The following is a 72,089-nucleotide window of genomic DNA, read 5'->3' on the forward strand; positions in this document are numbered from 1 at the left end:
AGGAGGAACTGACGTGACCGAGGAACCACAGCCGACCACCCATAACGCAGAGCACTGGAGCCCGTAGCACGTGTAGGGAGAGATCGGAGGCAGCGTTTTCTATAAAGAACAAAGAGCAGAACGTGTGCTGCTCGATGGTTGGTTAAATATCTTAGAGATAGTTTAGTAGGGAGAAATGGGGCGGAGCGTTTATGGAGATCACATATAATTGTTGGAGTTTGTTAAGGAGTAGCTTGGAGCCGATAATTGTAAATGGAGATTAAACTAGAGCAGAGAAATAATGGAGACAAATTATGGCGATAAAAACTTCATTCATTATGGAGTGAAGAGTACATATCTGGAGCGTTTCAAGGATAGAAACATATAAGTTGCTCGATGTGCCACGGATTGGGGATATCGATTCCCTCCATGTCTCATAGCCAGTAAGACCCTAGTCGGGTAACCTCTTTGATCACGTAAGGCCCTTCCCAGGGGAGGAGAGCTTGTGCATCCCTTCAGTTTTCTACTTTCTGCAGAGAATGAGGTCCTTTGATGTTGCGATTGTAGTATCTCCACAGGCCTTCTAGGTATTTAGCTATGCGGATGCAAGTGATCAGGCGTTCTTCTTCGATCCTATCGACGTCCTCTGTCCGAACAGCTGTGGCTTGCTCTTCATTATAATGTTCTACTCTTAGTGCTTGGAAGCCAATGTCCGTGGGAAGTACAGCCTCTGAGCCATAGACCAAAAAATATGGAGAGACACCGGTGTTGCGACTAGCTTGAGTGCGTAGTCCCTAGACCACAGCTAGGAGCTCTTTGAGCCATCTGTCTGGATGCTTTTCCTCTTTCTAGTATAGTCTTTTTTTGAGGGCATCGAGGATCATGCCGTTCGCCCATTTGACCTAGTCGTTGGCTCTAGGATGGGCAACAGAGATGTATTTGATGAAGATGCATCAGTCTTCGCAGAAGTCCCAAAAATGGTGACCAGTGAATGTAGTTCTGAGGTTGGTGATAATGCTATTCGGGAGACCGAATCTATGGATTATATCTTCGAAGAGCTCAACTGCCTTCTTTGTAGTAGCCAAAACCAGCGGCTTGTATTCGATCCACTTGGAGAACTTGTCAATGGCGACGTATACGTATCGAAAACCGCCTGGCGCGGGCTTGAAAGGCCCGATCATGTCCAGTCCCCAGCATGCAAAAGGCCAAGAAGCTGGGATAGTTTGTAATTCCTGCGCAAGCACGTGTATTTGCTTGGCAAAAAACTGACATCCTTCACAACATCGGACGGGGTCTTCTACGTCGGAGATGGCCGTGGGCTAGTAAAAACCAGCTCGGAAAGCTTTGCTGACCAGGTTTCTGGAGCCAGAGTGTATTTCATGGGGTAGTTTTACACCCGCTTCTTGGGTGATGCATTTCTATAATATCCCCTCCTTGGCACTTTTCCTCATCAAGTTCCCATCTACCAGCACGTAATGCTTGCTGCGATGGATGAGGTGTTCAGTTTCAGTCTTATCGGTGGGTACGTCGGCGCTGGTGAGGTACTTGATGAACTGTTCCCTCCAATCTACGACCGGCGAAGGTACTGCAAGTACCCACTGCTCGGCGGGGGGTGGGGGGTTTCTTGAACTTCCTTCTCTTCCTTAATAGACGGCGTAAAGAGGTCTTGAACGAAGACCCTAGATAGAATCACGATGCGAGAAGAGCCTCTTAGATAGGTGGTTGGCGAGCTGATTTTGATCTCATACCACATGGTGGTACTCGATACCGTAGAACTTTCCTTCGAGTTTCCTAATCTCAGCGCAGTATGCGTCCATCTTCCCACTAGAGCAGGACCAATCTTTGTTGACTTGGTTGATGATCAGCACGGAGTCTCCGTATACCATGAGGCGTTTTACGCCGAGCTCGATGGCTATACGAAGTCCGTGGAGACATGCTTCATACTCCACGGCGTTGTTGGAGGCTAAAAAATAAATTCAGAGGACGTAACAGAGCTTGTCCTTAGTTGGAGTAATGAATAAAATGCCAGCACCAGCACCGTTGATGTTGAGGGCGCCGTTGAAATACATCACCCAGTGCTCGGGGCAAGCAGCAAGGATGGGCTCTTGGATCTCGGTTCACTCAGCGACGAAATCAGCCAACACCAGCGACTTAATGGTCGGCCTGCTTCTGAATTCTATGGAATAAGTGCCGAGCTCGATTGCCCACTTAATGATGTGGCCATTGGCCTCTTTGTTGTGAAGGATGTCCCCTAGAGGGAACTTGGTGACCACAATGATCTTGTAGTATTCGAAGTAATGGTGGAGCTTGCGCGACGTGACCAGGATGACGTACAACAACTTCTGAACCTAAGGGCAACGAGTTTTCAACTCATTAAGAACCTCACTGATAAAGTAGACCGGACGTTGCACCTTATAGGCGTGCCCGACCTCCTCGCACTCAATGACGATAGCTGTGCTAACGACGCGAGAAGTGGTGGCGATGTAGATCAATAGGGTTTCGTCTAGTTGGGGTGCCGTCATGATCGGAGGCTTTGTTAGAAACAACTTGAGCTGCTCGAAGGCCAAATCAGCCTCCTCCGACCAGGAGAAGCGCTCGGAGACCTTGAGTAGTTTGAAGAACGGTAGTCCCTTTTCACCGAGGCATGATATAAAGCGATTGAGAGCGGCCATGCACCCTGTGAGCTTCTGTATATCCTTTACGTAGGTTGGTCATTTCATATTGATAATGGCAGAGACCTTGTCGGAGTTGGGTTCGATGCCACGGGCATTGACGATTTAGCCCAGGAGTATGCCAGATGAAACTCCAAAGATGCACTTTGAAGGGTTCAACTTCCATCGGTATCTTTTTAGGTTGACGAACGTTTCTTCGAGGTCGGTGATAAGATTGTTGGTGGTTTTGGATTTGACAACCACATCATCGATGTAAGCTTCGATGTTGCGGCCTATCTATTGGCCAAGGCATATCTGGATGGCCCTTTGGTAGGTCGCCCCAGCATTTTGAGTCCGAAAGACATGGTGGTGTAGCAATACGCACCGAAAGGCGTGATGAACGATGTTTTGATCTAGTCATCCTCTTTGAGGGATATTTGGTGATAGCCGGAGTAACAGTCGAGGAAGGAGAGGAGTTCACAGCTAGTGGTGGAGTCTACAACCTCGTCTATCCGAGGTAGACTGAAGGGGTCTTTAGAGCAGTGTTTGTTGAGATCGGTGTAATCAACGCACATTCTCCATTCTTTATTCCTCTTTTGAACAAGGACTAGGTTTGCCAGCCACTCAGGATGATACACTTCTTTAATAAATCTGACTGCTAGGAGCCATTTTATTTCTACCCCAATAGCCTCCTTCTTGTCTGCGCGAATCGTCGGAGTTTTTGCTTGATCGGTTTGGCGGTTGGCGAGACATTCAAGGAGTGCTCAATCTTCTCCCGTGGTACCCCCGGCATGTCTGTAGGTTTCCAAGCAAACACGTCAGCGTTGGCACATAGGAAGAAGACGAGCGCGCTTTCCTATTTAGGGTTGAGATGAGCCCCAATCTTGATAGTCTTGGTGGGGTCGTCGAGACCAAGGCCGACCTCCTTCGTTTCGTTAGACTTGGCGGAGGCACGTGGAGGCTCTAGCTCTGGGATCTCTAGGTCATTGGCGGGCACCGTCTTGGCGTCATTGACCATGCTGGCCATCTTGATGAAGAGGTCGGTGGCTTCGGTGAGGGAGAGACTCTCTGTTTCGTAGGCGTAGGCGATGGAGAGGTTGGCCCGTAGAGCCAGAACTCCTGCAGGCGAAGGCATCTTCAGTACCAGATAGGCGTAGTGTGGTACGACCATGAACTTGGCTAGAGCTGGCCAACCAAGTATGGCGTGGTAGGCGGGGTTGAAGTCGGCGACGTAGAAGTTGATGTGCTCGACACGAAAGTTACTAGCCGTGCCAAATTGTACCAGGAGGGTGATCTCTCCAAGCAGTTTGGATGCCCTGCTAGGTACCACCCCCCAAAAGGAGGAGTCAGAGGGAGTGAGGTCTTCTATTCCAAGGCCCAACTCCTTTAGGGCTCCGGCGAAGAGGAGATTCAGAGCACTTCCGCCGTCGACGAGTACTTTCCTAAAGAGTACTTTCTTAATGGTTGCATCGAGAATGAGGAAGAAACGCCCTATGTAAGGGATGTCCACCCACTGGTCGGCTCTACTAAAGGTGATGGGGACCTCAGACCAGGGGCAATAGCTAGGGTTGGCGACAGTGTCTTGTGTATCGACGGCGAGCACCCGGTGGGCGGTGAGCTTTCGATCTCTTCTGCTCTCGGCAGCGACGAGGCCCCCGAAGATAGTGGCGACCACTTTGTTGTGATCCTGGAAGGCATTGTTGTTGTCCCTAGGTGGTCGGTGACCTCTGGCTCCATCGTCGTTGCCGTCGTCCTTCTTTTTGGTCTGGCAATCTTTAGCCAAGCCAAGGCAGCCCTTCATCTTGTGCTTGCTGTTCTTGTGGAGGGGGCACAGTCCTTCGAGGATCTTCTTGTACTGCTCAACATAGTTACGCTTGGCGCGGGGTTCATCAACGGTGGTGACGATGTTGTATGGTCAACGACGGCGATACTGACCAGCTTTGGACCCTACTGGCCAATCGCGGCCACTGTCCTGATGGTGGCCGCGGTTGTCGTAGCGGCGGTCACCGTGGCGTCGTTCATCGAGGCGCTCGTCGCTATGGTGGGTTGGGCGGTGTCGACGAAATATGGTCGGTAGTCTACCTAGGGGTATGCCCAAGGTAGTAGATTGTCGGCAGACAGATGCGCAAGTCACAAACAAGATGGCGACGTAAGACAGACATGAGGTTTTATCTAGGTTCGGCCGCCGCGAAGGCGTAATACCTACGTCCTGCGTCTGATTGTATTGTTGTATGTCAATGAGAGATGTTTTTTAGAGGGGTCCCCTGCCTGCCTTATATAGTCTGGGAGGCAGGGTTACAGATCTAGAAACTAATCCTAGCCAGTTACAATTGCCATAGGTGGTCGGATAAGGATTCCTATTCTAACCGACCAGGATCTTGCTTGATTTCCAAATCTGCCTTGATTCCTTGCGCGGGATTCCAAACAGGTTGGCCAGGCCGCGCGTCGTCTTCTAGTGGACCGGACCCCCTGATCCGGGCCGGCCCAGGCCTAGCCATAAGGGTATAGGGGTTAATACCCCCACAGCTAGTCCCCGAGCACCATGTATTGTGCTGCGACACGCTGTTTGATCTCCCTCAAATAATGTGATCCGTCTTCATGTCATCTTCAACTAATTGAAACATTGACCAATCGAATATGCCAGCACTCTAGTTAGAACAGAGAGCAATAGACCACGATTATAGCCGAAGATTCCGGTTGTCCGAAGAATGCATGGTGCTCTTAAAGAAAAAAGAACAAGATTTCTTTCCTTATCAAGTGTGCCCACTTGTATTTCTGAAAAGAAATGTAAGTGCATCTTGAAGCGTAGCGTCTTTGATCATCAGAGGCGTAGGGGTTGAAAAACAAACACATTCACCGCAAGGTGAAGTGTGCCCACTTAGTCCCCGAGCCTGGTAGTAGGTGACGTAGGCACGTGGTGCCAGGGTCTAAAAAGAATTTCCACCAAAGTTAAGAATCCAATCGTCGTACAAGCAATACGAGATGCACCGGCAGGTGCATCGTACCGATGTAGTCCCCGAGCTTGCTGGAAGGCAAAGTATAAGCCTTGTAGCAAGGTCCAAATAAATGCCTCTCGACTGTATGTGAGTACAAATCACATGTAGCCGAGGAGAGCGGTCTCCGAGCAGTGGTCGAAACAGTCCCCGAGCATGGTAGTGGTCGGAGCAGTCCACGAGCACGGTAGTGGTCCGGACAGTCCCCGAGCACGGTAGTGGTCTGGACAGTCCCCGAGCACAGTAGTGGTCTGGGTAGTCCCCGAGCACGGTAGTGGTCTGGGCAGTCCCTGAGCACGGTAGTGGTCTGGGCAGTCCCTAAGCACGGAAGTGGTCTGGACAGTCCCCGAGCACGGTAGTGGTCTAGGCAGTCCCCGAGCACGGTAGTGGTCTAGACCATCCCTGAGCATGAGACGTGCGACGAAGAACCAAATGCCACTTGTACTATTATTTGGTGTATTTATTTATCTTCTTACTCTATCTAGCCCAATCTGACACGTCTGGTCAAAAAAGTTGACGGGTATAACATGCCATACTGCCTTCTTGTCCTTTCAATCAAACAGTCACTTGACACCTGTAAGGAGGTGCGTCAGTGTGGGCCCTCTCACACTGGTAATGAAGAGGCGCACACACTGATAACGAAGATGCGCATATATTGGCATAGATCTCGAGGTTGTGAAAACAACCGTCTGCGGCGCGTGCGCATGTCTCCTAAGAATCTCGGGCAGACAAAACGGCGGAACTCTTGGTTAAATATAGTATAGAATTGGGAAGTTACTTTTTACCAAACCCCATTACCATTCGCCGCCACAGCCTTCTTCTTCCTCTTGCCAACCCTAATACCTCCAAAATCATCACCAATCACTCCTCCACCGTATCCGCTTTCATCAGCAAGGCCGGATTCATGGCGAAAAGTGACGCCCAGAAGAAAGCCGGAGTCATGGAGAAGGAGTGGTGGAAGTCGAGAAGTAACGAGCAGACCATCGAAGACCTCGTCATCATGGGAGTACTTCACAACAAGGAACTTGCTGGATGGCGTGCGCCGGAGGGCGAGGGGTACCCCGATCCACAACCAGGTGAGATTGTGGTTTTTGAAGATTTCTTCAAGCGGGGTTTTGGGGTTCCAGTGCACCCTTTCCTTCAGGGGCTCTGTCTGTATTACGAGATTGGGATTTGCAACCTGCATCCCAACTCGATTCTTCTTGTCTCCACCTTCATTCATCTTTGCGAAGCGTATGGCGGCTTCCAGCCCCATTTCGACTTCTTTCGCCATCTTTTCTGTCTGTGGAAGAAAGGAAGCTGCGGCTCGAAGATAGCCGGAGGTGTGTATCTCAACCTTCGTGATGGGATGAAGGCCCAATACTTGCACTGCCCTTAGAACACATCGCTTGACGACTGGTACAAGAAGTGGTTCTACATCCGCGAAGAGCCGAACATGATTACACTGTGCGACGTGGGGTTCATTCCGGAGAAGAAAACCAGCTGGTCGGAGAAGCCCGAGCACCTAGAACAGATCCCAAAACTACTTGGGATGATCCCGTGGAAGAAACTAGACGGTCTGAGTGTGGTCGGGAACTTCATCAGCCGAAGGATCTAGCCCTGCCAGAAGATGGTACACCCCGGCTATGAGTACCAAGGTAGCGCAGATCCAACGAGGACGAGGCAGGAGGTGCTTGACAAGATCGAAATGAGAGCCAGAATTGGAGAGCTATTCAACTTAGCTGATCCAAATTATGTTAGATTGAGCGCCATCGAGCATGCTTTCAAGCTCGCTCGACCTCCCCCAAAGGTAACTCATCTTGTCTTGTACCCGTAGCCTCATATTGTAGTAGAAACTTACTGTGTGATCGCCTATTTGTTGCCCAGGTTAATGGTCGGGATAGAGCGATAGTGTTTGTGTCGCCACCCCTTGGTGTAGATTGGCCGCAAGTTGCTGACCCGACCACCCAGACCAGCATCGGGGGCGAGGACGTGGACTGGGCCATGCTCAGAGTTGGAGAGGAGGCAGCGGCCAGAGCTGCTGGAAAGCAGCCGGCGACTAGCAAGCATCGTCAGGCGATCTTGACTTTGTCGGACGATGGCACAGAGGATGTAGACATCTTTCAACTCGTCCCTCGAAAGAGGAGGAGGCAACTGGAGTCGACGGAGCAAGGTGGCTCCTCCGTGCCGGTGGGACTCACATCGCATACCACTGCAGCGCCGAGGACAAGCGGCGGAGGGGTCGAGCACCAAGCCCCAGCGTCAGTGCTAGTCTCAGAGGGAGACCAGGTGTCACCCGCAGAGCATGTGGAGCAAACACGGCCAAAGAGACGCGCCTTCGCCACATGTTTCCATGCTTCCAACATGTAAGTATTTGTAACCTTGATGTAAGTTTACAATTTATATTGATTACGGTTGCCTTCTGTACTTATCTCGGACATATTAGGTCGGCGTCCACCGAAAATCCAGACCAGCTGGCCAGGAGCGGCGTGGCTCCACCATCATTGTCAGAGAAAACTACCCAGCAGTCGGCCATGGAGCAACCCATAGCAGAAAGTCCACCGGAGCCTCAGCAGACAAGCAGCCAGACAAAAGTCCCCGAGCAAGTGGTCGAGGGGAGAGCCGAGCCAAGCACAAGTGCTCCGAGCACTAACCCTACGGAGGGCGACACCTCAGCACCAGAGAGAACGGGTCAGACCGAGGAGCAGTGGCCGGAGTCGAGAGCACAGAACACACCTGTTGATGCTGCAGCCCGTGGTAAGGCCATAGTTATCGCAGAAGTTGCCAACCCTAGACCAGCACCGGTATCTGAAGAAGAGGCGAAACGACCAATGGGTTGTTCATGAGGAAATCCCAGAGGTCGAAGAGACCAAGAAGGTTGAAAGAGCAGCGAAACGACTGGTGACGGAGGTCCAGGTATGTTTTGCTTCATCACCTAATCTTGCCGTGTAGTCAAACTTTCTTACTTAGCTTTTTGCACATAGGACTTAATGAAGACTACAAGGTACCGTAAGAAGTGCTTCGACCAGATCGAGGGGATCACTGCAAGCAATAAAGAGCTGACGGCAGAGGTGGAACGCTTGCGCCGCCAACTTGAAGCCGCCAATAATGAAAGGAGGGAGCAAGAGTCCCAGAACCAAAACCTAGCCGTCCAGCTCAATGACAAAGAGCAGGAAAGAACAAGTAGTCACTTTATCACAACTAGTGCATGACAAGTGTTGTTGCGTTGCTAGTAGTAACAGCTGTAATGCAGGCTTAGAAACCGAAGTGGTCTGTCTCCGAGAGGAGACCAGTCGTGCGGTCATAGAGCGTGATCGCCTGAAGGAAGACAACAGAAAACTAGCGCACGACCAGTCGCAGCTTCGAGACCACACGGCCAAGATGAAAGAGGAACTGAAAAGTAAGTTTTCCAAACCCCTTTGCTCACTGTTGTTTCCCGCCTTATCTTGTCGTGGTATGACGTTGTAATGACTTGTGCGGTTTATAGTTGTGAAAGTAAATGCCAAAAAGCATCTAGAGGTCGTGATAAAAGATCGCGACGGCTGGAAGGCGCAGTGTGAAGAGATCACCAAGGATCGGGATACATGGAAGAACCAGTGCCATGAAGTGGCAACGGGCATTTTGCCGGTGCTCAACCTTATCAATCCAGCGCTTACAGAAGACGTGCCAGGGACGTCGCAGCTCGGACTAGTCGATAGATGCCGAAAGGCATGAGGATGGTTCCAGGAGTTCATGAAGGAGGCGGGTGAGTACACAGGCGCACATGTGCTAAGCATGGTGCGTGCTCACTACCCCTTGATCGATCTCAGGCGCCTGGAAGCTGGATACCCAAAGGAGGTAGATCCAAACAAGGCTGAGGAGCTTCGGATGGCCCAGCTGGACTTGTCGGCAAAAATAATTGGTGACATTAACCTGTGTGGAGGCGGGACGGCACCTATACAGGGTATGCCACCAACAAGTCAGCTGGAAGCACCATCAGTTTTGAGCCAACCGGCGAAGCCTACGGTCTTGACCAGCCAGGCATTAGTGGGGCCATCTTCTTCAGCTCGACCAGTACAAGAGTCCCCGAGACTCGAGCACAATGTCAGGCCCAGCGAGCAGCAAGTGCCGCGTGACCCGACCAGCCAATAGTGTAGGCTATAGCTGTAGAAGAAGATGTAGGTGTGTTATTGTAAACTTGTACCCGTTCAGGCAAGCTTGTAATAACGTAACTATATATATTTATAAGCTTGTTTGTTTTGTAGAAAACATATTTAAGCTTGGATCTTGTGCTGGTGTAACTAAGTGAGAACATGTTAGCATTCTGTTTAGTTGTACCAGTTTAGTCGACACGTCATCCCCAAAGGTTTGTATGGCCCTGGTTTGTCCTATGGTCGGAGTGTGAGGTGCGCAGCCTGTGCACACGTAGACGCAGACAAGTCAAACCAGAGGAGACCTGCCGATCACCCATAGCGTAGAGAGCAGATCCCATGCACGTGTTGGGAAGAACCGGAGACAGGGCCTGCTCCGAAAACCCAAGAAGGAATGGTGGTCGGTTTTAACTGGTTGAGTTAGGATAACAATAGACTTCAAAGTGACACATTAGAGTGGTCGGAGAAATCATAATAGCTTTATTGAATTAAATCGAAAGTACAAGAGGAGTACACAACTTAACAGTTAAGCATAGAAACGCCTAAGCTTGTCGATGTGCCATGAATTGGGTACATCTGTACCGTCCAGGTAAGCTAACCGGTAAGACGTTGGTTGTGTAACCTCCTTGATCATGAAGGGCCCTTCCCATGGAGTTGCGAGTTTGTGGACACCAGCCTGATTCGTCTTCCACTTCAGGACCAGGTCCCCGACCATGAAAGACCGCTCCTTAACGTTCTTGTTGTAGTACCTACGCAAAACAGCAAGGTATTTTGTTGTACGTATACAGGAATCGAGCCGCTTCTCTTCTGCACTATTTACTTCTAGCTCCCGTGCTTCATTGGCCTTGTCTTCATCGAAATTCTCTACCCGTGCTGATCTGAAGGCTATATCTGCTGGGAGCACTGCCTCAGCGCCGTAAACCATAAAGTATGGTGATACATCGGTATTGCGACTAGGCTGAGTTCTGAGACCCCAGACCACGACTGGTAACTCTTTGAGCCATCTTCTGGGAGCTTTGTCATTTTCTCTGTACATCCTCTTCTTAAGTGCTTCCAAGATCATACCATTTGCCCGCTCGACCTGTCCATTAGCTCTAGGGTGCGCCACCGAGACGTATTTTACTACTATGCTCCTTTCATCGCAGAAGTCCCAAAAAGCGTTCCCGGTGAACTGAGTACCCAGATCAGTGATGATGCTGTTGGGTATGCCGAAGCGGTGGATGACCTAGTCGATGAACGTGACAGCCTTTTCTAAAGATGCCTGTACCAGAGGCATGTACTCTATCCACTTAGAAAATTTGTCGATCAGCACAAAGACACATGTAAATTTCCCAGGAGCCGGCTCGAAGGGCCCGATCATATCCAGTCCCCAGCATGCAAAGGGCCAAGAGGCTGGTATTGTCTGAATCTTGTGTGCTAGTACGTGGATCCTCTTGGCGAAGAACTGACAACCTTCATAATGGCGGACTAGCTTCTCTGCATCGGCTACAGCTGATGGCCAATAGAATCCTGCTCGGAAAGCCTTGCCAACCAGTGTTCTCGAGGCCACGTGGTTGCCACAGGAGACAGAGTGAATTTGGTCCAGGAGATGTTCGCCATCCTCCTGGGTTATACACTTCATCAAGATTTCCTCCTTTGCGTTCTTGCGCCACAATTTGCCATCGACGAGCAGATACTGCTTACTGTGACGCATCAAGCGTTCGTTTTCTATCCGATCTGTGTAACCGCTACCATCCATCAGGTACTTGATGAAAGGTACTCTCCAGTCAGACTTCTTAGTGGTCGGAGGTGGTTCGATGGTGTTTGACGCCGGAACCGTAGCCACCAAAAGCTAGTCTGGAGGCTTGTTGACTGTGGGATCTTCCTCTTCGATGGAAGGCGTGAGCAGGTCTTGAACAAATACGCCATGTGGGACTTGAGCTTGGGATGATCCTAACTTTGACAGCGCATCTGCTGCTTGATTTTTATCTCGGACCACATGTGTGTACTCAATGCCATAGAACTTGCCTTCTAGCTTTCTGATCGATTTGCAGTATGCATCCATCTTTTTGCTGGTCGTGTCCCAGTCCTTGTTGAGCTGGTTGATGACCAGAGCCGAGTCTCCGTAGACATAGAGACGTTTGACACCGAGCTCGACCGCGATGCGCAAACCATGCAGGCATGCTTCGTACTCGGCGACGTTATTAGATGCTAGGAAATGAATCCTGAGGACGTACCGGAGCTGCTCCTTGGATGGTGACACGAAAAGGACTCCTGCTCCTGCGCCGTCGATGTTGAGAGAGCCATCGAAGTACATCTTCCAATACTCATCGGGCCCCTGAGAGGCAGGTGTGCTTAAGTCTATCCACTCGACGATGAAATCGACGAGTGCCTGAGACTTGATTGTAGTACGGCTTGCAAATTCCAAAGAGAAAGGGCATAGCTCCATTGCCCATTTGACGATGTGCCCGTTCGCGTCCTTATTTCGAATGATATCTCCCAAAGGGTACTCAGTCATGACCACCACACGGTATCCGTCGAAGTAATGTTTCAACTTTTGGGATGTTATCAGTATGGCGTAGATCAATTTCTAAATCTGTGAGTACCTGGTCTTGGATTCGTTGAGTACCTCACTGATGAAATAGATCGATCGCTGTACCTTGTAGACGTGGCTGGGCTCGTCGCACTCGATCACCATGGCAGTGGAGACCACCCGATTAGTTGCCGCAATGTAAAGCAGGAGGGTTTCGTCTTCTAGGAGCAGTGAGGACCGGAGGTGACGTAAGGTATTGTTTCAGCTGTGTGAAGGTAGCGTCTGCTTCCTCCGACCACTCAAACTTCTCGGATGCTTTGAGCAGTTTAAAAAACGGTAGGCCTTTTTCGCCTAATCTTGATATGAAATGACTGAGAGCGGCCATGCACCCGGTAAGCTTCTGAACATCCTTCACCTTTTTGGGTGGCTTCATGTCCAAAACAGCTTTGACTTTCTCCGGGTTAGGGCGTATGCCGTCGTGACTGACGACGTTGCCAAGTAGTATACCAGAAGGAACACCAAAGATGCACTTCTTTGGGTTTAATTTCCATTGGAATGTATTAAGGGCTGTAAAGGTGCGTTCAAGGTTGTCAACAAGGGTACATGCTTCCTTGGTTTTGACAACTACGTCGTCAACATAAGCCTCGACAAGGTTGTCTTTTATCTCGTCTTTGAGGCAGGCCTGTATGGCACGTTGGTAGGTAGCCCCGGCGTTCTTGAGCCCGAACAACATGGTTGTGTAGCAGTAAGCGCCGAAAGGCAAGATGAATGATGTCTTGATCTGGTCGTCCTTTTTGAGAGCGATCTGGTGATAACTAGAGTAGCAATCGAGAAAGGAAAGCAACTCGCAGCCGACCATTGAATCTACGACCTCGTCTATGCGAGGTAAGCCGAAGGGGTCTTTAGGGCAGTGTTTGTTGAGATCAGTGTAATCAACGCACATTCTCCATTCATTATTCTTTTTGCGTACAAGAACCGGGTTGGCTAACTACTCTGGATGATACACTTCTTTAATAAATCCGGCTGCCAAAAGCCGTGTAACTTCTACCCTAATCGCCTCCTTTTTGTCGCGAGCGAACCGTCGTAGCTTCTGCTTGACAGGTTTGGCCTTGCCGTCGACATTTAAGGAGTGCTCGATCAAGTTTGGTACACCGGGCATGTCAGCAGGTTTCCATGCGAACACGCTCACGTTGCTCCTCAAGAACCTGATGAGCGCGTCTTCCTATTTAGGATCCAGGTTGGCCCCGATAAGGGCCATTTTGCTGGGATCGCCGTCGACCAGCTGGATCGTTTTGTGCTCTTTGGACTTGACGTTCTTGCATGGGGCCTCGAGCTCTGGGATCTCCAGGTGGTCGGCTGGGGTCTTCTTGGTGTCGAGCGTGGTCTCGGCCATGCGAATAGAGAGGTCGTGAGCCTCTGCTATTTTGAAGCTGTCATCCTCGCAGGTGTAAGCTGCGTACACGTTGCCCTTGAGAGTTAGAACCCCCTTCTCAGTAGGCATCTTGAGCACCAAATACCTGTAGTGAGGTATGGCCATGAACTTGGTGAGCGCTGGTCGACCAAGGATAGCATGGTAGGTGCCTTCGAAGTCGGCGACCACGAAGTTGACGTAGTCGGTGTGGAAGTGGTCTGGGGTACCAAATTGCACAGGTAGCGTGATCTGCCCGAGAGGAGTAGAGCTCTGTCCGGGGAGAACACCCCAGAAATGTGCCTCGTATGGCTTGAGATCAGCTAGGGTTATCTTTAGAGCTGGCAAACTGTTCTTGAACAGTATATCAATGGAGCTGCCGCCATCAACCAGCACTTTGTCGAACTAGACCCTGTTGATACAAGGATCAAGGACCAGAGGGAAACGTCCTGGCTCAGGTATTGCGGCCCATTGGTCCTTTCTGTTGAAGGAGATCTCACGGTGAGACCAAGGAGGGAGCCACGGATCGGCGATGAGGTTGTCGGTGTTGGCCACGTTCAAGCAAGCGCGGGCGAGCAGCTTGCGTTCTCGTTTGGTCTCGATAGACACTTTGCCTCCAATGATGGTGTGGAAGCGATCGGTTGGCTTGACGTACTTGTGACGGGGATCTGCGTCTTCATCATCGTTGTCCTCGTTGCACTGTTCCCCTGCGTCGTTAGGCTTGTCAGACGTATCCTGAGCCTGTTGACGCGTGTAGATAGACTTGAGAACGCGGTAATTCTCCATGGTATGGTTTGACTTAGGGTGGAGCTGGCAGGGTCCTTTCAATGCTTTAGCGTAGTCTTCTTCATAGTTGCGACGTCCGCCACCTTTCTTAATGGTGTTGACCTCGCCGTCGTCTTCCCAAGCACGCTTGCCCTTGTAATCGTCACGATGATTACGCCGCTGATTACGCTGGTCGCGGTGGTCGCGGGGGTCGTTGCGCTGGTTGCGGCGATCAAAATTGTCGTTCCGACCACGGTTGCCGCGGTAGTCGTCGCGGTGTGGGGGTGGTCGGAGCGTGGAACCCTTGCTGCTTCTTCGATGATTATCTTTTTAGCGTCGTCGGCATCCGCATATTTCTTGGCAGTGCCCAGAAGCGCTGTGACTGATTCAGGTCTCTTGCGGAGGAGCTTGTCCTGTAGGGCATCGTGGAAGCGGAGACCAGTGATGAAAGCCTCGATTGCCTCATTGTCGGAGATTGACGGGACCTTGATGCGCATCTCTGAGAAATGTCGGACGTACTCGCGTAGTGGCTCATCTCTCCGGTCTCGAATCCGCTGTAGATCATATTTGTTGCCGGGTTGCTCGCAAGTGGCAATGAAGTTGTCGATGAAAGCTTGCTTGAGCTCTTGCCAAGAATCGAAGTAGTTTGTCGGCAAGCTGACCAGCCATTGGTGACCTGCATGACCAACAGCGACTAGGAAGTAGTTAGACATGACATCCTCGTCAGCCATGGCTGATCTACACACAGTTTCGTAGAGCATGACCCATAATTCGGGGTTCTCCTTGCCGTCGTACTTCTGAAATTTTTCGAGCTAAAGTTCTTGGGCCATATGACTTGGCGAAGATGTGGAGTAAACTGCTTCAAACCCGAAGGGCCGTGGGCAGTATCATATTCCATGTGGCGATAGCTTTCGTGGGATGCACGATCGTTGGCTCTTTGGTTGATGCGATCGCGCAGATCACGTTCTCCGAGGTAATGGCGGAGATCGTTATTGCCATCACGGCGATCTCGGTTGCCACCCTGGTTAACCCTGCGACCATGGCGATTATCGCGGTTGTCACAACGGTTGTCGTCCCGGAAGTCGCGACGGTTGTCATCCCGACGGCGGTTGTCGTCCCGACCACCATCATGACCACCGTTTCCGCCTTGACGGTTGTCTAATGGGTCATTGTTGCGTGAACCACGTTGGTTGGATGACTGTGAGCGACTTGAGTACTGGCGACTGTGGCTTGATTCGACTGAGACAGATGGAGCCCGGGCTTGATTTACAATCTCTGCGGTTTGGGCCATAGCTACCGTCAGGTAAGCTTGGATATCATCATGAACTGCCTGAGTTTCCGGGGTATTGGGTAGTCGTTGCATTGTCGCCATAGCAACAGCTACGTTGGCGCTTGGGGTCCTAAAGACCTGCTTGTCCCCTACTCTGTCAAAAGCATTATTAAGATTGCGTGGCTGGACCCTTATGCGTCGGGCCTCCTCTTGTGCCTCGGCTTCAATTTGTCGGTGATTAAACCGATCAATATTGCGTGCTTCACGTGCCAGCCTTTCTTGTTCCGTCTCACCGACTGCCGGTGGTTTGTCATTACTGACAACATTGATCAAGTCTCCTCGCCTTGGTGGGAAGGACGGGAATCGCGGGTATCCCGGGGCGTGGTCTGGGATATCCAGATCGTATTCAACGCCTTCATCGTCATGATGCTAGAGCTCGGTGCGAACGGAGGCATTAGATGCGATGCCGTACGAAGAGCTTGAGCCACCCTCTTGAACGGTGTGGACCGATCCTTCTTGATAATCCTCAATCCGGACCATGTTGATGAAGTTGCGTGACTTGTATGCGTAGTTGGAGGCAGTGTTTCGTAGGCCGTAGGGCTGGGCCTGGTAGTTCTCCATCGAGGCTTCGTACTTGGAGAGCCAGAGACCCGTCACGGAAGCTGGCCGGCGACGAGCGGAGCGCCCTTTAGGAGTAGATGTGACCACGAGATCTGTACCGAGTCGTGCAGGACGACTGGCCCGAGCTGGTCAGGTAGATCTGTTGTGGGTAGCGGTTACCTGCTCATTGGGTTGACTTTGAATTGAACTTACCAGAGCTAGGGTTTCAGCAAGTTTGGTGCCGACCCGATCGATGGAGTCGAGCAGGTCGGTGTTGTCGATCTGCTTCCCCTTGTAGCGAGGAAGCGGACGACGGGTTGTCGGTGTGGCTAAAGGCGATGCGGACGTGGTTGGAGCCAGATCCACCATGGTCAGAGCCAGATCCACCGTGGTCGGAGCCAGATCGACCATGGTCGGAGCCGTAGCCGATGCAGGTGAAGCAGTGGTCGACGCGGATTGAATCCGCGCCTTCTCCGTGATCATGGTGATGAAGTTGTCGAAGCCGGTGGTCCAGGTGATCTGGCCGACGGTGAACGTGAGGCCGTTCGGCGTAGCCATGGAGCCGGAGATGATGACCATCTTGTTCGCTTGGAGAGCAGTACGCACACCCCCTACCTGGCGCGCCACTGTCGATGAAATATGGTCGGTAGTCTACCTAGGGGTATGCCCAAGGTAGTAGATTGTCGGCAGACAGATGCGCAAGTCACAAACAAGATGGCGACGTAAGACAGACATGAGGTTTTATCCAGGTTCGGCCGCCGCGAAGGCGTAATACCTACGTCCTGCGTCTGATTGTATTGTTGTATGTTAATGAGAGATGTTTTTTAGAGGGATCCCCTGCCCGCCTTATATAGTCTGGGAGGCAGGGTTACAGATCTGGAAACTAATCCTAGCCAGTTACAATTGCCATAGGTGGTCGGATAAGGATTCCTATTCTAACCGACCAGGATCTTGCTTGATTTCCAAATCTGTCTTGATTCCTTGCGCGGGATTCCAAACAGGTTGGCCAGGCCGCGCGTCGTCTTCTAGTGGACCGGACCCCCTGATCCAGGCCGGCCCAGGCCCAACCGTAAGGGTATAGGGGTTAATACCCCCACAGGCGGTGAGTGCCTGCATCCTCGTTGAAGCGAACTTTGGCCTCTTCAGCGTCGGCGTACTGATCGGCGGTCGTGATCATCTCGCCAATCCCCTTTGGCGGCTTACGATTGAATTTGGAGTGGAGGTCGCGGTGATGGAGTCCTCAGACAAAGGCAGTGATGACTTTCGCTTTCGTGATATTAGGAATAGAATTCCTCATCTCGAAAAGACGTCTGATGTAGCTACGGAGGAGCTCGGATGATTTCGGATAGATGCGATTCAGATCGTGCTTGGTGCCCGCCTGAGTACACGTAGCCATGTAGTTGTTGGTGAAGACTTTCTTCAACTGCTCCCAAGATTCGATGGAATCTGGGGCGAGGCTCATGAGCCAGTTCATCGTGGTTGGCGTAAGCATGATGGGAAGATAGTTCGCCATGACACTGGTATCTCCCCCGGCGACGCGCACAGCGATGGCATAAGCCTGTAGCCACTATGTGGGGTTCATCCACCCCTCGTAGGGCTCGACCCTAGTGATTTTGGAACCACAGGGCTACTAGAGTGTTCGGAGTGCTCTCGTGAATGCTCGAGGCCCTTCGGGATCATCACCATCAGGATCTGCAGCATTGCCGGCGTTAAGTGGCTGGAGGGTTGCATCCGGATTACCGAACTCTTGCTCGTATTCTTGACGCCGACGTACTTCCTCTTCGTGGCGAGAGAAGCGGCGCCCATCGATATGACGTCGTGCATCCCGGAGGTTGTTGATGTGTGCTCGGACGTCTTGATCGACTTCCTAGTCGTGTTGGCGAGGGTAGTTGATGCGGTTCCCCCTAGCTCCCTCATGGAGGGGTTGTCCATCATCGCGATGTTGATCGGCGAAATGGCTTCTGATGGAGCGGCGATTAGATCTTAGTGCGGCGGATCGGCGATTTGAGCTTGTCGAGTAGGAAGGTCCTTGATCCTAGCGGATCTCGTTGACCTAACAGTGCGCGGCTTTGAGCATTACGACGACCTTGGTGACCTCTAGCGTTTGCTCGAGCCGAGCGAGCTCATTAGCAGCCACGGCCAAGTTGGCACTTGGGGTCTTGTAGACATCGTGGCCATCGACACAGACGAATTCGTCATCGAGGTTGCGGCAGAGCGAGCGTGGCCTCCCTTGCGAGTCGAGCTGTTCTCCGCTGTGAGCAGCCTCGGCTAGCACAATGGTGGCTTCATTCGCTCGGCGCTGCGCACGGTTGGTGTTTCTGTTGACATGAGCTGCGCGGTCCTCGTCAGTTTCTCCATCCCGTGGTGGGCTGTCAACGCTAACATTAAAAATCCCGCCTCCTCGGAAGGGTGGGAAAGGAGGTTGGACGGCGACGATTTCGGCAACAGTCTTCATAGAGCCCTGAGACTCGGAGTCTGGATTTTCCTCCAGGATGGTGTGGAGGGATGCTTTGGGGCGTCTGCCAATTTGCAGCATATTGACAGTTGGCAAGAGCTGGTCGGCGATCGATTCAGCGAGAGGATAGATGTCTCCCGTCTGGTCGACGAATTTGCCCCTTAGGGCATCTTGATGGATGACGGCCATAACCCCTGAAGTTTTCTAATCAGCCTCCGATAGATCGGGATCGGAGGGTGATCGGCGCTGAACAGAGTGGTCAAAAGCTGATTCCGCGATGGAGAGGAAGTCAGAGTTTCCGGCCAACCTGATTGATGGATGCGATCAGATCGTCGTCGTCGCTCTGCTTCCTCAGGTATCGAGGGAGCAGGTGGCGAGTTGTTGGTGAAGACGACCTCGGAAGCGGTTCCAAGATCAAATCTGCCGTTGTAGGTGCTGGTGTGGTCGGCGCGGAATCGATCTGCACCGGCTCGATGATCTCTTCATCTCCGTCAGCATTGATGACCCAGGAGATCGATCCAACCGTAAAGATCTGGCAGGGCTTTGGAGAGAGGACGAAGAGCCTGCAAAACATATCATCTTGTTCGTCATAGAAACATCACGCACACCCCTACCTAGCACGCCAACTGTCGATAAAAGATGCTCAACAATCCTTCAAGAGGTATCCCACGAAGGTAGATTGATCGACAGTGGTGCACGTAATTAAGAACAAGAAGGCAACAGAGACACAAGAGTTAGACAGGTTCAGACCGTCAGCACGACATAATACCCTACTCCTGTAGTCTGTTGGTTTGTATTGGCTATCGTATGATATTACGTGTGTTTTGAGGGAGGTCTCTGCCCGCCTTATATAGTCTGAGGGGCAGAGTTACAAGTCGGTTAGATCTAAGAGATAATCGAAAAATAATAACAGATTACAGAAATCATGGGATCGAACGTATCCTAACAGATCTCATAGTATCTTTAGGATATCGCTCTTGATGCCTTACGGTACACGCCGAGCAGTGTCGTGCACCGTAGGTCTTCGTCTTCTGGGCTGGACCGCCCCTGACAGCGCAGCCCATGTAGTCTGCCGTGAGTATCCGGGGTCGTACCCCACACTCGCTGTGCAAGGAATGTCTAAGATAAGACGAAAGGCTTATCTGTTTTACTCTGCCAAACACAGTGTGATTCAGTCCCTAGTTTCCTGACGACGAATTAGCAATTGTTTGGGCCAACTGCTTCATCCTTGGAAGGGATGGCTGGTTATTCCCAACTTCAAGAACAATGGAGGTCTGAACAATTGTTGGAGCAACTGTTGAACCTTTTGAATTCGTCATTTTGATGTAGAGGTTCTGCAAAGTACAGGAAAGGACTACTCAGTTGAGTAAATATGAACAAAATCTAATAGAGACATTGCCCTGGTATGGCTTTGTAGAACCATCCCAAATTTTGTAATGTACAACAAATAAGAGTCATTACTGATTAGTCTTAAGGCAAGTAGTGGATGTGAAAACCAAAAAAAGAACAATGATCTTATTTCATTGTTCTCACTAATGCACTACACCACCACCTTGTAAGTTGTAATACATATGAAAAAAAGGGCGTACCCAGTGCAGAGAGCTCCCGCTCTGTGCGGGGTCTGGGGAAGGGTGTCAGTGGCAAGCCTTACCCTCGCCTGTGCAATGCGTTGTAATACATATAGCAATATCTTATTTCATTGTTCTTTTTTAAAGTGTTTGAGGATTCCTTTTTTAAATGGCTACCAGTATCAGTTCAGTCACCAGCAAAGTGGTGGCTATATGGATGCGCAGCACAAAAGCATCCTATCCAGCAATTATACGATAATAATTATTGGCACCCATTCTTTGTATTTAACCTAGCACACTCACTATTGCAGGAGTACAAAGTTAGACAACCATCTTGCAGTCCATATAATCTATGCTTGCATGTTCTCCTGTGATTTTATATATGCACAAGTGCTCCCACTTAGACCACAAATTCGCAGTGGTTTATATTATCAAGGGCACACCCAATTCACGATAGGTGGTTTATATTATCAAGGGCACACCTGATTCACGATAGGACAAAATGAGATAAATTGTACTCCATCAATGCCCAGTTACTCATAAGTACAAGGAACATGCATGCTTGCTTATGACAATTGCATGCCCATCAGGTCATGAAATTGATTGTATGGTTCACTTAAGATCAGGAATCCAATAAAAACATGTAACAAGAAGCAAGCATTGAAACCATTAAGATACAGTCCTATAACAATTTTGGTGGCAAAAAAGACATACAATACCCATAATATATTATTGAGATAACCGTGATAATAGTAAAAATGCTAAAACAAAAAAATTAACTTAACAGACACTAACCTCATAGGGATTGAGACGTAGTCCAGACTTCATTTGGTCTTTCAACTCATTTATTTTCTCCTGTACTTTGTAGATTGGGAAGTTCAGAGTGAAGTTGAAAGATGCATAGGGTTTCTGAAGAAGAAATGCAGCCTGTGGAGGGATAATGGTAATTCCTCCAGGGAACTTAAACACCTCAAAATTTGAAGAGGTCCCAAATAGAGACTCTGTCAGGTGGAGTGTCGACTGCTCCACAACCAAGGACATAAAAGAAGGTCTAAGAATGCTCAACCAAGTTGGTGATATAGTTGAGTGTACTGGATAAGGTACAATGGCGAAGATCACATAAGTCCAGTTCGATGCGCCTAATGGTTGTAGAAAATTTATGGTAACCTGTACAATAATTGGGGGATCAGCATGATAGAAAATTGGACACACTGTGTGACAAGAAGAATATAAATAGTGTACATCATTGTGCCTTACAGTTGAATTAGGAATGCTAACTTCCTCATAGATGTCGAATTCAAGCTTAGATGTACTTTCACTCAACTCAGAAACTGTCTTCTGTAGCATAAAGCTTGCCACAATATCAGCTGCAAAAAGAGCATGACTTCAACAGCGAAAAAATGCTATCATTTGTCAACTGATGAAGCTACAAGATACGTGTTCTTCAGACAGGTACATCTGGTATCTATATGGATCTAATTTTAGAAGTTATATTTGAGAATAGAGATAGTTCTCTCTGTGGATTAGACACTCGTGTGGCCCTGATGCACGGTTGAACCTCTAAAAGTGCATAACAAAAATGTTATGATGTTGGCACAATGTGCATCTAAGCATTTGCAAAATTTTAAATCAAAACTCAATGTATACATCGAATAACAAAAATGTGAATTCAACATCTAAATAATAATAGATTGCTTATAAGAAGAGTAACGGTTGCCCATTACTATTCACAACTGTTTTATCTTTTTTTGTCACTAGGTGTGTAGGTTGAGTTTCAATTTCAACTTTTGCAGAGGAATGATGCACATCATCACAATGTTATAAAATTTTGGTTGGATTTTTTTTAGAGATGCAATTGTGCATCAGGATCGCATGAGTGCATGAACCTCTGGGAGCACTAGGTATGTTCTTGTCTGTTTTGCATATCGCAGGTGCAGCCCACACTAAAGGTGAAACTAGAATGGTATCTTGCACCATGAAACTAATAAATGCTTGAAAACAATTCATAGCTTTGTATACACGCGGAAGATTGAAGTCTTGTCGACATTGATGATTGTTAGTGGTCATCCAAGCCAAGCATCAAAACCACCACCCTATGTGTGATTGATAGTTAATAGTTTGTCGGTGTGACTTAATGTAGGCGATGCGCATCTTGCCGTGCAGAAGCAAGAAGGATTCTCAAGAATGTTGTATTACCTTGATGTAATATTCTTTGAGTTTTAATAAATCTCCCTTTATCGGAAAAATAAACATGTAATAAAATAGTAAATATCAGCTTTCCTATTTTATGATCAAAGCGATTTTGATGGGTCCCATACATAGGGAAGCAGGTTTTGATTTCTCTGGATCATTGGTTCAACATAAATTCATCCAGATGAACCAATCCAGACTTCAAAGCAAGAAAATGGGATACAAATCATCTATGGTGCCCCATAACTACCCATTGGGTACACTCATTTGCATCCCTAGGGTCTGTTTGGATCCAGGAAGCTAACAATTAGCCTCTATTTTTAGATGCCAAATAGGAGGGTTAAACATGGGCCAATTTTCGGCTAATAAGAGCTAATGTTGGTGGTTAACCATTAGCCTATGTTATCACAAGATGGGTTAATTTTTAGCCCTGGGATCCAAACAGGGCCCTACTCATACAACATCCAATATCACAAATAAGAGTAAGGACCCTGTTGTTTGTTGACCCTGGGTCTTGGGTTCAATAGTTATAAACTGCAGGGACAATCTAATACAGAAAGATTACCAATATGGTGTTTCTGAAACTGGTAATTTACTTTCATAAGGCAGTTCTATGTAGAATTTGCATATACTTACACCCTGAACTCATACTCCTCTAAGCATTAGTCACTCCCAAGAGTACATGCACTTATCATCATCGGATTATCAGATGGATATGATTTTTCTCTTACAAACCATTTTTTCAACAACTTGTAACATCACCATTTGAAGTGCTGTGCTACCATATCAAGAAAGTACTTGTCAGTGTCTTCTAACATCAGAATTCCACATGCAATGACTTGTCTATCGCGGCAAATTTTGTCAAGACCTTCTGACATCACCATTAAACAAAGTATTGTGTTCTCTACCATGGCATTTTTTGTCGGGGCCTTCAAACATCACCATTCAACAAAGTATTGTGTTCTCTATCTCGGCAATTTTTGTCGGGTCTTCTAACACCACCATTCAATAGAAGTGTTACCTTTTCTATTTTGGAAGTTTTCGCCAAAGAATTGCGCGGCAAGTTTTGTCAGGATCTTGTGAGTCCAACATATCCAAAAGAAAATTTAAAGTACTATTTCTATCAGTGGCACCGACCAAGAAATTGATTTATTTTTCCCGAGCACACAAGAAAAAATTGCTCCACGGAATTCTAGTAGACGAAAAAAAGAGTAAAATGCATTAGAGGTCTATTAGGTCTATTAGGTCTATCAACTCTCAAACTGCATTTTTTGGTCCCTAAAATTTTTAAGTGATTCACTAGAGGTCCATACCCTGTCGTTTATGTTTGTATTTTGCATAAACCTCCCCCTTTGTTTTTCTTTCACACGCTTACCTCTCTTCGTCTTCTGAGCGCACGGAAAAATTAATCATTCAGTTTGACAACAGTTAAACCCTTGAAGTTCCTTTTAGTTCACAACAGCCAACCGAAAGCCATACACCAGAAGCACCACTAAGACCACCTGAAAATAGAATGGGTGCCCCAACCCAAACTGGCAATCCGCACAAAAATCTCCAAACAGCACCATGTGAGGAAATGCTAACATGGTAAAAGCGAATATGGAAACACAGCATGCATCCAGGGATATCCACAAGCTACAATCATAAGTTGGCCAAGTATTTCCTACCCTGTAAGCTATATATCAAGAACAGCACTTGAACAGCTATACTGCACCTAATCTAACAGCACACACCGAATCGAACCACGTGAATCCATTTGAGTTGGAAGCTGAAATATTGAGCCAGAATCTAGCAGGCACGCACTAACTAATAACAGCGTATCTACGAAAGTGACAAAAGAGCACGGGAAGTGGCCAAGTTGCTCCCGAAAGGAAACAGGAAACGCAACTGAAAAATTCGTCGAATTCGGTCAAGTTGCCATCTAAAGAAGCGAACTTTGCAGCTTCGCCAATCTGCAAGAACCATTGAGCTGAAAACTAAGCAAGTCAATCGCTAAGTCACTGACCGTGGAGTCCGTACGACGAAAGAGATTTTAAAATCACGGCGGAAGATTGAAGCAAGGCGCGCGAGATCCCGCAATGCGGGCTGACCTGCGAACGCGGCGTACGGATCCCGCACCGCCGCGCGGCCACCGCGCCCCACGAAGGGCGGCAGCAGGAAGAGCGCGGAGAGCGCCACAGCGGCGCCGAGCAGCAGCGCGGCCGCGCATTGCGGCCGCACGGCCCCGCAGCACCCACCGCTACACCGCCCTCCTCTTCCTCCTCCGCCGCTTCCCCCTGCCCCTCCCTCCGCCGGCGTCGGCTGCTCCCGCTGCTGCAGCCTCGCCCTCCTCCTTCCCCATGCCGCACCCGCACGCCCTCACGCATCGCCTCCCGCAGCCATTGCGGCCACTCCGGTGAGGCTGAGCACAGGCTAGGGTTCTCGCGCTGCTGCTTCTGAGTGCCGCCCGCCGCCGACGCGCACGGGTGGGAATGTGGGATGGTGAGATGGTCGAGTTGGGGCAGACGGCGCTCGCGGCTTGCGAGGACAAAGAAGTGCGCAGCGCACAGCGCAGTGATGTCCGCTTCGCTCCGAGCCCGTGAGCAAACGCGTGTAACTAGTGTAGTGCGGCGTTGGACGTTGGTGGTTTGAAACATACAGTACGTTTGTGTTGTGCTGGTTTTTATAACTTTTAAAATTTGGGAATTGCTAATTTGGTGTATATATATATATATATATATATATATATATATATATATATATATATATATATATATATATATATATATATATATATATATATATATATAGGGAGAGTATACTCGTAGCTGGCTATAGAATAGGATATTCTGTAGCCAGGCCATAGTCCGACTCGTCACCAGGACACCAGGCTGGTTCAGATGCATGCACGCCGAGCCACTGCGATCCCGGCCGGCCTGGCAGACACGATCATTAATGGAAGATAATTAAATCATAATTAGGGCGCATGCATCAATTAGCGCACAGTATTTTTGGGTTGTCGACTGTGTGTGCATGAAAGTTACGAGAATACACGTGCATGCAAGTGAGTGGTTACGAGAATATATTTTAGTTGCCATGCATGCAAGTGTGTACAGATGTGTTACGAGAATACACATAAAGCTGGTGTACTAGTACAGCTGCTGCCATGCATGCAAGTATGACGAGAATACTAAAAGCAAATACTCATTAAGTAATTAGGTAGTTACGAGAATAAAGCATGATGAGACCAATTTACGGTCTTGCATGCAAGTATTACGAGAATACTAAATACAAATACAAACCTATCATATCAAGTAAATGATTTACTAGAAAATATATGGCATTGAATGTGATTTACTAGAATCTATGCCTTGGTATTCCAGTGAATTTGACAACTATGATTTACGAGAATTTAGTGTGATTTATGAGAATGAACCTTGAATGTGAATTACTATCATGGTTTACGACAACTTTATACATGACTTACTAGAATCTATGTTGTTGAATAAGATTTACTAGAATCTATGTTTCTCTACCCTTCTAGTTACGATAATCTATTTAATACAATTTTTCGAATTATTTACTAGAATATATGTCCCTTGCAAATATTGAATTGTATTGTAGTGTTCAACAGGTGGGGACAAATCAAATCAGCCATACAAACAACGTAAAGTTCCGGTTGAAGTTTGACTAATCTAGCTAGCAGTGACGTGTCACTAGATTAGTAAGTATAAGTAGGTACTATGATTCTAGTAATTTACTATATCACCGATGTGTCACTAGAGTGTTGTGTTACACACAATTTAAATAACATAATCAATCCATGAACACACCTTGAATTCACAAACGTAAAAAAGCAGTAAATCAATTGGAAGATAAAACAGGGAAGGGATTAGAGAACACACCTTGAATTGGACCACCAGTAGCTGCTGCACATCCGCGCGAATAGACGCGAGCTGTAGCGCTTCTGGCAGTAGTGTGCATGTGTGGCCACGAGTCACCATCACGATGGAGCTGCCCAAAGATGCAAAGCAGAATCGTCTGGAAGAACAGGTTAGATCTAGGGTGCGTCTGGTCATCGGCAGAAGCGACGATGATATGCACGTCTCCATCCACGATTGAGACGGTCTCCTATTTCTGGAAACGAGTAAGCGTAATTTGGGTGACAAGCCGGTGCAAACCAGCCGAGCTATTAATGGGCTCCATCCAAGGCAAGGCGAGTCTGAGCCGGGTTCTGGTGGTGCGTCTTGGGTGGGACGGATGGCCTCCTGTTGCTGCATCGGACGCGGATGTTGGGTCTGGCTACAGAATAAATTATTCCGTAGCCAGCTATAGAGTACTCCTTTTATATATATATATATATATATATATATATATATATATATATATATATATATATATATATATATATATATATATATATATATATATATATATATATATATATATCATCATCGTCAGATTTAACTGATCTATATATCTATTAGATTTCGTTGAAAACCAACGGTGTGGATCTTTTTCTTTCTAGCTTTCTCTCTTCCATCTTTTTCTCTCTTCACAAAGTCCTTTTCAATTCGTCCGGCGTGGCCGGGTGGCGGCACGAAGAAGGACCAACATGATGCTCGGCTCAGGCGAAGTCACTACACCAAAGAAGAAAGTTGCTACAAGAAGAAGAAGGACTATGCATATTGTGTTGAGTGAGACTCTATACATCAAGTGATGCTAAAGATGAGAAGCAATTAAAGTCACTTACCGGCATAGCCTTGTCTCTTGCAAAACTGGGCTCCTGCCCCCCTTGGTTGCATCAAATTTTTAAGGGCCCTTGTCTCTTGCGTGAACTTCCAAGCCCATGCTAGCACTAGTACAGGTAATTGTTAGGCAGATATGGATGAAGTAGCAATCACAGCAGCCCACTCTATGGCCATGTTTGGCTTACCCCATATTCAGCTTGTTCGTCTTTTTTTTTAGCCAGAACAGTATTTCTCTCTCACAATTATTCAGCTGAAACAGTATTTTTCAGCCAGTTTCAGACCAGCGAACGGGGCCATAGGCCTCAGCCTGCTAGCGTGGCTCTTGCACTTCCCACCACATGCTAATTCAATAATTATGTCACTGTAGCACTGGTATGCTATTTATTAATACTAATAATTATTAGGCAAATCTGCCCCCTACATTTTAGTTTACCCTCCGCCACTGTTTCTATTTTTGACGCTCTCTTATCACGCTTCATGGCCAAGGACCCTAAGATACAATATGATGAGAGTGATAGTGAGGATGAAGAACCTTCAAAGGAGGAACTCATGGAGCTATTGCAAGAGACTCATCGTCTCATGAACAAGAGGAGAGAGGAATTCAAGGAGTTGCACAAGAGACACAAAGCTCTTGAGCAAACCTTTGAGGAGCATTTGGCTGCTTATTGATTGAGGCTCATGAGGGGTTCAGAGAAGCTCACTCATCTCTCCTTTCTCAAAGGAAGGAGCCTATTGAAATAGCAAGCGTAAGAGTGACTTGCGTATCATTGACGAATCTTTCTATGCTTCTATTGTTGTTGCTCCTAACACCTCTTGTAGCACTAGCAAAAGCAACCCCTTTGGGTGATGGATTCACTTGTGATTCATCCCTCATTGTATAAAATAAGGCACTCAAAAAGGAGGTGCTCACTCATGCATTAGTCAAGGCTTAAGGCGGTGAGGCCCCCTTGCTAAAATGAGTCAAAGGTTCACCCTTAACAAGGGTCTTGTCTATACTCCCAAGAAAGGTAAAGTGGCCCTTGTTACTCACAAAACACAATTTGTGAGGAGCAATAGTCGGTTTTGCAAAAAGTGCAAGCAAGTTAGGCACTTAGGGCAACATTGCAACAACCAGATTAACACCCTATCCTTAATTAAGTTTGATTCTTGCTATTTACTTTTCAAAGGCACAAATAGTATTTATGCTAAGTTTGTTGGTGCACCAGTTGTGGGCTCAAAGAAGAAATCCATTTAGGTGACAAAAAGTTTAGTCACTAACCTTGGAGGATAGAAACAAGTTTGAGTACCTAAAAAGAATTGATCTTTTTTTATAGATAAACTACAAGGTCTGAGGAATGCATTAGGTGCTTAATAGCGGGTGCGCTCAATATATATATATATATATATATATATATATATATATATATATATATATATATATATATATATATATATCTATATATAGGGAGAGTATATTCAGTAGTCAGCTACAAAATAAGTTATTCTATAGCCACCTCCATTTACAATAATTTTATATACTAATTTACGATAGTGCCAATATATATTTACAATAGTTGGGTTACTATAACACATGGTGATGAGGACATCAACACCGACGACGCATCCGCGCCGACACCAGTACCTATCGCTGGTCCTCTTACTCGTGCTCGTGCTCGTAAAATTAATCATCAAGTGAGTTGCCTCTTGAGCTCCTGTCCATCTTGTTTAGATCTTGGAAACACGTGCACTCTTGTTTTGATTAGGAACCAAGGAGAAGACCGAAAGGGAGAAGGATTCGTGATGGCTGGATTCGGACTGCAGAAAGGCACCAACTTGTGACCATCACCACGGTTGTATACGGAGTCGGATTCGGGCGCTTTAGGACTTGTTGGAAAGCTTATCAAGTCTTTTTTCATATGGAACCAGTTCCACGTCCATATCTGTTCGGCAGCATCGGCAATTATTCAATTACCGTCGAGATGTCTTTATGTCCAGGGTGCTGCGTCACCTTATTTTAGTCCGATGGGTTGTGTATCATCTTAGGGTCCATTAGGGACGTGTCTTAGGGTTGGAGTACGACCCAAACACCTTGTTGGTCGTCCACCCCATGTTATATACCCTTTGGCCGCCGCCAAGACACTGGGGTTTTGTTTAGATCAAGTTTAGCCTTTGCTACTTGCTTGTAGGCGCGCGTGCTGATCCAGCCGCCCGTCTCCTTGTCTTCGAAACCCCACTCATAATAAGATTCAGTTTGAGGCTTTCAATTTCATCTTGCAAATTCAGTGCTTGTTTCCTTGTTCTTGCTAGTTCTTCGATTGCTTGCAGGACGGGAGCCCTAGTGGCTGGTTGTCGCGCTCCACAAGATCGTGACGGCCTTTGGAGGTGGTGTATCGGTTGCTAAGGCGCAGTCTTGGAAGGCTGTAGTCGGGCCGAGAACGTCATCTCCATCCACCAAATCGAGTTATCTCACGCCTCTCATCGAAAGATCGTCCATAAACCCTAGCGGGTTCTTATCACATGGGGATATTACCATAACGTTATAGTAAAACCACTCAGTAAAAAGTTACTATAATATCGTAAATTAACATAGTAATTATCGTAACTCAAAGTGGCTACAGAATAAGTTATTTTATAGCCAGCTACATGATAGTAGTCCTATACCATGGAGATAATACCGCATGCCTATTCCTGATTTGATGTTTGCAACATCAATCATTCGGGCGTGGAAGACCATACCAAAGAATATCCAGAAGGATACTATCTGTGTGCGATGGAGGACAGCGCAAAAGGAATATACAGTCACTCTACTGTACTACTGTAGCCAGGACAATTATTCTCTGTCCAGCTGTCCAGGCAACAGTAAAGGATGATAATTGAAGACATCGGCCGCTTCCTTAAGCACGAAGGCTCCTCAATTAAATAATTGAAGACTTCGCCTCGAAGGAACTCCAGAAGATAAGCGCGAAGGACGCTCCCTCCATGCTATAAAGCGAGACGCCGGGCGCATTCATTGATCATCGAAGAAACGAGCCAAAGAAGCATCACACCAAAGCCTCAGAGACCCACTCTCATCCACCACCCACTCCACCAACTCTCCACCCACACACATACACATGAAGACATGATCTCAGAAGCTCTCTGAGAATCATCCACCACGAATAGTAATCACCCACTGCCATTGTATCACTCCACCTTTGTAAATTAGAGAATAAAGGAGGTCCCCATGATCATCCTGCGCTTGTAAGGTAATCCCTAAGGTTTGTGCTAAGTGCTTGGGGTTTCCCGAAAGGGAAAGCCGTATGTAAGCTTGTCTGTGGAAATGAATTAAGCTTTCCTGTTTGAATCCCTGCCTTCCTTTAAGCTCGTTCATATGGGGCGATGTCTCTATGCTAGGGACCCTAGAGGAGAAACCTCTGCGTGTGTTGTTCTCGTGTTAGCCCTGATAGCGGCATTTGTAGAGAACCCTGTGTGTGCAGAGAAGTGTTCTCCTTGGGTGGAACTGCCTGGGGAGACGATAGAGCCTGAGTCCTGTGTGTTCGTGGCTGGGGATAGCAAGGGAGTAGACCGGGTTAGTCTAGTTCTGAAGCAAGTTAGTGATGCATACGGTGAGTACCGAGTAGGACTGTCACAAGCATAGTACGCACGACCGGCTGAACTTTTAGTCTCGCCAGCCTACAGAAGATCCTTAGAAATAATCCGCATAAGCATATTCACTAAGCACAAGATTAGCTAATCGCGAAAGTGACATATCAATATTTATATTCACTAATTGAGCGCCCGCTCATCCAGCGTGCATAAAATATTTGAGATTGAAAGCGACACTTGCCTTGAATAGTGAAGTGGTTGAGCCACTCCCGGTGAGTGCCCGGGCACGGTTCATATCCCGAATTTGAATAGTAGCCGCGAATTTGAATAGTAAACATTGAATTTGAATAGTGCTGTGAATAGTAACTTGAGAATTTTAAAATTCGAATTTTGAGTTCCGAGTTCGCTTCTCGTTAGAAGGTACCCCCTTTTCCGTTTGGTATCAGAGCCAGGTTATTAAAATTTGAATTTAAGGGATTTACCATAATATTCCGAAGATTGAAAAGTTACATTATTTAAATTTAGAAGTGAATACAGGAAAGACAGTCACTACTAAAGAGAATATAAATATAAGGTGTAGATTAAATAGTTCTGAAGAACATACTTGGCATACCTCTCACGGATAGTTAAATTTAATAGTTGATTTGATACATAACTTTTACATATATTGGGGAAAGAGGCCAGACGAGCTAGAACTAAAATTTGATAAGTTGCAAAAGGAACATAAGCACCTTGAAGAGCAATATTCAGCTACTAATAATAAATTAGATTTAGCTTTACAAATTTTAGAAGAAAGTAAAGTTTCTCTAGGTAAAATTAGCCAGAATAGTGATTATATTAAAAAGGATATAACTTTCCTATATAAGAAGACTGATAATAATATTGTTGAGCATAACAAAGAAATTATGTTATCATCAGCAGGAATAGTTGAGTCCACTAGATCTTTAAATTCAGAAAGATGGAAGTATCTGAGAGCCTGTCTAGAAGAGACAAGTCACTCTAGCTAGTAAATAAAGACATAAGACCTCTAAGTTTTAAAGATAAACTAAAAGGAGGATGTGAGGATATTGAAACCTTAGAAGAAGTGATAGACTTAGAAAGAGATCTTGAAAGATATCAGAAAGATACTTTGAGGAAAATTAGGCCTCAACAAATATATCAAATGGGATGGTTTGAAAATAAAAATGGATTATATAGAATATCTAGAGAAGTAGAATTAAGTGTATTAACAGAACCAGTTCTGCTAAGAATTGTTAGTAAACAATTTGAGAATGCTTTAAAATATTCAGGGTATAAATATATACATCAGGGAATGTATATTATTGGAATTAAAAGAATGACAAGGAAAAAATTAGGAACCAATGTTCTAATAACTTTATTAGATAAAAGATGGGACTCAATAAATAAAGCAGCATTAGGATTTTTAGAAGTTGATATGAATGAAAATATGTTGATAACATATATAGCTCCAGATTTAATAATGCCAGTTAAAGAATTTATAGATAAGATGGCATTCGGATTTCAAACTAAAGCATATGAAGAATTTAAAGGAACGAATTTATTAGTAAGCATAGAATTTATAGGAAGGTTAACCAATAGAAGTGGAACCAGATATAAGGTAAATGTGAACAATGTTGTAGAAAGTATGCAATCTAAAGGAATAAAATTTATGAGTCCTCTGAAAATAAGTTCTGAAGAAAGAGCCGGAGAAGAATGGAATATAAGTTCATTAATAGAACCAAAAATTTTAAAATAACCTAAAGATTACATAAGCTATGAAAATAATAGAGGGTTGACTAGTATTAGGTTTATAGATTATAAAGAACAAAGTTTAGATGATTTAGAAGCATCTAGTTCAGAGGCAAAGTTGGAAGAAAACAGAAGACATAGCATATGTGAATTTATGGAAAAATTAGATATAGATAATGAAATAAATCATTATAAGCAAAAGCTAAGCAAAATTCATGATGAATATAAAACCTCCATGATATGCAAATGGACTGCTATAAGAGAAAGGGAACTCTACTTTAGACGAGAAATATGTAGACTTGAAAATATCAAGAAAGATAGAGAATTAAATGCTAAAAAATTTAGCATTCCAATAAAGAAAAATGACTTTGTGTCAAAACAAATAGATAACAGGGTAAGGGAAGTCCATAAAGAATTAGAACATAGCAAAGATAAGATAAATGACATAGAGGATAATGATATAAGTGAAGATGAGCAATGAGAAATTAATAATAAGTTATTATTAGAAAGCTATGAAGAAGAGGATGAAGATACAATTGAGATATGTAGTAATAACTCAATAACTCTCATAAACCCCTTAGAAAATAAAGAGTTGCCTAAAAATAATGCCATAGAAGCAATGGAAATAGATCCAAGTACATCAAAAAGAAGACGAGGTCCTGAAATAAAGATAAAAGGAGAAAGTGAGAGACCAACTAGACAACCAGGAACTTGGCCTCCAGAAAAAGAGGAACCTGCATATAGATATATACCTGAACAATATAAGCATATGGGTTCAAAAAGAAGAGAATTTGAAAAGAAGGTGCAATTCCAGAATTATAAAAGTGATGGTGCTATACTAAATTTAGCAGCACATGATCCTATAGATTGGTCAAATATAATTAGCATATGGAAAGGATTGATAGTCCAAAAGTATATACAAAATCAGCATAATATTGGAAATAGAGTAGAAGATATGATTACATATTTAGAAACATTTTTAGGTGAATCAGTCAAAGTTTTATGGGAACAATGGGTAGAAGCTTTCCCTAACCATTATGCCTAATTAAAAATGGCTGGTAGTAATCCATATAATTTTGCAAATATTATATCAAGCATTGTAATAGGTGAAGATCCTGAATTAGGATTTACTGTTTTACAGAATGAAAGATTAAAAGAAATAGAAAATTTGTCACTGACAAGCTAGAAAGGAATAAAAGAATTTTCTCAACACTATTTGTATAATGCTACTACTGCCAAGCAAGGCTATAACCAAGGTATAGTAGAAAATTATTTTAATAAATTACCAGAGCCTTTAGGTTCTATGATATTAGAAGAATATAAAAAGGAAACTATTGGTAAAGAATATAATATCTCTCAGGCTATAACATTCATTTTCAAACAGTTAAGAAAAATATGCACGAATATACAAGCCCAAAGATCAATGAAGCAATCAGACTATAATTTTTGCAATAAAATAGTCCAAATACCATTGACATATGGAGAAGAGAGATCTAGAAATAAGAAATATCCTAAGAATTATAAGAAAGGAAATGTAAAGACAAAGAGACGTTATTTCCTTAGAAGATCAGACAATAGAGCTCCATTCCTCCACAAAAGAAATGTAAGAAGATATAATCCTAGAAAAAATTATGATAGTTCATGTAGATGCTTTATTTGCAACTCTCCTGATCACTTAAGCAAAACATGTCCTAACAAAGACAAGAAAAGGTATTCCAATAAGCAAGAAGAACAAGAAAAGGTTCAAATAATAGATAGTGTGAATGAAAATATCTTAGTCTGTGATGATGATATAATGGACGATGAATCAATATATTCAATTATAGAGACAGATGAAATAGAATATGATGAAGAAAAAGAATCAAGTGATGAAGAGTTAGATTTAATTGATGAGTTAGCAGGATTAAAAATAGAAATGATGGATCAAATAAACTGTGAACACAAGTGGGATCATAAAAAAGACGATCCTAATATAAAATGTGTATTTTGCATATATTATCAAGATCCAGTAAAAAGAGCAATATGTAGACTATGCTTAAGACAAGCATGCATGTCATGTTTAAAACAGCAAAGAGATATGAAAAAGAACTCAGAAGCTAAAATAATGCATGAAGAAAATAAAGTGCAATCGGAAAAAGAAGTAATTCTAGAGGAAAAAAGAAACAAATATTTAAACAATATTCCACAAGAGTTTCTCATACCTAGATTAAGTTTTAAGACTGAACAAACTTTGTCATACTTTACTTGTGATATTATAGATCTAATTTGGAAGAAATATGCTGAAAGGCATTACAAAACCTTTCATAATATACAAAAATACTTTATGAAATTGTACCAAGGTAAAGAAAGACATCTAGGAATAATTGTGAATGCAAATACTTTTCCTTTACTTCATCTTGATGATAAATTAATTGTTAAGCCTCATCAAAGATTCTTAATATTGAAGGCTGATATAAATTTAAAATATTTTAGAAATATACAAAGAAATATTGGAGATGATATATCTTTACAGACTATTATTGATCATGGATTAGTTCATGATATACATGGTACACTTGAAGAGATACTCCAATCAGACCTTGGAATAGCTATCAAAGAAGCTTGTAAGAAATTAGCATGCATTCAAGGTAGATACAAAATTAAGTTTTATTCTAATCCACCAAAGTTTACACAACTAATAAGACCAGCATGCCATGATATATATATTACAAAGGGATCATACAAATTTCCTACTACATGGACTTCAGACTCATGGCAAAATTATGAAGAGTTGTTCGTAAAAGACACGAACCATGATAATTGGAGAATTTTCAGTGAAGCAAAAGAATTAGAAGGGAATACCAAATTTGCTTCTGAATATTATATGATGTACCAAAATAAAATAATAAAAGTATTCTTGAGAGAATACTATGGAAGATATAGTATAATACAAAGAGAAGTTGGCAGACTAATAAAGCCAAGTTATGGCAAAGAATACCAATTACGAAAAGAATATCGTGAATTGTTGTCCTGGTATGAAATATGGCAACCTGAAGAAGTGGACAACGAAGAAAATATTGAAGAGTCAACATAAACTTAGTTCAATATCAATATATTCATACAAGAAATATACCCCTTATGTTGATAAGGTTTATCAACAATTTGTCCGGGGGAAGAGATAATAATACATGCCATGGAGATAATACCGCATGCCATGGAGATAATACCGCATGCCTATCCTTGATTTGATGTTTGCAACATCAATCATTCGGGCGTGGAAGACCATACCAAAGAATATCCAAAAGGATACTATCTGTGTGCGATGGAGGACAGCGCAAAAGGAATATACAGTCACTCTACTGTACTACTGTAGCCAGGACAATTATTCTCTGTCCAGCTGTCCAGGCAACAGTAAAGGATGATAATTGAAGACGTCGGCCGCTTCCTTAAGCACGAAGGCTCCTCAATTAAATAATTGAAGACTTCGCCTCGAAGGAACTCCAGAAGATAAGCGCGAAGGATGTTCCCTCCATGCTATAAAGCGGGACGCCAGGCGCATTCATTGATCATCGAAGAAACGAGCCGAAGAAGCATCACACCAAAGCCTCAGAGACCCACTCTCATCCACCACCCACTCCACCAACTCTCCACCCACACACATACACATGAAGACATGATCTCAGAAGCTCTCTGAGAATCATCCACCACGAATAGTAATCACCCACTGCCATTGTATCACTCCACCTTTGTAAATTAGAGAATAAAGGAGGTCCTCGTGATCATCCTGCGCTTGTAAGGTAATCCCTAAAGTTTGTGCTAAGTGCTTGGGGTTTTCCGAAAGGGAAAGCCGTATATAAGCTTGCTCTGTGGAAATGAATTAAGCTTTCCTGTTTGAATCCCTGCCTTCCTTTAAGCTCGTTCATATGGGGCGATGTCTCTATGCTAGGGACCCTAGAGGAGAAACCTCTGCGTGTGTTGTTCTCGTGTTAGCCCTGATAGCGGCGTTTGTAGAGAACCCTGTGTGCGCAGAGAAGTGTTCCCCTTGGGTGGAACTGCCTGGGGAGACGATAGAGCCTGAGTCCTGTGTGTTCGTGGCTGGGGATAGCAAGGGAGTAGACCGGGTTAGTCTAGTTCTGAAGCAAGTTAGTGATGCATACGGTGAGTACCGAGTAGGACTATCACAAGCATAGTACACACGACTGGCTGAACTTTTGGTCTCGCCAGCCTGCAGAAGATCCTTAGAAATAATCCGCATAAGCATATTCACTAAGCACAAGATTAGCTAATCGCGAAAGTGACATATCAATATTTATATTCACTAATTGAGCGCCCGCTCATCCAGCGTGCATAAAATATTTGAGATTGAAAGCGACACTTGCCTTGAATAGTGAAGTGGTTGAGCCACTCCCGGTGAGTGCCCGGGCACGGTTCATATCCCGAATTTGAATAGTAGCCACGAATTTAAATAGTAAACATTGAATTTGAATAGTGCTGTGAATAGTGACTCGAGAATTTTAAAATTCGAATTTTGAGTTCCGAGTTCGCTTCTCGTTAGAAGGTACCCCTTTTCCTATATATATATATATATATATGACCAGAGATCAAGGATGTTCAACTCAATTGATTCAAGTGATAGTGATGAATTTGAGAGCATAATATTTGGTGATTATGGTAAAGGCAAGATCAAAGGACTAGGAAAGATTAAAGTATCAAATTATAATGTCCATCTCAAAAGTGTGTGTTTATCTTGTGTGACATTTACCTTTCTAGATTAGCTACAAGCTAGTTGATTGGATTGTCTATAGGTTCTAAAACTCTTTCGGTCTGAGGGGTAGGTATTAGAGCCCACTAAGAAAAATTTAAATGCACATCTTGCTAGAGTAGTTTATGTTTTTTCCTTCCCATTTCGTTTGAAGATGAACCTATTAATTTTCCAGATATTTTGTTAAAAAAAATTCCTTTACTACTAATTGTGTTTGACATAGACTATTTATTTGGTATATCTTTGTTTTTCAATTAGCTTGGCAATTGATTGCCCATGGCGGCATCTTTTAGAATTCGCGGGTCACCCTTTTCTACCTCAAAAAGTGAATTTTTGTGGGATGCCTATGCCATGGAGCTCGAGCTCAACGAACATGGGTTCTGATCTTTTAGTCAGAACTCAAAAGTGTCATCTTTTTTTTTTCTCCTACAATTACCGAACGTAGACACGGCTGCTGCCTGTTACCGGCATCGCCTGAAGTGTGATGGAAATTACGAGTGACCCAGTCTGCGGGGGCGGTCGGGATGAAGCTGTGGCCCATGGCGACGGACGGAAACATGGACGGAGGACGAGCCGCTGAGCCCGTATTCTCGGGTAGTCACACTCACGTACCAGCAGCGTCTTGTGAGTTGGGAAGCGGAAATATCTTGGGAGCTGCCGCCCACGTCGTGGGTCAGGAGTTCGTCGAGCGGGCCTCAGCTGGAAGTCCCGTCCAGTTACGTTACTCTTTGCCGCGTCCGCGTCCAGATGCCCTCTCTACCAGCGGGCCAGCAGGTGTTGGCACGCTTGTCCGGCCCTGGGAGGAGACACCTGGCTCGAACAGTCGAACTGGTGCTTCTTCTGGAACTAGTGGAGTTGTAACAGAACAAGGAAGAGCCGAAAAGCCCTGGGGTTAGCTGGCTCCCTCGTACTCGCTCGCACACTGTAACAAGTGCTACACTGCTACGCGCACACGGCAGGTCCACCCAGGAGGAAGAATTCACTTTTTTATTTTTAATAAATAAATATATAACAGAAAAAAACATTTACTTGAAGTCGAACTACTCAATCCCTAGAAAGGTAACTGCGTCTTTTATATTGCTTCCTTCTATCGAAAATATAAGTACCAACACATTCTACAACTTGACATTTTGACTTACTACAATGTATATGAAAATATAGTACTCCCTCCATACTGGTAATTCAAGTTGTTTTGGACGAGTTTTGAGTCAAACATTGGGAATATAAATCATGAATAACTATTAAGTTGTTGAGTTTGTAAATGTGAAAACTATATTAATAGGTTTCTCTTGAAAAATACTTTCATAAAAATATACATATATCATTTTTCAATAAATATTTTTATAAAAATAAGAAGTCAAAGTTATGCTTCGGAGACAGTGTCGCTGTCAAAAATGACTTGAATTACCAATATGGAGAGAGTATATAATCTTATACACAAAGAGTCATATGATAGTAGTATTCCCTATGAGGTTAATACTCGTATCAATAAAATCATAAAAATAATTTTTGTTGTAACAAAGGTACATTATGCATATCTATATTTTAAATACATGACTGATTTTTGAACCTTTACATGCATGCACTATCTTATATTAAACAAAATGAAGAGAGTACATATCAACATTCTATAGACTAATGTGGATTTTTATAGCACTACAAGAGAAAAAAAAACAATCGAACATTTATGGAAAACGAACCCTTTCTATATAAAATTTTAAAGCTATAATTTATTATTTTATGATGGCAATGTCATATTAAGCATGTCAAATATAAAACACAATCTTAATAGAATTTTTTCTCTGTTGCAAACCACATAAATATTTACTTATAAATACATAGTAACTCTAATTTCATAATATCCATGCATTGATACAGTTAAATATCGAGTTTTGTGACTTTCTTTGTCAGATATTATTAAATTTGTAGTTCTAATATCTGATTGAAGTCAGCAAAAAGTTAGTTGTCGACGTGTCAAACGACTAGTCTATCCATTGATGATTATGGTGGGAAATCTTGTGGCAGAACCGCCTAATCTAATGCCTCTCAAGAGTACTTGTCTTCCATTAGACACTAAGTACCCAAGTGAGGATACTAAACTATATAGTTATGTCGAGCACACCCTAAGGGACAACTTGAAAATCCTCATTTTTCCGTCAGGATTATAAGAGGATAATGCTTACAACATTCTTAGTCATTTCTTTACATCACTTTACTAAAACATCAGAATAATAAACAAGATAATTACGACAGTGGAATAAAACACGTGATCAGAGTTTCAACGGAAATTAAGTTTACTTGTAAGCTGAACTATGGCCTCTTTTTCTAACCCTAGTAAAACTTATGCAATAGATAAACTATCTAAATGTGTAACTACGGTTTTGCTAGTGTGTTGCTATCTCTACTGTAAAAGGAGTAATACAAATAATGTAAATGCGGAAGTTAAAGAGCAAGGTAGAGATATGCAAACTCCTGTCGACGAATTCGGTATTTTTATCGAGGTATCAAGAAGCGCGCAAGCTTCCCCCTAGTCCTCGTTGGAGCCCCTCGCAAAGAATCCCTCGCAAGGGCCAAGCTTTCGGTCGGATAACTCCGTGGATAGCCTCGGGCCTTCCCCACGTGCAAGTGGGTCTCCGACGTGCCTTCCGGTAAGCCTCTCCCGGATGCTTCCCGCCGTCTTCACTATCAAGCTTCCGGCCGAAACGCCGCGGGCCTTGTTCCCTCCGGTACACGGTGGCGGCCACACCACAAACACGGTTGGTGTGATCTCGTAAGACTACAAGCCCCTCCGATATACAACAATGGTGCGCGCAAGCACCGAGTGGTAAGAGGTTTGCAAACCTCACTAAAACACTATGCCTAAACCTAGAGCAAGCGCATAAGCGGTGGTCTAATCAACCTAAGCACTTCGCAAAAGCACCTACGCTAATCACCTAATAAAACACTAAGCACTATGCATGTGGAGATCACTAAAATGGTGTATCAACACCCTTGATATGTTTCCTCAACTCCACCTTATCCATTTGGCCAGCTGGAGGTTGTATTTATAAGCCCCACTGAGAAAGTAGCCGTTGGAAATGAAATCCTACTTTTCTGCTACTGACCGGATGCTGATCACGTCCTGACCGGATGTGCCCGGTCGTCTCGACCATTGGAGCCACGAACAACTGATCAGATGCTGCCAGCGTCTGGTCACTTGCCACCGGACGTGTCCGGTTGCAAGTTCGCCGCTCTGGAACCCCTCTGTACTCGATCGGACACTGTTGTCCTGCGTCCGGTCGGTTTGCCGCCAACGTCCGGTCACTTGCTGAGTGTGTTGCCGGACTGATGAATAGTGCCATAGGTGCGTCCGGTCTGAAGGGACCGTGACGCCTAAGAGGGGGGGTGAATTAGGCAACTTAAAAATCTACTTCTAAACTATGGCCTCTTTTTCTAATCTTAGCAAAACCTATGCAAAAGATAAACTATATAACTGTGCAACTACGATTTTGCTAGTGTGTTGCTATCTCTACCGCAAAAGGAGTAATTCAATCAATGTAAATACGGAAGCTAAAGAGCAAGATAGAGATATGCAAACTCCCGTCGACGACTTTGGTATTTTTACCGAGATATCGAGAAGCACGCAAGCTTTCCCCTAGTCCTCGTTGGAGCCCCTCGCAAGGAATCCCTCACAAGGGCCAAGCTCCCGGTCGGGTAACTCCGTGGATAGCCTCGGGCCTTCCCCACATGCAAGTGGGTCTTCGACGTGCCTCTCGGCAAGCCTCTCCCGGATGCTCCCCGCCGTCTTCACTATCAAGCTTCTGGCTGAAATGCCGCGGGCCTTATTCCCTCCGGTACACGGTGGCAGCCACACCACAAACACGGTTGGTGTGATCTCGTAAGACTTCAAGCCCCTCCGATGTACAACAATGGTGTGCGCAAGCACCGAGTGGTAAGAGGTATGCAAACCTCACTAAACACTAGGCCTAAACCTAGAGCAAGCGCATGAGCGATGGTCTAATCAACCTAAGCACTTTGCAAAAGCACCTACGCTAATCACCTAATGAATCACTAAGCTCTATGCAAGTGGAGATCACTAAAATGGTGTATTAACACCCTTGGTATGTTTCCTCAGCTCCACACACTTCAAATGGCCGGTTGGGGGTTGTATTTATAAGCCCCACTGAGAAAGTAGCCGTTGGGGACGAAGTCCTGCTTTTCTGCTACTGACCGAACACTGAACTCGTCCTGACCGGACGCATTTGGTTGTCCCGACCGTTGGAGCCGCGAACACTTGATCGGACGCTGCCAGCGTCTGGTCACCTGCCACCGGACGCGTCCGGTCGCAGTTTCGCCGCTATGGAACCTTTCTGTACTCGATCGGACGCTGCTCCCCTATGTCCAGTCGGTTGCCGCCAGCATCCGGTTGCTGCTGATGATGCCTATCTACCGAGTCTCCGGTCCAGCGTCCGGTCGCTTCTTCCAGCGTCCGGTCCAGCGTTCGGTCGCCTCTACGAGCTCGTTTCTTCATGATCTTGCATATGGCTTGGTTCCTATCTTCATGCTTGGACTTTGCTTGATATCTTGGGTCTTCTCTTGTGCTCTTGAGGTCTTGGTTATGGTGTTGATCATCGGATCATCACGTCGCCTTCGTCAAAGTCACATCTTGCACCCTATTGAACTATAAAACAAACACTTGCAAATTCATTAGTCCACTTTGGTTGTGTTGGTCATCAAACACCAAAATCCAAAGTAAATGGGCCTAGGGTCCATTTTCCTTACATCTCCCCCTTTTTGGTGATTGATGACAACATGACTAGAGCAAGCAAATAATAGAATTTTGAAATTTAAAAACTACTTACTTGCTAGGATGCAATGCAAGGGGCAAGATTATATGATGCTAAAAGATACTACTTGTAAGACTATATGGAAACTTATCTTGCCCTTGCAAATGTCCCCATGTGATATTATGGATTTAAACCTTGCTTCCTACAAGTTTTCCCATTACTTAGGCTAATCCATAATCTACTATTCTCCCTTTTTCGGACCATTACTACAAATCAATGCTTGCTTTTGGTCCTCTAAATTCTCCCCCTTTGGAATCAAACACCGAAAAGGAAGACATTAGTTGCACAAGGGAGGGTCAAACTTTGTGATCCTTTATGTGTAGAGTGAAATAGATCACAAAATTTGACTCTCGCATTATATAGATAAAGCTCCCCCTAAAAATATGCATACATATGATAGAAGGCAAAGCATATGCATAATTGGCAAATTTTTGCTAATTTGATCTATATAATGCATGGAGAAAGCATATAAATATCAAAATGAAATCAACATGATGATATTGGTTTAGAAATACCACACGCGGAAACCAATTTGATTTGTACCACTTGTAATAGGTGGTGGATATTTGAAGTATGATGCTTAACTCCGGGGACTCCATTTTCCTTGCAATGAGACTACTACACACATGATAAGCTTGAAAAGGTGTTAGTCTCAAAGTATCCAACTTATAGAGTAACCTCCCCCTAAATTTGTGCACACAAGTATGGAATACTTGTTGGAACCATGCACATTGATTTTAGAATCAATAATATCACTTGAAAGATGACATCTCATGAATGTGAGAATCATTTTTGAAGATGATATTCGGGAGAAATTATCTACAATTTGGACTTTGGCACATATTAGATGAACAATTGAAGGACAAGCTATGTGCCGTGCTCCTAAACAATTTTAAACCATGTAGGATTGCTCCAAGGAATAAGAATGAAACCGAGCAAGCCTACCATATGAAATACCTAGTGTGTGCATGACAAAAGATATAAGCATGCAAATGCAAACCTAGGCATGAATAGTAACTAAATGCTAAAAGATACCAATTGTAGGAAATTAAATACTAATTGAAGTAAATTAAATCTAGTTACCTAACATGGGAAGGGGAATTTGGGTCCATAGTATTCACTAACCCACTTGGCAATGATTTTGTCCATCATGATGCACCCCATGAAATGCACCCATACTTTGCCAAGTCTCCAAATTCCCTGAAGTCCTTTGGACTTCTCACTTCCCTTTCAGGATCCAAACCTTCTTGGTGCTCCTCATGTTGGAAATGATCTCCTTTGGCACCCAAAAGCGTTTGACCCCATTGTTGGCTTGCTTGTTCACCTTGATGGCCACCACTTTGTCATTTTTCTTCTTCTTCAAGAGATAAGGTGTGGAGGCCTTCTTGTCCACCTTGTTGGTGTAGGTGTTGGAGAGCTTGCTTGTTTGCTTCTTCTCTTTCTTCTTTGCTCCTCCCCCATTCTTCACCTTGCACTCATAGGACTTGTGACCTTCCTTGTGGCACATGTAACAAACCACGGTTTGTCCTTCATCAAGCTTCTTCACTCCCTTGACGGTGTTATCTTGATGAAGTTGGGTTTGATTCGCCTTGCCTTTCACTTGAGTCAAGTCCTTGGTGAGGCGAGCTACTTCTTGCTTGAGTTGATCATTCTCCTTTGCAACCTCTTGTGTGCATGTATCTACAACAACTTTCTCAACACAAACTTGGTTGCACAAAGGTGAGTCTAAACATAAATCATTACAAGAAGTAGAGGCATCCTTTTTAGACATGTTAAAGATAGAACTTTTCTTTTTAGATGCCTTGGTGGGGGTTGTACTAACGGCTTCAAGATTAACAACTTTATTAGTTAGCTCATCACAATGTTTGCACATGGTTTCCATTTTTGCAAGCAAACTTTTATAAGCATCTTGTGAGCTAGCTAACTTTTCTTTTAATTTTTTATTTTTCTTTACAAGTTGCTCATCATTGATTGTGCATTCATTTGTTGTTGCACTAGCCTTAAGTTGCTCAATTTTAGTAGATAGTTCAACATTGAGATTAGCAAAGTTCTCATATTGTTCAAGCAAAGTTTTGTATGCTTCTTGTGAACTATCTAGCTTTTCTTTTAAACTTTTGAGCTTCTTTTGTTGACTAGTACAAACTTTAGCATAATTAAGATTTTGTTGCACAATTTCATCATAAGAGGGCATATCATCATTACTATCACTCTCACTAGAGGATGAGCTTTCGTTACCTCATGCCATAAGGCACACACGAGAAGAGTTTGATGATGAGTGCTTGTGGCCTCGCCTCTTGTGATGGTGTTCTTCTTCACTTGAAGAATCATCCCATGATCTTATTGATGTGAGGGCTTGGTTCTTGCATGCCTTCTTCTTTGTCTTGGGTGTGGGCTTGTTTGGACAAACTTCCACAAAGTGCCCCAACTCGCCGTATCCATAGCATCCTCTCTTTCTTTGCTTATTTCTTTGATTGGTGAATATGAGATCTTGAATTTGGATGGGCACACCCTTGACATTGAGCCTTTGGATCATCTTCTCCACCTTGTTGATTAATTTGATTGATTCTTCATCAAGGTCAGAGGTGGATGAGGAAGATTGATCATCATCACTTGAATCTTCATCATCATCATCATCGTCCTCATCTTCTTCTTCATCTTCACTTGAGGAGCTTGAGCTTGAGCTTGTCTCAACTTGCTTCCCTTTCATCTTCTTTTTCTCGCTACATGCGAGAGCTTTGCCTTTGCTTGATGAAGAAGCTTCTTCTTTACCCATCTTACATGACATTTCAAATGCCACTAACTTGCCAATAACTATTCCTGGGGTCATGGTGCTCAAGTCCTCCATGTTGTGAAGGATGGTGATGATGCTTGCATATTTCTTTTGTTGTAGCACGGAGATGATCTTCCTCACGATGTCCGCATCATCTAGCTTTATTAATCCTATTGAATGGAGCTCATTGATAATTAGATTCAAACAAGAATACATATCATGAACAAGCTCATCATCATTCATTGTAAAGGAATCATAATTTTGTTTAGCTAGACAATGTTTTTGCTCACGGACATTACTTGTGCCGTCATGGAGCTCTTGGAGTTTTAACCAAATTTCATGTGCTGTATTTAAAGTAAATACTTGGTTAAAGACATCCATACAAAATGATTCAAACAAGCAATTCTTAGCTCTAGCATTGAAATGCATTTCTTTTTCATCACTCTTTGTGGGGTTTTCAGGATTCTTGATGGGTTTCATCCCGTCACGAGTGACTCTCCATACACCCAAATCAACCGCCTCAAGGTGGCAAGCCATTCTAGCCTTATAATAAGGGAAGTTAGTGCCATCAAAGTGTGGAGGCCTAGAGGTATCCATCCCAACCACTCTAAATAGCGTCGGCTCAACGACGGTTAAGCCAAAGGTCCAAATTGAGCCAACCGGCTCTGATACCAATTGAAGGGACCGTGACGCCTAAGAGGGGGGGGTGAATTAGGCAACTTAAAAATCTACTTCTAAACTATGGCCTCTTTTTCTAACCTTAGCAAAACCTATGCAAAAGATAAACTATATAACTATGCAACTATGATTTTGCTAGTGTGTTGCTATCTCTACCGCAAAAGGAGTAATTCAATCAATGTAAATGCGGAAGCTAAAGAGCAAGGTAGAGATATGCAAACTCCCATCGATGACTTCGGTATTTTTACCGAGGTATCGAGAAGCACGCAAGCTTCCCCCTAGTCCTCGTTGGAGCCCCTCGCAAGGAATCCCTCGCAAGGGCCAAGCTCCCAGTCGGGTAACTCCATGGATAGCCTCGGGCCTTCCCCACGCGCAAGTGGGTCTCCGATGTGCCTCTCGGCAAGCCTCTCCCGGATGCTCTCTGCCATCTTCACTATCAAGCTTCCGGCCGAAACGCCGTGGGCCTTGTTCCCTCCGGTACACGGTGGTGACCACACCACAAACACGGTTGGTGTGATCTCGCAAGACTTCAAGCCCCTCCGATGTGCAACAATGGTGCGCGCAAGCACCGAGTGGTAAGAGGTATGCAAACCTCACTAAACACTAGGCCTAGACCTAGAGCAAGCGCATGAGCGATGGTTTACTCAACCTAAGCACTTCACAAAGCACCTACGCTAATCACCTAATGAATCACTAAGCTCTATGCAAGTGGAGATCACTAAAATGGTGTATTAACACCCTTGGTATGTTTCCTCAGCTCCACACACTTCAAATGGCCGGTTGGGGGTTGTATTTATAAGCCCCACTGAGAAAGTAGCTGTTGGGGATGAAGTCCCGCTTTTCTGCTACTGACCGAACACTGAACTCGTCCTGACCGGATGCGTCCGATCGTCCCGGCCATTGGAGCCATGAACACTTGATCGGATGCTGCCAGCGTCTGGTCACCTGCCACCGGACACGTCCAGTCGCAGTTTCGCAGCTATGGAACCTTTCTGTACTCGATCGGAAGCTACTCCCCTACGTCCGGTCGGTTGCCGCCAGCATCCGGTCACTGCTGATGACTCCTGTCTACCGAGTCTCTGGTCCAGCATCCGATCGCTTCTTCCAGTGTCCGGTCCAGTGTCCGGTCGCCTCTGCGAGCTCGTTTCTTCGCGATCTTGCGTACAGCTTGGTTCCTATCTTCATGCTTGGACTTTGCTTGATATCTTGAGTCTTCTCTTGTGCTCCTAAGATCTTGGTTATGGTGTTGATCATCGGATCACCACGTCGCCTTCATCCAAGTCACATCTTGCACCCTATTGAACTACAAAACAAACACTTGCAAATTCATTAGTCCACTTTGGTTGTGTTGGTCATCAAACACCAAAATCCAAAGTAAATGGGCCTAGGGTCCATTTTCCTTACACGGTCGATTCACATGTTCAGCGTCCGGTCGCTGCTGCTGATGCCTGCTGTTGCCGAGCCACTGATCGGAGCATCCGGTCACTTTCTTCCATCGTCCGGTCCAGCGTTCGGTCACTTCTGTGAGCTCATTTCTTCACGATCTTGCGTACGGCTTGGTTCCTATCTTCGTGCTTGGACTTTGCTTGATATCTTGGGTCTTCTCTTATGCTCCTAAGGTCTTGCTTATGGTGTTGATCATCGGATCATCACATCACCTTCGTCCAAGTCATGTCTTGCACCCTATTGAACTACAAAACAATCACTTGCAAATTCATTAGTCTAATTTTGTTGTGTTGGTCATCAAACACCAAAATCTAAAGTAAATGGGCCTAGGGTCCATTTTCCATACAATCTCTCTCCCCTTTTTAGTGATTGATGACAACACGACCAAAGCAAGCAAATAATAAAAGTTTTGAAATTTAAAAACTATCTACTTACTAGGATGCAATGCAAGGGGCAAGGTTATATGATGTTAAAAGATACTACTTGTAAGACTACATAAAACTTATCTTGCCCTTGCAAATGTCCCCATGTGGTATTATGGATTTAAGCCTTGCTTCCTATAAATTCTTGCATTACATAGACTAATCCATAATCCACTATCCTCCCTTTCTCGGACCATTACCACTTGTAGACACCACTTGTAAATGATCTATCTTTTGGTCCTACAAATTAATGCTTGCTTTTGATCCTCTAAATTCTCCCCCTTTGGAATCAAACACCAAAAAGAGAGACATTAGTAGCACAAGGGAGGGTCAAACTTTGTGATCCTTTGTGTGTAAAGTGGAATAGATCACAAAATTTGACTCTCACATTATATAGACTAAGCTCCCCCTAAATATATGCATACATGTGATGGAAGGCAAAGCATATGCATAATTGGCAAAGTATTGCACAAGGGAATTTAATCTATATAATGCATGGAGAAATCATATAAATATAAAAAATAAATCAACATGATGATATCGGTTTAGAAATACCACATGTGGAAACCAATTTGATTTCTAGCACTTGCAATAGGTGGTTGATATTTGAAGTATGATGCTTAACTCTGGGGACTCCATTTTCCTTGCAATGAGACTACTACACACATGATAAGCTTGAAAAGATGTTAGTCTCAAAGCATCCAACTTGTAGAGTAACCTCCCCCAAAATTTGTGCACACAAGTGTGGAATGCTTGTTGAAGACATGCACATTGATTTTAGAATCAATAATACCACTTTAAAGATGACATCACATGAATGTGAGAATCATTTTGAAAGATGATATTCAGGAGAAATTATCTACAATTTGGGCTTTGGCACATATTAGATGAATAATCGAAAGACAAGCTATGTGCCATGCTCCTAAACGATTTTAAACCATGTAGGATTGCTCCAAGGAATAAGAATGGAACTGAGCAAACCTACCATATGATATACCTAGTGTATGCATGAAAAAAGATATAAGAATGCAAATGCAAACCTAGGCATGAAGAGTAACTAGATGCTTAAAGATACCAATTTGTAAGAAAGTTAAATCTAGTACCAATTGAAGCAAATATAATCTAGTTACCTAACATGGGAAGGGGAATTTGGGTCCATAGTATTCACTAACCCACTTGGCAATGACTTTGTCCATCATGATGCACCCCATGAAATGCATCCACACTTTGCCAAGTCTCCAAATTCCCCATAGTCCATCAGACTTCTCACTTCCCTTTCAAGATTCAAACCTTCTTGGTGCTCTTCATGTTGGAGATGATTTCCTTTGGCACCCAAAAGCGTTTGACCCCATTGTTGGCTTGCTTGTTCACCTTGATGGCCACCACCTTATTATTTTTCTTCTTCTTTAGCAAGTATGGTGTGGAGGCCTTCTTGTCCACCTTGTTGGTGTAGGTGTTGGAGAGCTTCATTGTTTGCTTTTTGTCTTTCTTCTTTGCTCCCCCCCCATTCTTCACCTTGCACTCATAGGACTTGTGACCTTCCTTGTGGCACACATAGCAAACCACGGTTTGTCCTTCATCAAGCTTCTTCACTCCCTTGATGGTGTTATCTTGATGAAGTTGGGCTTGCTTCGACTTGCCTTTTACTTGAGTCAAGTCATTGGTGAGGCGAGCTACTTCTTGCTTGAGTTGCTTATTCTCTTTTGCAACCTCTTGTGTGCATGTATCTACAACAACTTTCTCAACACAAACTTGGTTGCATAAGGGTGAGTCTAAACATAAATTATTACAAGAAGTAGAGGCATCCTTTTTAGATGTATTAGAACTTTTCTTTTTAGATGCCTTGGTAGGGGTTGTACTAATGGCTTCAAGATTAGCAACTTTATTAGTTAGCTCATCACAATGTTTGCACATGGTTTCCATTTTAGCAAGCAAACTTTTATAAGCATCTTGTGAGCTAGCTAATTTTTCTTTTAATTTTTCATTTTTCTTAACAAGTTGCTCATCATTAATTGTGCATGTATTTGTTGTTGCACTAGCCTCAAGTTGCTCAATTTTAGTAGATAGTTCAATATTGAGATTAGCAAAATTCACATATTGTTGAGGCAAAGTTTTATATGCTTCTTGTGATCTATCTAGCTTTTCTTTTATTTTTCTGAGCTTCTTTTGTTGACTAGTGCAAACTTTAGCATAATTAAGAGTTTGTTGCACAATTTCTTCATAAGAAGGCATTTCATCATCACTATCACTCTCACTAGAGGATGAGCTTTCGTTACCTCGTGCCATAAGGCACACACGAGAGGAGCTTGATGATGAGTGCTTGCGCCCTCGCCTCTTGTGATGGTGTTCTTCTTCACTTGAAGAATCATCCCATGTGTTTATTGATGTGAGGGCTTGTTTCTTGCATGCCTTCTTCTTTGTCATGGGTGTGGGCTTATTTGGACAAACTTCCACAAAGTGCCCCAACTCGCCGCATCCATAGTGTTGGTGCAGAAAGTAACCAACAAGTAAATATTTGTAGTTTTGCCGTACGTTGTGATCGGAGGTGGCCTAGCACTCAATGACACAGGGTTTATACTGGTTCAGGCAACGTGCCCTACGTCCAGTTTGAGTCAATCGGTGACTTTATTCTTGAGCCCAGGTGCTCGAAGTTTGTAGTAGGGTTACAAACGAGAAGGAGAAAGATGGGGTGCACGAGAGGTCTGGTCGGCTCTAGTTGGAAAGGCCGAGAGCGACAGGAGCTCCTCTATGAGCTAAGTGTTCAAGCGTGTGCTTGAGGTCCGAACCTAGCGGTTCTGTGGTTGTGAGCTAGTGAACTTGATTGATCTGGATTAACTTGTATGAACTTGAATCCACTTAGTCTCTTGGGAGAGAGCGCATCCCCTTTTATAGATGAAGGGGATGGCCTTACAAGTGAGAGGGAGAGAGTTTGTATGCTTCTAAGTCTTGTTGCCCATGCCGGTGGGTACAGGAGGATGGTAGGCGCCCATAACACTGTTGTATGTCGGTTGTATGTGGGAGGTTACGTCATCTTGTTTCGGGTATGGCAGATGTCGGCACCTGCATATACTATTGATGCCCAGAGGCATGGGAGGAGTTTCACCATGTTCACTTGGTACGGTAAATCCCGGCTCCCACAACACTGTCGATGTCCAGAGGCATGTGGGGGGCCTTATCGTATGGGAGTTAATGGCGCCACAATACTATAGAGGAAAATGTCGGCGCCTACAATACTGTTTGTGTCAGGGCGGTTGCAGAGTACTATTCTTATAGGTGACAGGGTACGGTCCCTGGTATCATGGTTTGACTTGAGCGCCTTGCCTTGCTTTCTCTGTTTGTTCCCTGGTCCCTTCCGGGCGGGCGACCCCGGTCGGTTGGTCCCAGTCAGCTCTGGTTGCTCCAGTTGGAGAAGAGCATTGAGCAGGGTCTTTGCATACCCCGGTCAGAGATGTGGGGTCAGAGTCAGAGGTAGTTAATGGGAACGGGGATCCCAATCTTCCATCAGGTAGTGGTAACTATCGTTGTGGCAAAGAATGACACACTGATCCGGCTTCAGATCAAAAGATCAAACCCTGCAATCTTAGCACCACAATTCCTCTGGTTATCAATCGAGGCACGAATTCAGTTAACCTCATCAAGAAGGCTAATCCCTGCCTACGCAATGTAGAACAGAAGCAAGAACAAGAAAGAAAGCAACCAAATTGCAGATGAATGATTAATCTCACGAAGTTGGGGTCTCACAAACAGATGAACGGCAAAACTATTCTTGATAGATTAATCTAAGCAAAACCTAAAACCTAATGATGGCAGCGACGTATGATTATAAAGGTCTTAGGGTCATCGCCTACTGTGGCAGAACCTCCTAAATTATAGGGCCCACATGCACCTGTCACTATCCAACGACCTTTGACATCTATGCATACGTTCCCGGTAACTTAAGAAGACTGTCGGGTGTCCTCGGGGAACCCCGAATCATCCACAATTTCCGAGCAGGATCACGTTACAGAGTCATTGTAGTATTACAACATTTATTCAAATATCAGCACCAGAGTAAAAACAGCGGAAGTCTTACAATAACATAATTTACAAAATAGTAGTTTCAAACCTCGCAACTAGGTTCGATGTTTATTACAAAATGAAATAGTGGAGTGGCATTATAATATAATACAAAACACACAAGGAGATTGCCCTACCCAAGGGCCACACATTTACTTCTCATTGTCATCACAAGGTACAACTGTCATGCAGCACGATCCAAAATAGATCTGCTCATGAGGCTCACCTGCAACAAGGGTCAACGAACCCTGAGTACAAAAGTACTCAACAAGACTTAACCGAAATAAGAACTGATAACTCAGGAATGCAGGCTCAGGGATTCAAGGTATGGTTTTAGCAATAATCAAAGTTATTTTGCGTAAAAGCTCTTTAACAAAATTCTTTATTTCAACAATTTAAACTTCATAAAATCATATACAAAGATGACATGATCCGTAATGAGATCATGAAACTTCATATCCAACACCTTCATCGACCATTCTCAAGTTCCAGTTATTAATACTACGATGATGAATAGTGAGTTGAGTCTCCATAACCGAGGAGCAACGACGATTCGAACCGATTAAAAACCTAGCTGGGACTTCCAGACCACACGACATATGCAGGTCCCTAACCTACATATACCAACCTATCCTCGGATCCTCTGAAACAAGAACGGGTCCGCGCCACCCGAGAATACAGTACTCCACCAATCCAGCCCATAACCACGTGGGTACACGCTATTCCCGCCATCTCTCCACTCCCAGTGCGCGAGTAGCCATTCTCGTAATAGAATCGCCAAGTAAAGGCTTACCGGAGTATGTGGTTAGTACTACAAATTCTCACCTCATGCAATTCAACAACAGACGTGCCTTAATCGACACAGGCGGAAAGAACCCACTCACAAGACCTCCATGTCTTGTGGCTCACACACACCGAGTCCGCCCGGTCTAGATTTATTACTCCACATTCCCATATCACATGATAACATAAGTAACCAAGGTTCCATTTAAAACTTGCAGGTGGCAGGTAATCACCCGACTTTCATCGTTCTAAGCATAGCTAAGCAAAACTAGGCATATACGAATTTAAAACTGGTAATATGGTAAATATGGAATAACAAGGGTGGTAATGCACCAATTAGGCTTTTACTTAACTCCTAATCACTTAATGCAGTAACGGAAAGCAAAAGCGAAATTAATTTGTAAAGCACAAGGTAGGGTTGTATGCATCTGGGGCTTGCCTTCGTTGACGGAAAAGTCCGATTCCAGCGATGTCACACAAGTATTCGATCTGACCTCAACTGACGGATTAGCCTCCTCAACAACTTGATTAACTACCACGTGTTCACCTTCGTTCACTACACGTAATAACAATGCTATGTTTAACATGATGCGGAATATGAAACATGATGCTCGATGATGGATGCAAAAATTAATAAATTGGATACAATTTTCCTTCGTAGTACAGTTACAAACCAAACTAACCAAACCATATTCATAACTGATGTGACCACGCCAGCACCGATCACTTTGGCGAACTCTTCGACCACTACGGTGAACTCTCCGACCACTACGGTGAACTCTTCGACCACTACGGTGAACTCTCCGACCACTACGGTGAACTCTCCGACCACTACGGTGAACTATCCGACCACTACACTAGCTAATACACCACTCCAATTCCATACTGGACCGAGCACAGCGATGACCATGGCGGCACGACGGCACGACCGCACTACACCGGTGACACAAACACGATAGAGGTTAAACACTAAGCACATAAGGGTTCAGCACCTCACCCCAAACACGACTGAGCAACGAGCTGGGTTGGAGAAGCAACGGAGAGGCGTGACGACGACTACGGTGATCACGGTGGAGCAAAGATCGTCGGTGAGGGAGAACCGGCGACTGCAGTGATCAAAATGAGTAAACAACAACTGACTAAGTACTACAGCATCGAAACGAAGCCGTAAGTACACTGATTACAGACAACGGCTCACCGAAGGGCTCTGGCCACGATGACATGCCCGCGGCGGTGAAGTTGCCGACCGCGAGGAAGAAAGACGTGGACAGCGGATTCTCGGCAATTTCAGGCGACCAATGTTAGCTGGCTGGATTCGCAAGGAAAAGACGGAACTAGGACGGCCTTTACCGAGATGGCAACGGCGCTGGGGAGACGATGCGAGCTTGTTGGAGCGATGAAAACGGTGGTGGTGAAAACAAAGGAAGAAGAAAAACGACGACGACGGCGTCTTGGTACTTATAGCGCGGCGCAGAAGCTCAAGGAAGCCACGACGGAGCCGTTTCCACGCCAGCGCGACATCAAGGACGGCCACGACGCGCCTGGAATGCCGAAGAAGGTCTGACGGCAATGTAGCTTAGATAGTGAACACTATTCATAGTAATTACAAGTTTGCCATTCGCCAAAATTCACAAATTACTCTCAAATTTTCATAACAACTCAAAAATCTCCAAAAACAAAAGTTGTTCAAAATCAAAAGTTCTACAACTTTGCTTCTATAACCATCTCCTAATTCGGTCTAGATTTTGAAATGAACTTTTGAATTTGAATAGGGAAATTTAACGAATTACGCCTTTTTGAATTACTCAAAATTTTTCTCAACAACTTGAAAAACTCCAAAAACAAACTTTGTATAACTTGCCAAGCTCTACACTTTTGCTTTTGGGATCAACCCCAAATTATGCTTAGATTTTTGAAATGGATTTTCAGGGTAGGGTTTAAATACTAAAAAGCGGGGTTTTCAAAATTTCAAAACAATACAAGTATTTCAAACTTGATTCAAACAACACAATTCAACACATATAACATTAAGTAAACTTGTTTTAGTAATTGCATATCCAAGTTTTCAATATGTCCAAATGCTTTGCAATGCATATGATGTCATGGCAAGTTTTAGTATTTTAAACACCCGGGGTGTTACACCAACCCTTGACGCGCCCCCTAATGGGTCCAAACACGATACACAGTCCAACGGAACAAAAGACGGTGTTGCAGCACCCTGTTAGATTCTGGATGCTGATTTGTTTCAATGATTCCCATTGATTCTGAAAGTATTTTGATGTGAGACCACTTTAATTGGCTTCCTTATCAAATTAGCTTTCCAACCATATGTGGATCATCAAAAATGGAGTCCGGATGCTTCCTGGTTGACCAGTTTAAGACAGACTAGTCTTGGAGGCCGAGGCAGACTCGAACTTGAGTTGCTTTGGGCCTCCACCTCGGGGACTCGAACCGAATTAGCCTCAGGCCTCCTTCTTGACTTGGACACCCTTGCTAGCCTCCTACCCGTCCATACCATGCGCCAAACATGGTCATATGCATGGGTATCATGTCCTCATCATCCTCCCCTTCTTGACGAAAAGTCATCCTTGGCGTTGATTATGCTTGAAACTAGTCCTGCACAACATAAAGGAGAACGCGGTTGCGAAGATAAAGGGAACTAAAATAATTGTGAGAAGGAACATGACCATGTTTCCAAGTTTCTAGCTTGTCATCTCGCATAAAAATTTCAGCAAGCATGTAGACTCCATGATCCGAATGTACACGATGTATGTCAACACTATCCTGCAAAAGATTAGAACTAACCAAAGACAATGCAAGAATAGATAGTCTAGCAGACATAGGTAGCAACCAACAATGCTATCCTTCTTGGAAGTGAACTTGTTTCTTTGAGGAACATGAGAAAATGTTTGTATTATTATGGCTGCCCTCTAAACAATCATAATCTTGTATAACAAAAGGAAAATTCATATTACTACGAATGTATACTCGATGTATCATATATTGTCCCTTGTTGTTATATTTGCCAATAACATGATATGTGTGTTTAGAAAATCAAGGCAAATCAGCATATTTAAAAAGGCTCTCCTCCAAACAATCTAGGTTACACAAAACATCAAATTCAATGTAACCCAAAGTATGTAAAGAAAACAACAGTTTGAACTCATCAGTTTTAGTAGCAATATGAATAACATGCTTATTTTCAGCACAAGCGACTGGTTCCAAAACATGTAAAACTGAAGCATCATCAACCAATTCATCTTTATCACTAGGAACTTCAAGCAAATTATCATGGGACAGAGATAAATCAAGAGAGGGTTCCACTAACAATTGCTCTATGATAGCATGGTTTGTGGAAAAATTTAGTACATTAAAATAATTCTCACCTTCCGTGAGTGTAGCACCATGGGCATTACCTATGTTCTCAGTAGAAGTAATAGGTGCATTGTGAAGTGATGGTTCTAAATTTGCATATGAGGTTGTGAGCTCCTCATTTTCTTCCATGTCATCCTCTCGCTTATGGACATTATCCTACAGAAGGTTAGTCATAGCAAGAGAAATAACAACATACTCTTCCTCTAAATGCATCAATTTCTTATGCAAATCTCTATGATAAGTAGGAGGAATAAAACGATCACGCATAGCTATCTTAAGTTCTTCCCACATCCTAGGTAAAGCATCCTGTGCATCTAGCCCATTCTACCAAATAATGGCAAAGTCCTTAAACTCACTAGTAGCTTGTTGAACTCTATGATGCTCAGGCACAAGGTGGGCACTAAACTTTTGTTCTACCATCATCTCCCAATCAAGATATCCCTCAGCATCATAATGACCCAAAAAAGATGGTATTGTGAACTTAATCTTAGCATAAGGATTATCGGGCACATGGTGATTATTACCTTGATGGTGGTGGACACCACCCATACCTATTGTGTTGCGGTGAAGACGTTGTCATAATCTTGCTTGTCGGAAGACGTTGTTGTTGCCCACCACAAAGGTTTCCAACTCAGTAACCTTGTCGGTTAGCGTGGAAATTCGTTTGTCCAATCTCTCCATGTTGTTGCCAATGTTGAGTTCAATGAGTGCGTCAGTGACGGCCTTCCTGATGACCTCATTCATCCTTTTTTGGGCATTATCTACAGTAGCTTGTAGTTGCTCTTGGCTGACACACTCGTTGAAATCCTTAGGACTGTTATCTCTAGTCTATTCACCTCCTGCCATTGTAAACTCAAAAACAGGAATAAACAGTGAAAGTTATCCCTATCAATTGACTACGTGGTTGCAGTGGTGTCACTGTTCACAGCAAGTGGAAGCGTCTTACCAAGCTCTTACAAAGTTCTTACCAACGCAAGCAGTGGGCGGTACAACCAGTGGCTAGTTCGTGATACCTATGAGGTAGAGGTACCGAGATTGCAAGGACCTTTTTATGTACTGATCTGAAGTATATATGTGGAGCTTGGGAGGCTTAAAATATGGTAGCAAGGAATATCAATAATTTAATTCAGAAATTGCTAGATTGAAAAGTAGTCCCAAGCTAGTCTATGTCGTCGGCCTAATCTCATCCTGGCCTAGTTCAAGCAAGCAATGATGCAACTCAGCATAAGGACTCAAAAGATGCAAGCACTTCTGAATTTTTTTTCTTGACGCGTCTCTTTTTTTTGCACCTTCTGCCTTTTGTTCTTCTCTGATTTTTTTGTGTGGCTCTTTTTTTTTGCACTTTGTCTTTTGCTATTATTATTATTTTTTCAATCAGAAAGTGCTGCAAGAAGTTTACACAATTAAAACAAGGCACTAGCAACGTGCACTGACCCTCCACAAAATAATGTGACAATAGATGGCCGAATTCCTTTTGTCGTATGTTTCCTACACCAACTAGAAACAAAAATAACCTAACATTACCAAAAGGAGAACTCAACTTTCCTTCTCAATGAATCCCGTTCAGTACAGACCCCAAGCAAAACAACATATTTTCTTTGCTTCTCACTTCAACAGAGATCGATCTCTAATTAATGGCGATAAAAAAGTATCTATATTCTTTTCCTACTATCACGAAAGAAGCTAGATATGTTTACTCCAAAGGAAACTGCTATTGCGCAATAATTTTCTTCCCCTTTTTTTTGACTTGCACAAGAAACATCAAGCTACAGCCATGGAGATGAAACTGAGATCTCGCAGTGCACTCTATACTAGATATCCGTGGCTGTAGAATATGCCAAGCACAAAGACGCAAACTCACTCACATTAAAAGAAGAGGAAAATCTAAAACACCGAGGTATTATTGACCACCGGCGGCCAACTTTAGGTGCTCGAATAGACTCAAACAAGACCAACGACTCGATTAAACACAGCAACACGATGACCTACGAGGGACAATGGTTCAATAAAGCAAACTGAAGTTAAAAATATTGCAATAGCACAACGGGTGATGGGATATGAGAAAAAACAACGAAGAACACAAATATTTTTGTGGGGCAATTTTATGGATTTATAGGACAAAGACAAAACAAAACTAGGGTAATGATAAACCTAACGGTAATACCTTAGCTCTGATTACCACTTAATGGGAACGGGGATCCTGATCTTCCATCAGGTAGTGGTAACTATCGTTGTGGCGGAGAATGACACACCGATCCGGCTTCAGATCGAAAGATCGAACCCTGCAATCTTAGCACCACAACTCCTCTGGTTATCAACCGAGACATGAATTCGGTTGACCTTGCTAAGAAGGCTAATCCCTGCCTACGTAACGAAGAACACAAGCAAGAATAAGAAAGAAAGCAACCAAATTGTAGATGAATGATTAATCTCACGAAGTTGGGGTCTCACAAACCGATGAACGGTGAAACTGTTCTTGATAGATTAATCTTAGCAAAACCCAATGATGGCGGCGGCGTATGATTATAAAGGTCTTAGGGTTGTCTCCTACCCTAGATGCGCCCCCTAATGGGCCCAAATAGGATACACAGTCCAACGGAACAAAAGACAGTGTCGCAGCACCCTGTCAGATTTTGGACGCTGATTTGTTTCAACGATTCCTATTGATTCTGAAAGGATTTTGATGTGAGACCACTTGGATTGGATTCCTTATCAAATTAGCTTTCCAACCATATGTGGATCATAAAAAACGGAGTCTGGATGCATCTTGGTTGGTCAGTTTAAGGCAGACTGGTCCTCGAGGCTGAGGCAGACTTGAACTTGAGTTGCTTTGGGCCTCCACCTCGGGAACTCAAACCGAATTAGCCTCGGGCCTCGTTCTTGACTTGGACACCCTTGCTGGCCTCCTACCCCTCTATACCATGCACAAAACATGGTCATATGCATGGGTGTCATGTCCTCATCAGTAGTGCTTCGTTAGGCCTTCCGGTCGGAGAGACCATCCGGAGGCGCTGGAGACCGAAGTGAGTGCTCCGGTCGAAGAGGTGGGCTAGAGTTGACAAGCGGGTGTTGTTTCTCCTTGGCTTGACCTTTTAGTCGGTGACTAGACTGCCCTTCTGGCCTATTGTTTTAGACACTTGGGTCGGAAAACAGAGTTGCGCGCTGTCTGCTTGGGCCGAGCCTTTGCGGGGAAGCCGGTCCGTGAGGGACCCCAGGTTTATGAACCCAACAGGAGCCCTCGAGCCCCTGGGCGATTCGGGCAGAATCGTCTGGGGGATTTTTGCCTCGATGGCAGGTGCGTGTGAGCGCACCCGCGGGTGTAGCCCCCGAGTCCCTATGCGGTTCGGGCAGAAGCGTCTGGGGGGTTTTCCGTGTTGCCAACGGGGGAGGTTTTCGTTTCGTCGGTGGGTGCGCACGAGCGCACCCATGGGTGTAGCCCTTAGGTGGTTCGGGCAGAACCGTCTAGGGGGTGTTTGTTAGCGGGCGTGTGTGCGTGTTCTTCAGTCGAGACAGAGTTTTGTTTAACCAAGGCGTCGTTGCGCAGCCGAGGTGCTTTAGTTTTTTTAGGGATCGGTTGAGACAGAGCTTGCGGATCCTGGCGTCGATGCGCGCCGTGGGATCAGGCGAGGCAGTTTGTTTGGTTAGTTTGGGATCGAGCAAGCCGAAGCTCATAGAACCTGATGGGGCGAGTTTGGGGTCGTAGACCCAGGTTTTTTGGAGCGCAGTCAGAGCATAGCCGGATGGGGTGAGTTTGGGGTTGCAGACCCGGGTGTTTTGGAGCGCAGTCGAAGCGTAGCTGGATGGGGTGAGTTCGGGGTCATAGACCTAGGTGTTTTGGAGTGTAGTTGAAGCGTAGCCAGATGGGGCAAGTTTGGGGTCACAGACCCAGGTGTTTGGAGTGCAGTCGGAATGTAGCTAGATGGGGCGAGTTCGGGGTCGCAGACCCAGGTGTTTTGTGTCTTGAGCCCCCGAGCCCTATTGGGCCTTAGTAGGGGTCAGTGTGAGTTGTGTGCGTTACCCCGTCCTCAGTTCCTCACAACCAGAGGGGCTAAGTTTTGTCGCTTGTCCCGATCGCTTGGGCTCGAGTGACGCGCTCGGTGAGTTCGCTAATGGGTATGATCGAGTGGAATCTGGGTCCGTCGTTCATGATGGGGTCGGCATAGCCCTCTTGTGACATTCCACTACTCCTTTACCTACAACCTAGTAGATGCCTGGGTCATTCCGAAGACCGACCCGGGTGGCCTAATGGCCTCCCCTCGATGGAGATTCTATGGGCTTGGCAAGAGGTTCAGGATTGAACGAGAAGGTTGAGATGACCCTGTCTGCCAGACTAGGCGAGGGCTGCATGGGGCTCATCTATGTTTTTCTCCCCTGGCTCTATTGGTTGCTCATGTCGAATGAGGCAACCACCACTTCGTGACGCAACACGGAGCGTTGTGATGCATTTCGCTGCACGTGCGATGCTTAGTTCCTGAGCCCCCGGGCGGTTCAGGGCCTGAATCATCCAGGAGCCACGGGCATATGGAATGAATGCGCGTATGGATGTATGAAATGATTTATAAAGAAATAGAGGGGGTTTGGTAGTGTTACCTTGATGACTCGAGTGATGGGGTTTGGAGAGCTCCAGTCAGAAATGTTCGACCGAGACCCGTGCTCGTCGTTCATGACGGAGTCAGCATGGCCTACATGGGGCATCGTTCGTGTTGCCTACATGCAGTGGCACTTTGGTTCTCATGCTCGGTGTGTGGTAGTGGCTGGCGTGTGGTAGTGGTGGGCCATACCTAGGCCACGTCCTGTCTGATCAGGAGCCGTTCCATCGGGCAGAGCACGTCTCATTGGTCAGGGCGCATCTCATCTACATTAAATGGGAAAGAGCGAGGGTTTTTCGTTCCGCCGTTTTGCCTTTCCTGATCGACGTGCCCTCCCCTAACTGCTATACCCTTTTGCTTAAGTAGGAGGAGGGAGAAGGTTTTTGCTCTGTTCTTTCGCCTATTCCTCATCTGCCGCCCCCCTTTTCTCTTCCTTCACACCGAGAGTGTTCTTGAGAGCCACGATGGTTTCAAGGAAAGAAAGGGGAGAGTGCGAGGGAGAAAAAAGAAATTCATAAATCCTTTTGCGATCTCAGAGCAAAATGTTGGACTAGAGGTCATCCACCATGAGGGAGTCGGTGTTGAAGGCCTTCATCGTGAAGGGGTTCCTGCCGCCGAAGGAGGTGGCGCACTGGAGGGCTCCTGGGAGGGAGGAGTTCCCACAACCTCAGCTTGACAAGGTGGTGTCCTTTCTCACCTTCCATGAGCGTGGGTTAGGATACCCCGTGCACTGGTTCCTGCACAAGCTCCTCAATGAGTGGGGTCTGGAGCTGCAGCACCTTAATCTGATGGGGGTGCTGCACATCGCCGGCTTTGTCACCATCTGTGAGGCTTTCCTCGGGATGGATCCGCATGTGGATTTCTTCCGGCGGCTGTTCTCTGGGAGAGCCTTGATGGCGGGAATCTGGCTGAGATCACACCAGTGGGAGGTTATGCCCTATAGAGGAAGCCGAGCATGAGAGGCTCGTATCCTGCATACATCCCCTATGACTCCAACCGAGGGTGGCATGGGGAGTGGTTTTACATCAGGAATCTGGTGGAGGCACCGTTCTCGGCGTTCACCAGTGGGAGGCCGGAGAAGCAAGACAATTGGTCGTGGGGTTTTGCCCATAAAGAGAAGAAGAAGGTGGAGGTCATCGAGGAGGAGCTCCAGAAGAACGTATGGCATGGTCATGATGGGTTGTGGGTGTTCCACACCCTCTATTGCCGCCGGGTTGCACCATTGGCGGAGAGGACGCGGCCGATGTGGATGTACGGCGGCCCATCGAACCTAGACCGTGCGTCGCCCGATGAGCTGCCAGACAATGAGGTCTAGAGTCACCTTGGCTGGGTGCTACAGCTGAAGCCTAAAGAGATGGTCGAAGGGAAGCCTGCACCTTTCAACTCCGCGATCGTGTCTAGACTGATGTGCTCCCTTTTATTTCGTTCGTGCTTCTTCCTTTGCTTTTTCTATTTTTTTATTTTGAGCCACCCGTTCCGTAGGGGCTTGGAGTTTACAAGTCCTAGCCGCACCTTCCCAAGGGACCAGAGGGCGTGGCCCAGCAGGTCACCCAGAAGGAGGCGGTGGATGCCAGGAGGAAGAAGAGAACCAGGGAGGTTCGACGGAAGCAAGAGAAGGAGCAGGAGATCGCCCAACGCATGAAAGCTGGGGAACATAGGAGCGACGTCGAGTCAGAGCTCATGTTAGAGGATCCCATGGATGTGGATGACCCTGTCTACCAGACTAGATGAGGGCCGCACGGGGCTCATCTATGTTTTTCTCCCCTGGCTCTATTGGTTGCTCATGTCGAATGAGGCAACCGCCACTTCGTGACGCAACACGGAGCATTGTGATGCATTTCGCTGCACGTGCGATGCTTAGTTCCTGAGCCCCTGGGCGGTTTAGGGCCCAAATCATCCAGGAGGCATGGGCGTATGGAATGAATGCACGTATGGATGTATGAAATGATTTATAAAGAAATTGAGGGGGTTTGGTAGTGTTACCTTGATGACTCGAGTGATGGGGTTTGGAGAGCTCCAGTCAGAAATGTTTGACCAGGACCCATGCTCGTCATTCGTGACAGAGTCAGCATGGCCTACATGGGGCATCCCTTCACTCCCTACCTGTCTCTTGGTGTGTTTTTCTGAGTCGTTCGATCGACATTTAGGGAACCCGATGGTCTCTCCCGGTGGAGATCCCATTTTGAGTTTTTCCAAGTCCCGCATGGGGAAGCAAAGGGCCGCCTACGTGCGGTGGCGCTTTGGTTCCCTTGCTCGGCGTGTGGTAGTGGCTAGCGTGCGGTAGTGGTGGGCCATACCTAGGCCATGTCCCATTTGATCAGGAGCTGTTCCATCGGGCAGGGCACGTCTCATCGGTCAGGGTGTGTCTCATCTGCATAAAATGGGAAAGAGAGGGTTTTTCGTTCCGCCATTTTGCCTTTCCCGATCGACGTGCTCTCCCCTAACTACTGTACCCTTTTGCTTAAGTAGGAGGAGGGAGAAGGTTTTCACTCTGTTCTTTCACCTATTCCTCATCTGCTGCCCCCTTTTCTCTTCCTTCTCGCCGAGAGTGTTCTTGAGAGCCACGGCGGTTTCTAGGAAAGAAAGGGGAGAGAGCGAGGGAGAAAAAAGAAACTCACAAATCCTTTTGTGATCTCAGAGCAAAATGTCAGACTGGAGGTCATCCACCATGAGGGAGTCAGTGTTGAAGGCCTTCATCGTGAAGGGGTTCCTACCGCTGATGGAGGTGGTGCATTGGAGGGCTCCTGGGAGGGAGGAGTTCCCGCAACCTCAACCTGACAAGGTGGTGTCCTTTCTCACCTTCCATGAGCACAGGTTAGGATACCCCATGCACTAGTTCCTGCACGGGCTCCTCAATGAGTGTGGTCTGGAGCTGCAACATCTTAATCCAACGGGGGGGCTGCACATCGCCGGCTTTATCACCATCTGCAAGGCTTTCCTCGGGATGGATCCGCACGTGGATTTCTTCCAGCGGCTGTTCTCTAGGAGAGCCTTGATGGCGGGAATCTAGCTGAGATCACGCCAATGGGAGGTTATGCCCTATAGAGGAATCCGAGCATGGGAGGCTCATATCCCGTGTACATGACTCCAACCGGGGGTGGCATGGGGAGTGGTTTTACATCAGGAATCTAGTGGAGGCACCGTTCTCGACGTTCACCGGTGGGAGGCCGGAGAAGTAGGACAATTGGTCATGGGGTTGTGCCCGTAAAGAGAAGAAGAAGGTGAAGGTCATCGAGGAGCTCCAGAAGATCGTACAGCGCGGTCTTGATGGGGTGTGGGTGTTCCACACCCTCTATCGCCACCGGGTTGCACCGTTGGTGGAGAGGATGCGACCGGTGTGGATGTACAACGGCCCATTAGACCTGGACCGTGCATCGCCCGAGGAGCCACCGGACAACGAGGTCTAGAGTCACCTTGGCTAGGTGCTGCAGCTGAAGCCCAAAGAGAGGGTTGAAGGGAAGCCCGCACCTTTCAACTCCGCGATCGTGTCTAGACTGATATGCTCCCTTTTATTTCGTCCGTGCTTCTTCCTTTGCTTTTCCTATTTTTTTTTTATTTTGGGCCACCCGTTCCATAGGGGCTTGGAGTTTACAAGTCCTAGCCACACCTTCCCAAGGGACCAGAGGGCATGGCCTGGCAGGTTGCCTAGAAGGAGGCGGTGGATGCTAGGAGGAAGAAGAGAACCAGGGAGGTTCAACGGAAGCAAGAGAAGGAGCAGGAGATCGCCCAACACGTGAAGGCCGGGGAACGTAGGAGCGACATCGAGTCAGAGCTCACGTCAGAGGACCCCACGGATGTGGATGACCTTGTCTACCAGACTGGGTGAGGGCCACATGGGGCTCATCTACATTTTTCTCCCCTGGCTCTATTGGTTGCTCATGTCGAATGAGGCAACCGCCGCTTCGTGACGCAACACGGAGCGTTGTGATGCATTTCACTGCACGTGCGATGCTTAGTTCTCGAGCCCCCGGGCGGTTCAGGGCCCAAATCGTCCAGGAGGCATGGGCATATGGAATGAATGCACGTATGGATGTATGAAATGATTTATAAAGAAATTGAGGGGGTTTGGTAGTATTACCTTGATGACTCGAGTGATGGGGTTTGGAGAGCTCCAGTCAGAAATGTTCGACCGGGACCCATGCTCGTCGTTCATGACAGAGTCAGCATGGCCTACATGGGGCATCCCTTCGCTCCCTACCTATCTCTCGGTGTGTTTTTTTTGAGCCGTTGGATCAACATTTAGGGAACCCAATGGTCTCTCCCGATGGAGATCCCATTTTGGTTTTTTCCAAGTCCCGCCTGGGGAAGCAAAGGGTCGCCTATGTGTGGTGGCGCTTTGGTTCTCTTGCTCGGCGTGTGGTAGTGGCTAGCGTGCGGTAGTGGTGGGCCATACCCAAGCCATGTCCCGTTTGATCAGGAGCTGTTCCATCGGGCAGGGCACGTCTCATCGGTCAGGGTGTGTCTCATCTGCATTAAATGGGAAAGAGAGAGGGTTTTTCGTTCTGCCATTTCGCCTTTCCCGATCGACGCGCCCTCCCCTAACTGCTGTACCCTTTTGCTTAAGTAGGAGGAGGGAGAAGGTTTTCGCTCCGTTCTTTCGCCTATTCCTCATTTGCCGCCCCCTTTTCTCTTCCTTCTCGCCGAGAGTGTTCTTGAGAGCCGCGGCGGTTTCTAGGAAAGAAAGGGGAGAGAGCGAGGGAGAAAAAAGAAACTCACAAATCCTTTTGTGATCTTGGAGCAAAATGTCAGACTGGAGGTCATCCACCGTGAGGGAGTCAGTGTTGAAGGCCTTCATCATGAAGGGGTTCCTGCCGCCGAAGGAGGTGGCACACTGGAGGGCTCCTGGGAGGGAGGAGTTCCCGCAACCTTGGCCTGACGAGGTGGTGTCCTTTCTCACCTTCCATGAGCATGGGTTAGGATACCCCATGCATTGGTTCCTGCGTGGGCTCCTCAATGAGTGTGGTCTGGAGCTGCAACACCTTAATCCGACAGGGGTGCTGCACATCACCGGCTTTATCACTGTCTACGAGGCTTTCCTCAGGATGGATCCGCACGTGGATTTCTTCTAGCGGCTGTTCTCTAGGAGAGCCTTGATGGTAGGAATCCGGCTGAGATCACGCCAGTGGGAGGTTATGCCCTATAGAGGAATCCGAGCACGGGAGGCTCATTTCTCGCGTACATCCCCTACGACTCCAACCAGGGGTGGCATAGGGAGTGGTTTTATATTAGGAATCCGGTGGAGGCACCGTTCTCGGCGTTCATCGGCGGGAGGCTGGAGAAGTAGGACAATTGGTCATGGGGTTGTGTCCATAAAGAGAAAAAGAAGGTGGAGGTCATCGAGGAGCTCCAGAAGATCATACAACGCGGTCTTGACGGGGTGTGGGTGTTCCACACCCTCTATCGCCGCTGGGTTGCGCCGTTGGTCGAGAGGACGTGGCCGATGTGGATGCACAGTGGCCCATCGGACCCGGACCGTGCGTCACCCGAGGAGCTGCCGGACGATGAGGTCTAGAGTCTCCTTGGCTAGGTGCTGCAGCTAAAGCCCAAAGAGAGGGTCAAAGGGAAGCCCGCACCTTTCAACTCTGCGATCATGTCTAGACTGGTATGTGAAAGGATCAAGATACCCAAGAGGGGGGGTGAATTGGGCTAATTCTAAATTTCTTTGCAGTAATTAAATCCTTTTGTTAGCCCAATTAACCCCTTGTGCCTAGAAAGTGTTTCTAAAGTTCTATCGCACAAAAAGTCTTGCAACCTAAGTTCCAATCCTACTCTAGCATGGCAATTCTATGAATGTAAAGACAAGTATTGAATTGCTCAAACTAAATGCTCAAAGTAAATGCTCAAAGTAAAGAGAGAAGGAGGAACGCGGCGATGTTTTGCCGAGGTATCGGAGAGTCGCCACTCCCCACTAGTCCTCGTTGGAGCACCCGCACAAGGGTGTAGCTCCCCCTTGATCCGCGCAAGGATCAAGTGCTCTCTACGGGTTGATTCTTCGACACTCCGTCGTGGTGAATCACCCACAACTGCTCACAAGTTGAGTTGGGTCATCCACAAGCTCCGCTGGATGATCACCAAGCTCCCAATGACCACCAAGCTGTCTAGGTGATGGCGATCACCAAGAGTAATAAGCACGAACTCTCACTTGACCACAATAAGCCTAATGAGAAGGGTGGATGCACACTTTGCTACTCTTGATCTTACTAATGAGGGCTCTCTTTGGGATTCTCAAATCTCAATCACCTCACTAGGACCTTGCTCTTCTTGGCACTCTCAAAGGTACTTCTCAGCTATTGAAATGAGCAAAAGTACCCCCACACATGAATGGGGGAAGTATTTATAACATGGGCTGAAAAATGAACCGTTATGTGCCTCTGCGGGGTGACCGGACGCTCTGGTCATGTTGACCGAACGCGCCGGTCAGTTCACCCTGAACTCTAGTGTTTAAAGTGTGATCGGATGCTGGCCAGCGTCTGGTCAGCATTGACCGGACGCGCCCGGTCATGATTTTCCCTCTCTGGAACCTTACTGGAGTCGACCGGACGCTGGCCCTCAGCATCCGATCACTTGACCTCTTAGTGTCCGGTCACTTCCAGATGACTTCACCTTGATCAAATGAACTGACCGGACTCTGCGCCAGCGTCCGGTCACACCGAAGCCAGCGTCCGGTCAGTATTTGACCCTCCATTCACTTCCAACTTTCGAACGTACATGAATGAAGTTTGCTCCAATAGATCTAAGGGCTTTTTAGGAGCTACCTAGTTCTAGGTTTAGCAAGTGTACACCACACCTAACCCACTAGACTCACCTAGGTCAAGCTACCCATCCATACCCACCTTAATAGTATGGCCAAAGGAAAAACAAAGTCCTAAACTACTCTAAGTGTCTCTTCAACACCAAACGACACTTAGAACTAGTCCATCCTTAACCTTATCGTCCATTCTTTGAAAACCAAAATGATTTCCATCATAGGGGCATGACCACCATGATAGCCCAATCGATCTTCATTACCATGACCTAACTTAATTGCCTCTGTAAAACACACGTTAGTCATAGCAATCATGTATTGTCATTAATCACCGAAACCCAACTAGGGGCCTAGATGCTTTCAATCTCCCTCTTTTTGGTGATTGATGACAATACCACCTCGAGTTTGTGAAAGAGTTGAGGTTTTTAACATGCTTGGTTCATATAAGCTTTTGACAATAAGAACAAAAGAGTTAGGCAAGCTTATATGACCCAAGCCAACATGATGTACTCAAAAGATATGAAATAAGCATGAGTACAAGTAATAAAGCTCATTTGTATCGGAGTAAAATGCGGAAGCAAAGCAAATGAGCATAGCACAAGTGATATGACATATAAATAATTCAAAGTAGAGAGTACACATGTCATATATCATGGTCACGTAGATATCACTATCACATAAATATAGTTTGATGCATAAAAGTAAACACACGAATGCATAATAGTGTATCACACATAAAACTCCAAATGTAATAGATAATCTAATAGATAAACTAAGCTCCCCCTAGATATGTCACTCCCCCTAAGACTAACATACTCGATCCCTCTCCCCCTTTGGCGTCAAACACCAAAACCTAAGGGTCGGTCGGTGGGGCTGCAACAAATGAGTCGGGCGCTGAGGTACGAGGAGCAAGCTAGAACTGAGTGCCATCATCATCTGACCCTGAGCTCTGAGCTGTCTGACACTCTGTAGCTGGAAGCGATGCTAAAGCAGTCTAGGTCGGATCAACAACTGGAGCTGCTGTAGACTGTGCAGGTATGACTGGAGTAGCCGACTCTGATGATGCCACTGAGGAAGGGAGCGTCTCTGTAGTCCTGGTAATAGGTGCAACTATAGAAGGATCTAGGACATGCAAATATGGCGGAGTAGGCTGCCCTATCAACTCACTGAAGGTCACTCCAAGATTCCTGGAGACTGAAGTATCTGGCACTAGTAGCGAGGAAGTCTGAGCCGGTGTGAAACCCGTCTAGAGAGGTGTGAACTGCGAGGCTAACACAGGCAAAGCAAACCACTAGGACACCTGCTCTGTAGGTGAAGCAAACTGTGCTGGTGGCTGTCCCTGACTCTGAAGCCCACTAGACTGTAAAGCTGGAGTCATAGAAGTGGTGGCAGGCTGACCAAGCTAGGGTGAAGGCCATGGCGGTGGAACCCCAATAGCTGACACAACATGCTGCATAAACCCAAGTAGCTGCTACTACATGAGAAGCAGCTGCTGATGCATGGCCTGCTACTGCTGCTGTATGGCCTGCTGCTGCCACTGAAACTCATCTTGTCGAGTCTAAAACTGTACAAAAGTAGCGACGGCCTCCTGAGCCTGGCGAGCCTGATCCTGCCTCATCCGCTCAAGTATGGCAAGTAGAGCGGGGTCTGTCTACGGTGCAGATGGAGCTGAACTAGAGCTACCAGCCTCATGATCATGTCGTCGAGGAGGCATCTAAGGGATATCACAGTAGTCCTCATCTAAGCTATCGCTGGGGTCACTCTTGACCATGCCCTCCTACTGAGCGTCAAGCTGCTCCTCCTCTATAGCTGCTATGCCCCTGATAGTATCGTCCTATTGGGCTGCAGTCTATAGCACCTCTAGACGACGACGCGGCTGGCTAGGTGCACTCGGTGTCCTATGGCGGATCATCTGAGTTAGGTTATATGTAGGAAACTCTATAGTAGCACTACTATACTCAGCTAGCATCTCAGGTGGCCTCACTGTAACTGCCCTATGAATCAAGAATGTAATCCAGTGAGCATACAACAGCTGTCACAGAATCGACCAATTTATAAGAGCACAAGTACAAAAACAATCGCCGAAACGATCAAATTCTCGCACTTGAGCCCATATAAACCCGGTAGTCAACTGAAACCTCGAAGGATTTCAAACCAACTTGTATACAACCAAGATCACAGTAATTCAACATAACATATCATATGTTACAACATTTCGCAGATGGTTGCAAATAGGTTACAACACCTCAGAGTCATCGTTATTACAAAACAAGTCTTGTAAAGTACGCGGAAGCAAATAGTTTAACTTACACACCCGAGTTCAAATACAAATACTGGTTCGCTGATCAGAACCCACAAAAGCATTCAGATAAGAGAAACAGAGATCATGCCCATGATCTAGTCTTCATCACCCGCTGGGTGGAGACAATACTTACAGAATTCCTGATATAGAAGATCATCTGCAACAAGAGGGAATAAACCCTGAGTACGAGAATGTACTCAGCTAGACTTACCCGTCGAAAACCAAAACAAATGATACCAAGGATTATGCATAGCTTAATTTAGTGGATCTGACTGACACTTTCTTTTTGAGGAAAAGCATAAGTAATAAAGATCAACTCTTAACCTAAACTAGCAGTGACTTTTAGCCATTAACCTGTCATCTATATTAGCGCCTGTACTAAGCAATCATTTGATTAAGATGCAACCATTAATAACCATATCAGGTGTAAATCGTGGCAACATTATCATCATCATCCATTTAACCATATCGTTAAATTAATTGAATCTACGTTGCCACTGCTCAGTCAAGTTCTCACTATCTGGGAGAGACGGCGATTCGAATCGATTCCTATCCAGCTGGAGGGGTATTCCTAAACACAAACCCTGCTTCCCCCGTTAGGGTCGTAAACGAGTCACCTTTGGTACGATTCAGGAGTCATGAGTCCAAATAGATCGACATTCTCAGAGAACCACTCTGCCAAGGTTGTTCGGGACTCTAACCCGCCTTGGACTTATGCCAATGGCTCTCCGCACATCCTTACTACCTCCAGAATGCACGCCACTGCTTGCGTCCCCATCCTGAGTCGAGCTACTAGGCTTCGCGGTCAGAACGACTTATCCGGCCAGCTAAGTGTTAGGCTGTGTTCAACATGACATAAGGACGTACAACGTATCGGTCCTTAAACGACTCAGACGGAGTCACTATGTCCAAACCTACACAAGACTCCGCCTGGTCTTAATTCATTATTAACATGGTTCTTTTCCATGATAGCAAATATCGCCAACCGTGATCCACCTCATCCTAAAGCTCGCAGGTGATAGGAAATCACTTGACTTCTACCGCACTAAGCATGGCTAAGCATTTAACCCGTTCCTGAACTCAAATAGGATTCCAGTACGATATCTGGACAAGGAAGGATATATAATGCAACAATTGGTTCCAACCAATTCCTATACTTAATGCATCATCAACGAATAAAAGATACTCAATGTATTTGTAAAAACATGGGAGGCTTAATATGCTCTGGGGCTTGCCTTTCAGGAAAGAGGAAGGACGGTGGTCAGGGCACTCGGGCAACTCCTCCTCGGCGGCTGCTTCGTCGGCTTCCTGCACCTTGGGCTCCTCCTCCTGGTTGGCTCCCTCGAATTCTAGCAGCGTCACTCCCTCCGGCACACCTATTGCATGTATGCGCACGATAAATATCATGGATGCACATGAACAAAGTTAGGGATGCTCGGGAAATGCACATGCTCACTGCAGTCCGCATATTCTACTTAAGCTCTATTCAAATCACTTTAACTTACCAAGTTTATACAACCTAATGTATAATTGCTCATCTTTAGTTAAGGACCTAGCACCTACACCTAAGCATGTTCTCAAGTTAGGCTAGCCCCTAAACAATCAACAAGAACATTGTAACAAAGCATACACACAAGTATTTGTATTTCAGCAAAATAGAAACTATATAGCGGTACAGTAAACTGGCCATAACTAGAGATTTAGAAATCCAAATGACAGGCAACAAGACAATTTGAAAAGCTTATGAAATTGTCTACAATTCATTTTTAGACCTCAAAGCATGATTCCAACCTTTACCAGGTCGAACTCTTTAATCAACAGATATCTATCTTAACAAGACAGAGAACCGGCAAAGCTGTGCTCCAACTTTAAACGACTGTAACTTCTAAACTACTAGGCCAAATGCCACCAAATTTTGACAGGAGCTAGATACATCAGTTATCTACAACTTTTTGTATTCACCACATTCACAGCAAACCAAATTATCATGGGGAACTTTGTAAAGTCCCCAGAACTGTCCAGAAGGACATAATGCAAACAAAATAATTATTAACTTATGATGTAAACACATAATTGGACAAAACTAACTTTACTCACTTATTACACATATCACAAGAACACCAGAAAGCAGGGTGTTCATCACCAAAACATTTCTTTTAATACCTTTCTTAATTTATTTAATTAATTAGAGGAAATAGTAAACATGTATGAAAACTACACCATTAAATCTACAAACATTACAGTGGGTACTACATGCTCTAAGTAGACCACTATAAAAATTTCACATCATTTGAGCAAGTATAACAGCCTACACAAAAATGATAAGACATAATGGCTTAAAATGACATAATTAGGAAACCTTAGTGAAAAGTGTCAAGCAACAGATTTCATATTTTTCCTAGCATCCTTAAGGTACTAGGATACTCCCCACAAAGTTTCATGGTCATAGGATTCCTAGATAATTTACAAAAATTCACACAAGTATTAATCAATGATAAAAGGAAATTCTATAACTCAAGAACCATACATGCAATGACTCTGAATTTTTTACCAGAGCTTCTACTAAGCAAGAATAGCTTACCCACAAAATTTCATAATTTTTGGAGCACAGAAACTCAAGATATAATTTAAACAAGTTTGCATGCCTTTAAAAACACATTTCAAGTTCCTATTTAATTCATCCAAAATTTCCACTTCAAGTGCTCATGTCATATTTTTCCTAAATACTAGGCTTCACTATGATTCTACCAAAATTAGAATCACTCCATTTGGATCTACCAATTTGGAGATACAAAATTCACAAAGCAGCATAC

At 45.3% G+C, this 72,089-nt stretch overlaps 2 pseudogenes; one reads left to right on the forward strand and one right to left on the reverse strand.

The window, feature by feature from the left end:
* Positions 1-19,432: 19,432 nt before the first annotated feature.
* Positions 19,433-25,048, reverse strand: LOC136513909 (uncharacterized; annotated as a pseudogene).
* Positions 25,049-33,162: 8,114 nt separating this feature from the next.
* On the forward strand, positions 33,163-34,807 carry LOC136510791 (uncharacterized; annotated as a pseudogene).
* The last annotated feature ends 37,282 nt before the right edge of the window (positions 34,808-72,089 follow it).

Source organism: Miscanthus floridulus, chromosome 16 (assembly GCF_019320115.1).
Source record: "Miscanthus floridulus cultivar M001 chromosome 16, ASM1932011v1, whole genome shotgun sequence".
Classification (NCBI taxonomy): Eukaryota; Viridiplantae; Streptophyta; class Magnoliopsida; order Poales; family Poaceae; genus Miscanthus; species Miscanthus floridulus.